The sequence below is a fragment of the Petromyzon marinus genome, chromosome 27 (genome assembly GCF_048934315.1).
Source record: "Petromyzon marinus isolate PM22_M1 ecotype Great Lakes invasive population chromosome 27, UKy_Petmar_22M1.pri1.0, whole genome shotgun sequence".
Taxonomy (NCBI): domain Eukaryota; kingdom Metazoa; phylum Chordata; class Hyperoartia; order Petromyzontiformes; family Petromyzontidae; genus Petromyzon; species Petromyzon marinus.
In genome coordinates this window covers 4,983,659-5,037,257 of record NC_133693.1, presented here as the reverse complement: position 1 = coordinate 5,037,257, position 53,599 = coordinate 4,983,659, and the positions used below count along the sequence as shown (strand labels likewise).

The following is a 53,599-nucleotide window of genomic DNA, read 5'->3' as shown; positions in this document are numbered from 1 at the left end:
GTTGATTTCAAGTTAACCAACTAATTAGTGGTAAAAATCGATTGCCGCTGCCTTAGGTTAATTGAGTAACGTCAAGGCGCTGACACACTTTTCTTTCAACTTTAATTCGGTATTGTCTCTCCACAAGTCTTATAAATGACTTCAAAGCGTGCATGTAGACAAATAGTGAAATATAGAAATTGCAGCGGACTTCACGCGGAAGGTATATCCGGGCACAAACTCGTTTTGTCAGGCAGACGTCATCTTCGACTTGGTGTCTCACTGTGCCCCCTGCTGCTCAAATATCGGTCAGGCAAAGTTATTATTCAATTAATTTGGTGACACTGCTACTGCTGCCACGTTGACAGTGGGTGCCCACCACGCATGCACAACAAACAAAAACAAAGTCGACACATTCGTCAATAACAGCTGTGGCCGAAAAAAAATGTCAATTGTAAAATAGGCTACGTTCGGGATATTATTTTTCGTAGCAGTTTTTTTGTTTATTTTAATGTAGTGTTGTTGTCGAATGTGTTCAGTTTAAAGTTTCGTATATACAATGACGGCAAATCGTTCACAGGGGGTTGTTAGACCATACTTCACCACGTTGGTAAGTGCTGGGTTATGAATGAGAAGAGAAGCCCACGACTGGTTCAGATATCACATGGAATTGGCACAAACATCCAAATGTAGCAGGACCCTCCCGAAGAGTAGTTCTAGGATTCAGCGAGGCCCTCCTGGGTAAATCAATTAAAAGCGATTTATTCCTCAAATTAGCATTGAGGCGGCGGTGGTCTTTTGTTTACAGCAGTGGTGGAACTTCTACTTTATGACGATCCGGGGCGAATCTATCCCAAGGACTTACCAATCTTGACCTCCCCACAAACTGGTTACTCATTGTATCGACCCCGGAGGGACAAAGGGTTGAGTCAACAACCTCCCCCCCACCCAACCAGGATTTGAACTCGCAACTTTCCGATTGTGGGCCGCTCAGCCCACCGCTAAGCCACCTAACCGGTCCCCTCGGTAAATAAATGACATCATGATTACGATCGACAGGTGACCGTCATCACGCATTGGAATGCAACTGCGAGTCTTGAGTCACCCTGTCGGACTGGGAGTGCAGACGTAGAGATTCATCTATTCCGCGTGGCGCACAGGGTGTGACCAACGTCATTTGCAGATGTCATATGTTCACCCCACCCTGCACAGTGGGACACCTCGCCCACCTCTGTAATCCCCCGGTGGAATCTTGACGTGTGTACACGGGGAAATGTAAATCCACCGCTGGATGAAAGTTTCCACGCGCCTTCCGTTCGCAGTCATTGGGGTTGTTGGACCAACGGCCCAAAACCCAGTAAACGTGGAACGTTGGGCCAACGTGGGTTCAAAGGTTCCAACGGCATGCCAATGTTGGCCCAACGTTGCATGCTCACTTTAAATGTGCCTAAAGAAGAACATTCATCAGGGCATTTGGCGTGCTATCGACGTATGGATCAGAAATCAGACTAACTAGACACATAGGACAGCTGCTGAAGGCAAGCCGAGATCAAAATGAAGAGGCAGACGAGAGCAACTTGAAGTACTTTCAATAGACATGTTATAATGAAGAACAACATGTAAATGCGTCTAAAAGGAAATAAAATCTATGTATTAAAATATTACCTTCCACGACACGGATTGAAAATAAGGACTTTGACAAAAAACAGGGAACAAAATCTGGAAAGTGCACACAAAGAATCGTCGAGAAAGGTATGATGGGAGGTTTTGTGTTCGATCCTGACCCTGACACCTGTGTATTTGGAGTTTGCGTGTCTCTCTCCCCTTGGCCGCGTGGATTTTGCTCCGGGTCCTCCGCTTTTTCTCTCCATATTGAGAATCAACATCACGCGTTGAGAGTATTTCGCCGCTATAAATGTCCAAGGTGATGAGTTACTTCGTTGAGCTGTCATTAGTGGCTAGGTCGCTTCTGAAAAAAAAAGCTATATAGCTCAGTGGGCCTTACCTGGTAAAATAAAATAAACATTGTTTAGCGTATAGTATTACTCTGAGAGACAAAAAAACGTGGATCACACGCACAAATTAGATGCATTTATATTGAAAGCTCACTATAAGGGAGGATGGTGGATGGACGAGACTGGTAACGAAATGCCAGCCAAAGGAGGGAACACCCATGAGAACGTCCACTGCCGAGATGAATCGATGAGATGAGCTCACGCACACCAGCTAAATGGATTGTGGCTTCACGTGATTTTTTTAGGGGTTGGCAACGTGGGGATACTTGCATCCACCATTAGATAGAACATGGTTCGTGATGATGATTGATATATCACATATTACGACAATATCTGTTTAATGTTTTTTCTTAATTTGTAATTACACTACGATCAGTCTAAACATAATCTGCCCGAGCCGACTTATTTTACGTATAATTTATTTGTTGACATTGATTTCTTTTTGCGTGATATTTAACATTTTTTATTGCTACACAGTTGTTTTTGCGCTGATTTATTTTGCTTCCTTGCTGCACTTCATTTAGTTCTTTGTTTTTTGTAACCCATCAGGTCACTCTTGATAATGAGACTCAACCCTGCTCTCTCAAAATCTTAATATGATTAAACTTAATCTGGTTGTACTTTGCACTCCTATAATGTGTTTGTACTATTTATTGTTGTAACGTTCTTACCCGCCCCTACTGGACATTTGTGAAAACGAGCTTGATAGCTTATCGGATTCTTCCAGTATAAATTAATATTCTGATTCTGAAACCAGTATTTGATTAGATGATTGACAGCTGTCACGTAGCCGAATCCCCCCCCCCTGCCCCACCCTGGAGAAGGAGGGGCTGGTGGGGGGGGGTAGTTTCGATGACATCACTGCCATGCCGCCATCCCATTGGTCGAGGCGTGGCCACGCTAACTTGAATGGGGCAGCAGCAGACGCGGCTCGTGGCCGCCGCGTCCCAGCGTCGTCTGAGCGCTCTCTCCTCGTATGCGTCCTGGGTGAGTTCGCGGCGTCCGAGACTCTCTCGCTCGCTCCCTCTCTCTCTCTCTCTGTGCCATCGAAGAGCCACCAAGTAGCGCGTGGGGTCTCTTCCGTTGTGTTTATTTAACAACAAAAAGATGGTGTTGCTGCGTTCAGGATTATTGCCCTCTCCCCCCCTCCCGCCACCGGTGTCGACTATATGGTCAGGCCGGCCATCGGTGCGGCTTGGTCGGTTGGTGACACTAGTTGAGACCGGTGTAGGCCGCATCTACGGGGTGTTGTTATCGAGTCGGTTGTAGAATTTGAATTTGCAATTAATACTACCATGCGATTTAACGTTTTTTTTTATATATATCACGAGAGATGGCAATGGATTGGAGATGCCTTCATCCAGCAGCGGATTAGCGGGTGGCTGATGATGGTGATGGTGACGATTTAGCGTGTTGTAAAGTGTTAAGTTGGCTGTTCGATTCACAGCGGTGTTGTACGATGCGCGTGCTCACTGCTGGTGTCGTCTCAGCCTCTGTGAGCCTCGGACGTTTATGCTGCAGTGACGAAATGCCTCAGAATTTTAAGTGTGTCGTCGTTGGTTTATTCTGTTGTTTTTTTTTTACCTGGACTTAACATTGAACCTCAGTATTTTAAATGTGCCCGAGTCCGACTACGTGAGCCCCGTGTTATTAGCACTTTACCCAAACAATCTTAATTGTGCCTAAATCTGGGCTGCGGGACTTGGATATTAACAACGCAGAACCCTTAATAATCCTCAGAGACCACGAGGTTAACTGTATGAGCCTCTTATATTCCTACCGAAAGCTTTAACATTCTACGTGTTGCCTGACTGTCTGAGCTTTGTGCATTTACGCCAAACTCCATGAATCCCAGAGGAGTCTAATCAATTCGATATTAGAGCTAATTGTGATTAACACGTCATTAAGATTTGATTTGTCTTCAAATACAAATGAAGAGGTTCATGCAAAAAATATATCGATGGTATTCGTTTCTGTCTTTATCTCTAATCGGCAGGAAAATAAAACATGTGCACAACACCTCAAGTGATGTTATTTTTGTCCTTTACGTAATGCACTCAATGACGAATTGGTTTTACAATATGACAGTTTATATTTTCAATTAACAAATAGCACCAATTCGCACAGGTATGTACGTTCCAGTACTCTGGTTCCAGCTTATCCGCTTTTAAGTATCCTTACTGATATATTTATCCAGAAACGCCTCTTTTTTATAAAGGAAAATCCTGTATTGGTATGATAATGACTGTTTTGTTAAAAGTAGAATCTCAACGTGATTTATAAAAAAAAACCGATAATTTAATGACACATCTGATGGAAACAAATGGCACAATAAAATGTCCTGAGATCATAATTGTCTCCTTTTGCAGGAGCACGTTATGTAATTATGCACAGGTTCGTCATACACGGTGATGTTATTGATAAATGCCCAGGTGGGTCCTTCCCCACTGTACAGGATTCTCACGAGGATCATTTCGTTTCACAACTGTCACGCGAGACTGCTGAAAAGAACCCCTCAAAAAAATAACTACCTAGGCTGTTTATGCCTGTACACGTGCCGGTGTGTTAGGTGGATCAATAGTAACAATGCAGCACTGTGAGAAGGTGGTATCAGCTTTGGGGGTTCTTCATCCAGCAGCAGATTGACCATGGCTGATGATGAGGATCTAGGCTGTGCGGCCCTGAGCTAGTTTTGAAGCTTTATTGTTAATCAGATTAAGCATTTAAAGTTATGGGTCGTGGGACTTTTTTGACGTAACTCATTGACATATTAAGGAGTCTGGCATGCCCTAGAGTAGTTATTAGAATGCTCCTGACCTTTCCCCCTAAAGCTTCAAACCAGTTTCAGTAAGCACACAGCGCCTAGGTGGTCATCTACAAAATAATATGCTTGTGTTTTTAACGTGCCAACATGGTTTGTTGGAAGGAACCGACACTTTTAAAGTATCTTAGTGTCGGGGGTGAAATGTATGTCTCCAACCTAATTGGCGTGATTAATATCAACGCCAGTTTGTTATCGCAGGAGTGTCATTAGGATGTTCCCTGCGATTCAGCTCTCTTGGAGTTTACTGTACGTAATATTTTTGCATTTTTGGCGTCGCTGTGCTGTCATTAGCAGCAGACGTTGGACTTTAAAGCCACCAGCTGATTAAAATATAGCGCCCTGAGGCAAATGACGTCTGCCCGCGTTAAAGATAGGTTCTCATAAATGCATGTTCCAGCGCAAGTTTTTGGGACGCATTAATTCACCACCATCACCACCAACCCTGCTGACGATTACGGAATGTTTTCAAGTTAAATGTAACCTATGTGTACTGTGCACGTGTCATTCCACTGCTTTTATAGCAGTTTTTTGTTTGTAAAAATATGCCCCTAAGCTGTTGACATGTAAAAATGAATTCACAGTTGTGTTGATGTGTAATTAATTGTTGATTTAGGCTTTGGTATAGAGTACACATTGTTGACAGTATTACGAGCAATGCCATTAGATTAAGCATATAACCGAATTGCTGCACCAAAGTATTTTTTAACAGCATTTGTTTAAGAATCAAACTACGGTTAATTTGTTAGGTTATTTTTTGGTATTGAAACACGCGCATGTCAGTTAATGTAATCATTATTTATTACTCAGTCCAACGACAGAGCACAACTTGGTTTTCAAGCTGGCAACCTGCATTTGATTTCTGACAACAGCTAACATCAGTGGCAAGTGATATCTGAACCATTTCCAGACCTTGTTCACCAACCAGCACTAACCAGCTTGGTAAAATATGGTACAACAACTACAACCCTGGTCTACATATCCCTTCATGGGCTTGCGCCACCGTATCTTGCCAAGCTTGTATCTTTCTACGTGCCCTCTGACCCTCTACGTTCTCAATCTTTGCTGTCTCTCTCTGTTACTCCTCCTCCTTGCGCTCAATCCACACTTTCGCTCCTTCTCTCTTCTTGCCCCCCCCTTTCACTGGAACAAACTTCCCCCTGCATTAAGCAGTCACCTTCGCTCGCTAGTTTCCACTCCGCACTCAAAACTCGCTTATTATACCCTCTGGTTCTTTCGGTAAAGTCAGGTGAAGCTGGACGCTTGTTTTGCGACCGAAACGTCGTGTTTTTGTTATTTTTTTTCTACCTACGTGACTTTACCGAAAGAACCAGAGAGTATGGATTCCTGCAGTCACGAAAGCTTCAAATCAAGACTGAACTCACTCATTGTTCCCTAGCTCACCCCACCACCCCTGTATCCCCCTCCCCATAACCCCCACCGTTACTGTTTCCTCTTATAATTCTCATTATATGGCTTTCATTCATTCCCCATTCATTCAATCCATTCATCATCATTTGTTGTCATCAATTTCGCTTTCACTCAATTAATGCATCACAGATTTGCCCGTTGCTTCCTCTCATTATTTCATTCACCTCATCTCCACCATTACATTCGTGTGTACCATTGATATTTGTTTTTTAAAGCGCCGTGGTTAAGGCGCTAAATAAAGAAACGGCCGTGGGAAGGCCATCATCCAACGTGTATTAACAAAGAGCTGATTTTTTTTTTATTATACAATCCACGTACAAGTAAGACAGCTGGTGGGGTGTGAGCAAGTAGAGACTGTACATCTTCATGATAGTGGAGAGTCAATTAGAAGTGATTGTGCTTTCAAAGGTAGGCATTCATTCACCGGTGTATGCAAGCTTCCTTTGCTATTCATCCAGCTTCTCACTGACAGCACCAAGTTAATTACCACATTGCCTAGGATGGATCTCAAGGACATCTGCATCATTATTCAGCATGGATTTATAATTTGCTTGTACGGTTAGGATTATAGTCACTTTGCTCGAGGATTAGCCTTAACAATTCGTATTATCACGGTGTAAATGCACGGGGGGATTTAATTTGCACCTTAAACTTACCACTTATTAGGGTCGTTGCGAGTCAGCGGTTTGTTTAGGCAGGTTATGTCGGGTTATGGTCAGAAATAGGAATTATCTATTACTGTACTGGCAACCCTCATCCATTCACGCTAAGCCTGGGAAGAGGCCCCCTTGGTGAATAGAAGTAAGATGACACTTATTTGAGAACAGCTGATGGATGGCTGTGCTATACATAACGCATGTACATGCACGCTAGGCATTCGTACCGCAAGACTCTTGCAAGCTCAACACAACAGCAGTGGTGTACACAATTTGTATTTTTTTCTAAACGCAAATACACATGTCATTTGAATTATAAATGGAAACGCATGACTCGCTGCATTTTTATATTTTGCGCATTTCGGCTGTATGCTATTACACAATGACATGCGACTGTACAGCGAAAACCATTATAAACAGGTGGATTTTTTATTAGATGATGTTTTCATAAATTATGCTTGCCGTAATTGCATTCTGGTGGAGCAAGTATGACCGCGTCATCAATACTGGCCACCAGCATGTCATTTCATAATGAATCTGCGGGCAGGGATGAAACGATTCATACCATACCCCTACCACATTGATTCAGTGAAGTGTCGTGATTTGGTGTCCAGGTTACCATTCGAGAAGCAACAATTTCATCAGTATTGTTTGACTTGTTTTCGTGTTTGTTTTATTAGCCTATAAGCACATTAGCATTTCATTTTCATATAATTTGCAGGAATCATAGAATGCTATGTCTATATAAATAATGTGTCCATGTAGTGGTTGGTGCGTTACTGATATTGTGCGGAGAAGGGGGCAGTTCGGCAAATTCTATGGTTGTACTGTACTTCTAAACATCTACACCTCTGTTGCCCGTCTTCACCAACCCGTGCTGCCCAGCGTGATGAAGCGTGGTCCAATAACCCCCATAACCTGTATGGAAATGGGAAGCCTTTATCCAGCAGTGGATTGACAGAGCTGAGTGTTTATTATCATTGCTATGAACCATGTACGAGTAAGACAGCTGGTGCAACGAGCGAGCGAGTTGAAGCAACATGTCTTAATTAAAAGGCTGTAGTAATAATAATTTGTACGTTTAATATTCGTGCCATTCTTATAGCACAAAGGCTATAACCACAAACGCAGTGTTTATGCTGTGTAAACTTTACAGATCGTTTCCAACTCCGTTCCTCTGCATAACTGGCTGACAGCGACACATCCTGGGCAGTTATACTCTGCGTACATATCGTGAGTATAACTATCGATTTTAATAGACGAATCATTACATTCTCAATCTTGATTTGAAGCTTTCATGACTGCAGGAATCCATACTCTTTGGTTCTTTCGGTAAAGTCACGTAGGTATAAAATAAAATAAAAATATATCACGACGTTTCGACCGCAACACAAGCGGTCGTCCTCGAGCGGAAAAAATACAATCCAGCAGTGGAACTGCTGAACATTCTCGTGGCTTGGCGCTTTTCTCTTCACCCAGAACCCCCTCGCAGTAGATTTCTCCGTTCTGATGCAGATGGCCCTGTCTAAGCAGTGGCTGAGGATCGCGGAGCGTGGGATGATGATGATGGCAACGTGAAGCGCGGAGAGGGGCGGCGAGGGTGGTCTCGAGAGACGGCGGGGGATCGCCATGGCGGAGGCGCAGGCCACCGTCGAGTTCTCCGTGGAGCTTCACAAGTTCCACAACGTGGACCTCTTCCAGCGAGGGTACGTCGTCATGGAGACCACTCGATGATGCGTTCAGGGCTCCCGTCGGGTCCCGTGGTCACGATGGGCACGCCTCCTTGTCGGTTTTGCCGCATTCAATAAATTTCACTTATTTTTTTTTTTTAAACCTGCTTCAAGTGTTGATAATCTTAATTGGCCGTCATCTGTTGCCTTGCTGAATGAAGACTTCCCCAATCCATCACCACCACCCCTCATGTTTATACGATTCATCATCTCACTCCTTGCGAATAAACTGACCAAAACATTTTGATCACAAACAAGCATACATTTAAACACGTAAACATTAATGACCTGGCAAAGCACGGAGAGGCTGTCCATAAGTTAAATGACAATTGCCGTTCAAGGGCACCTATGAAGGCCGGCACGGCACATGAGGGGATGGGTGGCCAACACCACGCCTGGCCGCCTTTGTCTCACTAGTGGGCGTGTTTACACACCGCACCAGGTTCTCATTTGAAGCCGAGTTGACATAGGGGAGGCCCAGGACCTGTTAAGATATTCCTCACCGATGTTGGCCATGAGCGGGAATCGAACTCTCTGAATGGATTGTGGTGCAGCTCAGCGCTACCCGGTACTCCACCACCAGCCGCATGCATCATCTTAAGCCATTGTCCACTTTTGGTTGAAGGCCTCTCCCCATGCAGTCACCATCTTTCACAGTCCTATCGTGCCATAATCCATCTTAGTCCTGCACATGAACTGATCGCTTCGCTCCATCCCTGTGGTGTGTTCCCTACTTTGGTTTCCATTTTGTCATCAGGTTCTTCCATTCGGCCGTCATCCCGCACGTCCGATAAACACGGTTAACTACGTACGGTGCGAAAGACGTTCAACATACATACAGTCCTTCTCGCGATGTCTTCTGCCCAAGCATATTTTTCTTCTCTTAGTCTCTGAGTGCAATTCCAAGCATGCCACCTCTCCATCTGTCAATGTATCTTGTGTTGCCTCCCTGCGCGATGTTATGCGAGACGCATGCTACTGGTCTTGTTTTTACGTATCGTGTTGCATTTCATATCAGCCTTGTGTGTGTGTCCTCCTTGCAGGACTTTAAACAAACGTAATGGGTTTTTTTAAACAGCTTCGAGCTGTCAGATTCATTTTTATGAGCAGGTGTAAAATACAACAAAGTGTCTGCATGTAACTTACAAGTCTGCTTTGAGACCTTCATTAAAACTAAATAATTTAATGATAATCATATCTTCCTGTTTTTATTCTTGCAAGTGTTTTTCGGCTCGTTTCGAGTCATAGTTTTTATAAAGAGGCTATGATTGAGTGTTTACCCCTTCCCTCCTCTCCCTCTGGAAATACTGTCCATTAGTATGTCACTCGGTCCACACTCAAATCTGCAGCCTCAAAAGCAGGAATAAACCATTAATAATCCGCACAAGCCCGCTGTACGGATTAGCCTTGTGCAAACTATTGAAGTCCTGCTGTGATGGACAGGTTTAAGCATGGTGACACCTTAGAGTCATTTTCTCCCCCCCCCCCCCCCCCCCCCGCTTCTCATCGATTCCAACTGGCAGCTGCCACTACCGCTGCTGCGGTGTAGTCGCAGTACAAACAGCAGAGCTAGCAGTGTTAACGTTGACTCGCACGCACACGGCACAATGCGGACGTTCGGTGGAGGTTGCCGTTGCAGGACTTTGCACACGCAAATCTGTATAACCTGCATTGGTGGGTTTGGGCTAAGCATTGCTTGCTCCGCCTAATGTTTTTTTTTTACGTTTTAAATTAGTTCCTTTGCGATTGTTATTTCTTGTCAGGAAAACCCTTGTCTACGCCTGGTTTTTGTTTTGCTTCTCCGAAGCTTGTTGCGTCATTGCAGACATAGCACAAGCACACCGCTCACAGCAATGCTTTGGTGGGGCTGTGTCAAGCATGCTCCAGAATGTTTTGCACGTTTTTTTCTTCTGTTGTAAATCTGTTTCGTTGCAAACCGTATTTCCTAACTAAGAACGCCTTTGTTAGATTGTGCGTCTCATTAGTTTCGTTTTGTGGTTTGGACTCGTGTAATTATTCTGCAGAAGCTGGAAATGCAGGAGCGGTGCATTGGATTCATTGAGTGCTTTTCACGTGCGTGCAAGTGTTGGCTGCTGGTTCGTCAAGGTTAACGGACGTCGTTCTGAAAAGGAAGATTCTGAATGCTTTGCATTTAAACCCCTTACAATGTGAAAATGTTACAGACTGATGTACCCGGACCGTACATCCTTATTAAATGCTTTTTTTTTTTTCCCCATAGCCAGTCAACGAAACAAATAATTATTAATTGTATATTAATACAGAGGGTTCATATTCGTTCTGGATGTAAGTATTGACCCTTCCCGCTATTCAATGTATATAGTTACTGTACAACGTCGCATATCCAAATGGTCACACATTCGCCCCGATGAATTAACCACCCGCAGCCAGTGCAAAATTTTGTTCGTTGAATAACTGTAGTGTTCCATTTTTATTCATAAATGTGATCTGCTCACGTAAGGTGGTGTACTCTTCGTCTTTTGCACATTTGCTTGGTTCTAAAGCACGCTCAAACTTTACCCCCCATGTTTAAAGCGGTTCGTACGTTATTTTTTTTCCAGTATACGATTTGTGCGCAGAGGTGTAACTGTCATCTTATAAAGATGTAATTTTCACACCTCCGCCTGGTACCTCCGTCCCTAGCGAGTCACGTAAGCGAGATCGTATTGGGTATGTAATCTGCAATGACTGTAGGGTTTCTGACGACCAATCACAAACACGCGTGTGTGCTTTACTGAGTGTTATTTAAGCCAAATCTCAACGGGCTGCCACCTGCTTATAGAGTGCTCCTACAAAATATAAACTTAAAATCTGCGCATTTCATGGTTTGATGCGTTTATTGCTTGCATCATTTAATTAGTTTGATCGATATTTGAATACCGATTGTGAAGAACGTCTAAATATGTATGTATGTTGAACTTCCTTCACCCTGTACATAGCCAACCGTGCTAATCGGAGGTGCGATAAATGCATATTCATTATAACATGCCCGAGATGGATGTTCTCCGTGGAGATGGATGACTGTTCATTATTCATGAATATAAAACTGTCAAAGAAATGTATTCAAAATCGTGAATTATTTTCTGGGTAAGATCGCCTGAATAAAATTCCCATTGTGTGTCATACACCCTCCTCCACCTGACACAGCCATATTAATTCTATTACCACCCGGAAAAAAGTTCCAAATTATTATTGCTTCAGCCCGCCGGTATGTCGGCGAGCAATACCCAACATTTAACAATTGGGTACGAAGTTCTGCCGGTAATTACAACCAGTATCATCACGCGTTTTCCAGAATTGTGAAAATCTCCTCCTGGTCTTGGCCCTTGAAAATGCATCTGGATTGCTGCCAGGGGCGGAGCCAGGGGGGTGACAGGGGTGACATTCTGCGTATAAGTGTACGACACTCGGTCTGGCGGATTCCGTGCAGCTGCATTTTCAGAGTGTGTCGCCAACCGATGGCGTCTAGTTCAACAGCCTGACTATCTAATCATTCTTGAAATTAAAATTTGTTGAATGTCAACCCGGCCTGAAATCCTGGCTCCGCCACCTGATTGCTGCCCAACATACACCGGTGTGCTGAATCGATCATAAATTGACTTTTATTTATTTGTCCGTGTCGGGTGGAGGAGGGTTTACCGCACACACATTGGCATTTTACTTGAGCGACCCGACCCAAAAAAATCAATCATGAATCACAACATTGACCGCGGAATTGTTCGTGCTAAATTTAGACGTGTATTCCGTTGCAGGTTTTACCAGCTGCGGGCCGCTCTGAAGGTTCCTCCGCGGATACCACACAAAGTGGAGGTCAGCTTGCCCCATAAAAATGGTACGGCAATCCCACCGGAACACTCACATTTACGTGGTCTGCATTCGGATTGGCTGTGCCCTGCCCCGCAGCCATCCGCGACATGTATATAAGTGCCTGTCGCATGCACTGTGCTCACAGATAAAGGTTGTCTGGCAATTAGTGTTCATGGCAAGTTTCCAGTACGCAAGCAGAGGACACTCTTTCATTTTAAGCATACTTCTGCAACTGCATCGCTTACCTACACTTTAACATCCACGTCTGCATTTATCCGGGCGCTTCTTTTCATAATGGCACCCTCTTCCTTATTGTTATTCCCTATGAGTATCCTGCTACAGTTGAGTGCAAACATATGGCGATGAGATATCGGGTGTTCACCGCTGCCCTAAAGGGAGATTATTCCCAATTTTGTTTTGTTTTTTAGAGAGGGAAAAAAGTCACTTGCATTTGGTCAACGTTTACCGTGGAAACCTTATTGCCACCTCTTTTGCTCAAGGGACGTTAACGGAGTCTTGTTTCGTGCGACAGCGAAGGGTGCTTATTGCTTTATAACCACGGATAAATTGGCAAGGGAGAAAAAAATTGAGTTATGGAGAAAAAAATCGATTTGGAATGGGAACGAGTAATTAAATTATATATCTTGAGCACACCATTGGTTTTGGTGGGTTTATTTCTTTCTAAATCTACATAATGATGATTTAACTCTATTACCAACAATATTGCACGGCTATCAGAAGAGCTGAAATGTACGGGTGCGTGCATTGCATTGCAAATCTCGGTTTGCGTGAGGTTGTCCGGAAAATTGGCTCATGAAACAACGTCTTGAAACCAATAAACCAATCTAATCTCATACTTATAGTGCATATTAAGATTTTTAAATGTCAGAGCCATCTGAATCTGCAACAGGAACACTTTTAAAGCCTTATAATTTAAGTTGTTTCTCACATTTATCATTGCATCTTGGCAAATGACATCGGTCTTTTATACATTTTTTTACATTATATGCATTATATTGTCTATTTTTTTTCAGTTATTTTGGCCAAACTTGGAGACATAAAATAACTAGAGCACAAAGGTCAACTTGCTGCCCTGTAATTGCTTGCTCCCGCCACTGCTGTTGGAATCGCTTCCACTCAAGGGAGCTCGCGAAGGAATTTTTGGCCTACTCTTCTTTGTGCTGGCCAACTGTCGAGGAAGGAACGGGAGTACCCACCACACGCGTCTTGCCAATTGACTGTGGTGTACCCAATTATACTGCTGGGTGGACACAAGCAGTGGGATTTAACAAATAATAAAGATTAAATAGATTACTGAGAAATCTTACTTAATAAGGAGTAAGTTCAGGGCTACTTGAAAAACAAATGCAGATCTCAGATGGCTACACCCATTCCATGACACTGGGTGCTGCTATGATGCTGGTGGTAGTGTCATCAGAAAAATAAACGTAACTGTGAATCTTTATCATTGAAAATATATATTTTAAAAAATATTTTAATTAAATCTTTTTCTGGAGCGCGTAACTGTGACACGCATGGCGTAAGTGGGAAGTACGTCCCTAAAAGGTGCATCTCGTAACTGTGCATTCACGCTGTGGGGGTGTGTGGGGGATGGGTGGGGGGGGGGGCGTTATGCGAGTATTTACAAATATTCAAAGTCATTTAGGCCTCCCTGCTACTTGTTAACTTCCATATCGATAATTCGGAGACAAACGCCTGTAGGAACATGTTACATAATCAATGCATGAGCATGAATTATCCTAACTTGGCTATGCACACATTTATTCTAGCACGTCATGTGCGTATGCAAATAGCACAGTGATTTTTTTTGGGGGGGTTGTACTTTGCTGCAAAGCAAGTGGCGTTTCATTTGCTGCTTAAAACCGTAAAGCGATGGAAAGAAAATGCCGACAGCACACGAAACGGACTAATTTAAAAAATGTCCTTTAAATTGATGCAGCCCTGCGCAATCGTGCGTTACGTCACGACGCACTGGTCTGACACCTAAAGCGCATGGGTGCATGCGCACGTGTCGTACGCCGCCTTCGCCTGGGGTTATTGATGAGCCGGGGCTAGGTTGAGACTGCCCATGGCTCGCCTTCGTGCCTGGCTTTTGTTCGTTTTCAATTATTGTATATGTAGTGAGTCCAATTGAGTCGCAGACGTTGTCTTAGGGAGCAACACTTTTATTAACTACTAGCTTATATACCCGGCGTTGCCCGGGCCAAATTTTTTTTTCAAAACTACTCTTAAAAATCTTAACAGCAGTGCGTACTGACTGTGGTGGTATCTGTTATGATTACAGCAGTGCATACCGACTGTGGTGGTACCTGCTATCACTACAGTAATACATTCTGACTCCATAGCAGTAGTTATCGACTCTATAGCACAAAGTACTCACCTGACAGAGTGGCGTGGTGAGGCCTAGTCCCGTGCAGAGCCTCCGGCCTCGCCTAGATTGTCCAGCCGGCCGAGGTGGCACCTTGGCAGGCTGGAGCTGGGCTGCTACCCCTGACCCCCCCCCCCCCCCCAGCCACGATCTCCCCGGCCGCTTTAAGCTCGGCGTTTAGTGTATTTTGAAAGCATTTTTAACGCAAAAGAAAATGTCCCCCTCACTCCCATCGAAGGCGTACCACTTGGCATGGGCCGTCCCCCCCACCAAAGGCGCGTGAGTTGGTATGGTCGTGCACGCGTTATAAATAAATAGCGCAAACAACATCGCATTAAATCGCTCATTCAACTTATTAAAAGTTGACGGATGTGAAGAAGTAATAGCGCTTGCTCACGGCGAGGCTTATGGCATGGAACCTGGCTATTTTAATTTAACGTAAACCCCACCGTTGGAGAGCCAAATCCTTCGCAAGCGCACGAACACACACAACGCCACAAACCGACAAACAAACAATTTTAGACTTTTATATATATTGACTATTAACACAACATACTCCAGGGCTATTAACACAATATACTCTTGGGTGGTGACCTCCGAACTAACCACGCTATGGCGGAACTAGACACTGTTCCACTATCCCGGACCGCAGGCTTCTTCAAGCTTGACGTGGATCTCCTGCCTCTCCAACAGTAAGAACCCAGAGCCCCTCCAAGGGGCCCCCCTTATATCGGGCTGGGTTGGGGCTGGCTCCGCCTCTCGCCCCGCCCACCTTCTCGAGCTCTCTCGCCCTTGCCCGAAGGCTCTCGAGAGTTCTTCCCGGACCATGTGACCACCCATTGGCCCCCTCCACCGGTGGCCCCCCTTCAGTATCATCCGGTCACGTGTCCCTAGGTCAGCCAGAGTATCATGCCCCCAACGTAACCCTAGCTAGCTGACACTCTCTCGCTCTCTCAATGGGAGCCCGCACCGCACGCTGTGCGTGTTGCCACCGCCCTTAACCAGCGCTCACCCAAGCCCCCACTAGGGCTGGTACTACACCCCGTGTCCGGGGTGTACACACAGCAGTATACATCCCGCCGTGGCCTCGCAGGCCCGGCACCACACAATGACATTCCCAGTCACTACATATACATTATTCTTGAACACTGGAGGAGGAGGAGCAGTGCGGCGTTCTTCTCAGGAAGTGGGTAGACGAGATGACTCGAGCCGTGCCTGCCATGCAAATAACGTGCCGGAGTGCTGTTTTCCTGGCATTGTAGGCAAATAAAAGTACCTTCTGTTGTTTATGTTGGAAAGAATAATCTACCTGTCTTTTTTTTTGCCTTGCACGAGTGCGCACATTCATCCGATGACTGGCACGCTGGGAGAATGGCGAAAGCCTCCGGAGCCTGATGCCTCGTGGTGCTTTCATTTCCCCCCCCCCCCCAAATCTTGAACGAGGAGACGAGATGCTTTGTAGCCACTCATGCGGTTGTGCTTATTGTGGTCAAGCACCAAACACGATGGGAGAGTGGTTCATCATAATCAGACTATTTATTCTGGAGGAATCCGATGAGCTATAAAGCTTTTTTTCACAGATGTCCAGTTCGGGCGGGTCAAAAGGTTACAACAACAAGCAATATAAAAAGTATGGGTTAGGTAAACAAATCACTTAAATATACGAATAAAACTAAACAATTTTTTTTCTTACCAGGTAAAGCCCACTGAGTTATTAACTTAATGTTTCAAAGACGACCTGGTCACAAATGATTGCTCAACAAAATGGCTTATCACGTGGAAATTTATAGCAGTAAAATACATAATCTAAATTCCCCTTTCTATATGTGGAGGGAAAGACTGGAGGACCCAGAGAAAAACTCTGAAGGTTAAACTACTGGTGAACTGAAGGCCTCCCCAAGCTATCGCTATCTCTCATATTCTTGCAATGTAAACACAGGCAAATTAAATTGTATACTGGTCCTGATTACATTATTATGCAATATAACTTTGGCCGGATATTCTGCGAGACATCAATTTAGTGTTATCACTAGCCAAGTGGCCTCATGGGGCTATAATGCGTGCGGGCAGGAAAGTGAGCGGTGGCGACTTCACCACACGCACATCTGTATGATGATGTCACCCACATCCCACATCATTGAGCCAGGCAACTTCTAGTATTCCGTTAATTAACTTTTTAATCTTTAACCTGTTCCGAGTTGTCTCTCCCGTATCTGGAGACTCGGTGAAACTATTCTGCATAATTAAAAAATAGTTTCTTCATTACAAGGCAGCGATCAAATAGCTGTTTGTTTGCCAAGCTGCTGACATTTCGATCACCTCTTGAATTACTGTATGCCCTGAGGTCCAAGACACTCCCCCCCCCCCTTTTTCTTTAAAACAAAAGTTGGTGTGCGTGTGTGTGACCCAGATTTCTACAACTTCATTGCCACCAGGTACAAGTTTGGGGTGCATCTTACTTTCCGGAGCATCTTAAAATGCGGAGGACGTGCTGTCATTCGGCCAGCCCTTTGTTTTTTTTCTCTCAAAATAACACCTGCATCCTTCGCACCATGCTGCGTTCACTGCGTTTTTCTCATTAAGCCGGACGGGGGCGATGGGGGGGGCACACTGAGCAATCTTGTTGTCACTGGGGTTTAGTTTTTGTGGTTTTTCGATAAGCTCCCTTTAGACCTGCATCGCAGGAGCAGCAACCCTACTTGGCATGCCGGACACGTGCAGCAATGTCTGGAAGGGGCGAGCGAGCCAAGCCGACGCCACGGATAATGTGATGCGGCGTGACTGGCCGGGCAGCAGTGTTGTGGAATCCCCACCCCCCGAACCACTTCATTCAGCAGCACTAAAGTGCACACAAACACAATCCCGGACCACCAGAGGCGTCTGTCGTGTCGGTCGTTTGAAATTTGTGGCGATCGTGTGCAAGCGCTTTGTTGTTCCCCTTCCCCATTGTTGTCACCTGGGGTAATCGCGATCGTTTTGTGACGACGCAGATTTAATTGCGTCTGGTCCACAGCACGGGTAGTGACGATTTTAAAATAAAATTATCTGAATTAAGTGTGAATGCGTGTTTCAACGGTGGCAGTGTAGATCCGTGGTGATGTTTGTTTATATTCGGTTCAAAACAAGATTCGTCCAGGTGGCGTTCTGGTTGTAAACGTGTGAAGGGTCGCGAGTTAAAATGCGGGTCAGGTGCTCGACTCATCCCTTCATCCATTTGTAGTCAATGAAAGAAGTACCTCTTTGTGAGAATGTAACTGTGGTTGTCAGTGATGATTCTCTCTGGGAGTTTCTTGAGCAGCTTCCAGCACATGCAGTGAATCGTTGGGACATTATGCCGAACAACATGCAGTACGACCCCAAACCACATCTGAGATAGTTTTTTATTTAATGGCCTGAAGTGGTTCCATTATGCACAGATTTCAGTTTTAATCCAGTGCACTTATTAAGTGCCACCCCTCGAATTGGACACAATTATCCACTATTGACCACGCACGCTCTTCCATTTTCATGAGAACAGAAAAACTTAAGTGGTAGCCATAGAAATTATTATTTGCTGCCGAAATGCAATTTAGCGTGCGAGATTTTGTGCAGGACTGTTTTTTTTGCATAGCAGGGCTAAGGAATCCTGGAGGCCAGAGGTTAACGTCATTGTGTATGTGTGGTTTTTTTGTGTTTCATCAAAATTAACAACGCAATCGTTGTTTTGTAGCCTGGTTTGTGTCACTTTGCCAACATTGTGCAAAATATTGTAAATGATGTTTTAAGCTCTTTCATAAAGAAGGCTGCAAAGTTGGACCCGGGATAAATACCAGCAAAAAAACAGAACCTGCCAAACAATTGGAGACGTCTGTCAGAGAGTCACGCAACTGGGAAAAGACAGCAGAGTAATTGTACCTAGAAGAGCCATTGAAGGCGAATTGGAGTCCAAATGTTCAAATAAAGAGGCTGACAAAAGAAGTGGCAGGCTGAGGCTGAGCCAGCGCTGCTAACACTTGTCCAATCGTTGGTAAACATGACTACACAACAGAGATCCTTAAAACAGAAAAAACAACGATTAACAGAGTTATTTTAAGAGTTTAAAAGTCATTAAATGTAAATTACTTTACACTGGTACCTTTTGTTTTATTTCTATTTTTAAAAGTTTTTTTTTCAGGGAAGACTCCTTATCATTCTATATCGCATAGTAATGTACCGTACTGTTAAATCGTTAATCCCATTACTCCATGTTTTCAATAGTTTTCCTTTTCATTGTTGTCCAATGTGTGCAATTCATTGTTGTCCAATGTGTGCACGGTGTTAACGATAAGTTCCTGTTGCCGTTCACTTATCTGACCTTTTCACATGTAAACCTCATGGCAGTACCCAGGGGTACCATAGTAGCCCGGCTCTCGCATGCTGTCCATGATGCAGTCATTTTTAGTCTGTTGATTGTCGGCGATGCGGCAATCGACTCATCTCGACGAGCTGTACTCACGATGCACCACTGCGGTGCGTGCGAGCGTTCAGGGTTTCAGCGCAATCGTCCTCACTGCGTTTCGACATCGCAGAGTGTGGCACTGATTTCGCATTGATTGGTACCCCAGTCGCGGAGTTAAGTAAATCCCTGGAAAAATATAGTGTCCCAGAAATAAAATATTTTATTGCCTCGGCCGTTTTTTATTACATTGGTACCCCGGAGATCGAACTTAAGTCGTTCCAGAAGGCCATTCGAACACCGACCATAAGGATCATCTCCTCCTATACCTTGGTCCTCCAGCCACGTTGTACTGCGCTGTCAAAAATAAGTCTGAACGTTGCCCTCTTGGTCCCGAGCTCGTTCCTGTCTGTCCGTGATGCGATTCTTAAAAACGTGCGCCATCCCTCTCCGTTTGCTTTCTGCCACACACAGGAGGGGACCCGGTGTCAAAGGCCACGGTGTTAGGCCCCGCCTCCGTGTCCAGCCGCACCTTCCAGATCCTGTACAAGAGCGAGGAGGTAGTGCTCGGTGACGTGGTGCTGTTCAAAGTGCACGTGCTGCTCGACGCACGCCGGGTGAGTCGATTGGCCGATCGCGTGCTACGTCTTCCGTGTGCCTTATGTAAAAACCGCGGGTGAGATAGCTGTTGCGGGCAGTACGGTATGTGTATGTATGTTGAATATCTTTCGCACCATACGTAGCCAACCGTGTTAATCCGAGGTGCAGGGGAAGGAAAACAAATATAAACACAAAAAAAACTGTTCTAAAGAAATTCGGTTTCATATCCCCAGTGGCTTCCGAATATTGGAAGGAAGACCGTTCCAAATGGCCGCAGAAGCGCATCTGAAAACGCGCGATGCGGTGACCGTCTTTGTACGATGGCTAGCCAAAAGCCACCGCGAGAATGACCGGTGTTTGCGTAATGGTGGTTTATGCCCCTTGATGAGATCATCACGGTATTGTGGTTCATTTACGGCTCATTTGTGACAAGCACTCTGTGTGTAATGAGTGCAGTAAATTCCATTCTTGTTCTGCTCCTCTACCCCACCTTCAACCCACGCTGGTGACCAGTGTGGTGAAGTATGGTCAAATATACCCTGTGGCCCACAAGGTGTATTGGTCTCAAGCCAGCAATAGATTCAGAAAATCGGGCCGTATGCGTACATATGTAACACCATATATACCACTTTCAATTCTGAATGCACCAGAAGGACAACAGACACAATCCATATGTGACCCTGTATTGTGGCAAATATTGAATTTGTTTGATGGGGTGATTCATCACATCCCAGGTATTTTCTTGTCTTGTTCCTTCCATTTTCATGTTTGTGTCTCATTGGGTAAGAAAATGTCATTATTCAAGCATATTGTCTGCTTATTTATTTAGTTATTTATAGTCTTCACAATGGCCCTAAACGACTTTTTGTGTTGAGTATCATATAGTTTTGCATTGAACTTGAATCCATATCTAACAGAGAGGGTTATTGTCCGTTAACAACTGGCAGTTTACCAACATAAGTTCAAGTTAGCCAAGCCGATGAGGCAATGAATGTCCCAACTGGTCCAGAGTTTGGCTGTGAGGAACCAGTGCTGCTGAAATTGTACACTCCCAGAAGGCCCCTGTGGCTGATGGCATGTGTACAAAATAGTTTGTTTTGTAGAGGTGACAGAAATGGGCGGGAGACTAAATGTGCACGTGTTTATGTCGGAACGGTATTTTTAAAATTTGTCGCGTGCAGATGGAGGAGTCCCTTTCGGAAGTTGACTTTCAGCTCATATTGGAACTGTGTTTCACCGACACAAACTGCGTGTAAGTCATCTCCCTGCAACATTTTCCCGCCCCCCAACAAAACAAAAGACCACCGCACACGTGCACCGCACAGACACCATAAAAATGCGTGTACACAAATGTATAGAAACTGAGTTCGTAACTGCGCCAAGGGTGGGGGGCGGGGGTGTTGAGTTTTCAACGGGTTTTAACGTACAAACAATAGACGAAGCTAATAGATATGTAGCGACACTCGACACAGCCGTCTTCAACAATAGGAGTCTTTATGTCCTTAGGCACGAGACATGGTCTTCAAGGATTCCCTTCACTCCAAGCGTCTCGAGCTCTCGCGTTTCCCCCTCATTCCTCAAGCCCATTTCTTGAAGGTTCCTTGATCCACTTTCCCTCCAGCCAAATCACCTTCAACTTTCTCTCACGGATCCCAACCGACCTCCCTGTTAATCATCCTCCGTTTCCCGCTCTTTATATTTTGCATTTCTCCTCCAATCCCTTAAATTTACCAGCCTCTAACCAATCTCCTTTCAGGCCCATTAAGTACCAATCAGAGGGCTTGTTTTTACTTGCTGATTATCCGTGGCGCCTGGTGAGTATCGTTGGTAGTGATACAATCTCTAAAAATATAATCTGCAAGATACATTAATCGAGAACAGGAGCCCCGCAACTAAATATCATGAAGGGAGAACACGAGCTGCTCCCTTGAGTTCCGGAAGACTGCTCCCAGCATGCGGCATGAAACGTCGGACATCGTGCCAAACAACACGCGGTGCAACCCAAAAACACATCGGGGAGCTACACAGCACACCCGTTGAAACCTACGTAATAGGAACAGCAAGCAATTTGATTTTATATATCATCCAAGCACATCCTGCATCTTAAGACTCTGCACAGGTAGGAGACCCCACACATCAAGAAGACTCGGGAGAGGAATCATATATTTGGGGGAGAGTGAGTGAAGCGGCAGGGGATTGCATGACATACGGTGAAAGGAACAGACGATATAGTCACGTGCTCAGCTCGCACTGTTTCCCGTCGCTGCTTCGTAGCGAAGTTGGTACACTTGCTGTGTGCGCGCGATGGTGCAGGCAAGACGGCTGGAACCTGATGCAGCCCATGAGCACCCGCACGCTGGTGCTGCACGTGAGCGCGGGCCGCGGCCTGCACCAGCACCGGCCCGTCATGTTTGACTACTTCCACCTGGCGGTGGCGTCGCTGTCCGTGCACGGCTCACTCGTCGCCCTGCACCACCCACTCGTCAGGTGTGACTCCCCCGGGGTCCCATCCGTATGTCCGACCGTAATTCCGTCTGTCGGCCTATCCGTCGCTGCAAATGGTCTTTCAAGTCCATTGTTTTTTCTGTTCAGTCCGTCCATCCATCACTCCGTTCATTGATGCGACGTTCTTTTATATGGTGATCTGTCCGTCCAATCCATCCATCCATCCATCATTCCGTGTGATTGGTGCATCAGTTCTTTAGTCCGTTGATCTGTCCCATCAGTCTGAAGCAGAATCTTTATTTAGGCCGAAGGAATCCCATGAGCTATGATGCTCTTTTTCACAGATGTCCAGTTGGGACAGGTTGGCAAGTTACAACAAACAATACAAAAAAATCTCAATTATAGGAGTGCAAAGTAGAGAAAAGGTAAGCAAGTCACGAAAAGGAAATAACTAAATATAAGTAAGTATGCAAATCAAAATTGCACGTACATAAATCCCTGCTGATTTTGTAACGCTAAATGCAAGCTTGGCCACGGCGGCAAAACGACAACAAAAACATTCCAATACCACACCAAGACAACCCACAGTCCCTCAATAAAATTGCAGTCTGTCCATCGGTTCATCCAATGGTGCATCGATCTTTGGGTCTCTCCGTCGTTTTGTCCATCCAGCTGTCAGGCTGTTGACCTGTCGATACAGTCCATCCACCTGGCCGTCTGTCGGTCCATTGCTGTGTCGGTCTGTAGTCCATCGATTGGTCTTTAGTCCATCCATCCGTAGGGTCATCCATCAATCCGTCCATCAATCCGTTCATCCATCTGTCTGTGCATTCATTGTGCCAGAGTGCAGTGACTGGCTACATGCATTATTAAACATTTTTATATGAAACACTGTTAACAAATTGCATATTAAAGTTAATCATAGCCTTTGATGTTAATTTGGCTGTTGAGCAGCTTAAACAATGACGTTTTAAAATAGAAAATGCAGGTTTTAAGTGTGCAAGCTACTGCCGTCTAAAGCATTATTAAACATTAATATGTGAAACAATCTTGACCTTATACATGTGAAGCGTAATCTTAGATTTTCACATTAATTATATTCAAATTTAAAGGTTCAGATTTCTTGTGGAGCAGCTTCTACAACAATGACATTTTGAAACAGAAAATTATTGGACTGTCTTGGCTGGTGTGTACAACCACCAAACATCTCACCATGTTCACCATTCACACTGCCCTACAACAGAACAAAATAACAGTCGACACTAACCTTCGACGCAATCACCAATTTTCAGAGTAAGGAGAGCAGAGAGTTTGATTTAAAGTTATACTTCACACTTTAAAATGTGTTGTCTAGAAAAACAATTGAGCTGTAATTCGATTATCTAAGTTGTATGTATGTTGAACTTCTTTCTCACCCTTTGGTTTAATAATAAACAAAATAAAAAATGTGTTATTTTCTTTTCTTTCTACGTGACTTTACCGAAAGAACCAAATAGTAATTCCTGCAGTCACAAAAGCTTGGAATCAAGTTTCTTTCTCACTATACATAGCCAACCGTGCTAATCGGAGGTGCGATTACTCACTGACGTGGCTACTCTGTTCATTATTTATTGACTGTTGGGTAGATTATGCGACTAAATCGAATAACTTGAAAACTATGAATTTAAAGTCCCTCCTGTATTCCGCTGCACGGGAGGTGATGTATGTACGCATGTTAAACTTTCGCACCATACATAGCCAACCGTGCTAATTGGGAGGGTGTGATGTGCAGTGGTTGGTGATGCCATCGGCATCATCAGCTATGTCACGCTGGGTAATCCTAACGGGGTTTCCCACCTTCACGAGACAGGATGTTGGGGCGGCCACAATTTTTAAGAAGGCCCAAGTAAAAATGTAGTCGGTTACAATTACTCAGTTGACAAATGGACATCATCGACTGATCATCCCAGACATTTTACTTCTCATTTGGTGATTCATTGTGAGCAATTAATTTAGGTATGCATCGTCTGCTTTGCAGCGGACGTTAACGATCCCGAGACATTCGATAAAGTGAGGCCATGCGTACTTGCGTCATGGTCGAAATATGCCATATTCGAAAACTACTTGGCAAAATACCTCATTAGGAAAAGCCAACATAGCATCATCAACCCCTTCTATGAAACTAATGGAGACTATACCCAACAATTCTAGATTTGAAGCTTTCGTGACTGCAAGGATTCATACTCTTTGTTTTTTTTCGGTAAAGTCACGTAGGTAAAATAAATTAAAACAACTAAATTAAATCACGACGTTCAGAGGCAACACACACTTGATACAGCAATTTTGCTGCGACGGTTTCCACCTGAAGAAGGAAGCTTGTGTTGCCTCCGAAACGTCGTGATTTAATTTAGTTGTTTTCATTTATTTTACCTACGTGACTTTACCGAAAAAAACAAAGAGTATATACCCAACAAGTTTGGGGAGAGCACCTTCTCATACACTGAGCCGTGCTAATTGTAGGTTTGATTCGCACGGCAACTGCGTGCCGAGAAAAATTCAAATACTTTTGGGAAGCTTGTAATGTCTTGTCTTTTTGAGCTGGCTTATAATTCATTGACTCAGAATTCATCCTGCAATGCACTGCCCGTCAATATTGGAAGCAGCGCAGTATTTGTAACGGTGTTTCATATATTTGTCGAACTGCGTCTTCGTGATAGCCTTGCTTTATAACGATGATCTTCAGACGTTTTCAGAGGGGGGGAGGGGGTGGGGCTCACTTTTGCCGATAAGACCTTATCAGTGTGAGGGCTGCCACACCGCCTGCACTCAGTGTTTTCACATTTGTGTCGGGGGACCACACGTCAGAGGCCGCACTAAAACCCACCAGAGCCTTGCAATGAAGAACACTGCTTTGTAAGAATGGTGTGAATGCCAAATGTATTCGTAATTTGATTCTATCGTGATTATACGAAAAGGCACGATAGTTAGCATCGCTTGCCCCCCCCCGCCTCGTCTCTCCGCCAGCTTCCCGCGGCAGGTGAAATCGTGGCTCGGACGGAGCTCGCAGACGTTGCCGGCGCGAGACTGCGACATCCCGGCGCCGGAGAGCGTGCTGTTCGGCAGCGGATACAGCAGCCAGGGCTCCCCCAACGTCAGTGGCCCCGTGTGTGTGCGTGTACGCTAAGCCTCAGCCGGAATCTCTCTGCCATGCATCTCTGTACTTTGATATTTCCCCCCAACGAATCGAGGCAGGCACCTGCGAATAAATGTTTTTTCTCAAGTTCAGCAAGTTGGTTCAACCCGTTCACCAGTGACTGCACGTAACATTTGGTTCTGCACTGAACCCTTTCCCATTCCGGGACGTCTGCAAGTTGCAGGGTGGGTGTCCCGTTCGCCGCTGAATCTCGGAACGTTCAAGCGGTTGGTGTTAATTTTATTTAAAAAGGCGTAACGCCACTGTTTTTAACTGTACTCACCGCTCGGAGCTGTAGGGACACGACCGCGTCATTGGAATGGGAAAGGGTGAATTTGGCAAAACTTCCAGCTCTAAATTCAAATATTGGTTTTACCTGTCTTGTGACAAACATTGTCGTTGTACAGAGCCAGTGGGAAAGTGCTGCCATCTACTGTGTGGGACCAAAGGTCACTTTTCAGGGATCTAAGGTCACTGCGACATCTGCTACCGTTTGGCCGTTCTCCCAACACAAATGGTTGTGCTGCTGTGCGAGTGATTAACATGGGTACTTCCATGTCATTCTGTGGCACACCAATGGACTCAAACCATGCGCCTCCCCTGTGCATGCAGCTTTCCTGACTCCAGATAAGCGTGATTAATACCACCGCCATCATCGCTATCATCATCGTCATCCTCCTTCTCACCCTCTTTCCTTTTAATTTCTGTCTTCATTGCACCTTTGCACATGAAATAAAAATTGGAGGACTGGATGTACACCCCCCCCACCTTCCCCATCCCTAAAAATACCACGTCCCCGAACGTTTCCCCTACGTGAGTCGGGCAGTGAGCCCAACCCCCTTCCCTCTCCCATGTCCAGTGGGCATCTGTGGCCTCGGGCTTGTCGTCCGCAGAACATCTGTACCCCCCCCCCTCCTCCCCCGCGCTCTACCTGTCGTTAATCTTTGTACCGTGCTGTCGTTTAATGAAAAAAATATTATTGTGCTCACTGGCCCTCCACCTGGGTGGGGCATTGAGCCCAATCTACCAATCTACCCGTCCCCCCCCCCACTTTTGCTTGCGGAATTTCTGCCCTCTTGCGATGGCTGCTATGTGCCGGGCTCGCGTTCACAGTTGAAATAATGACCTCCAACGATTATTTGACAACAAATAAACCGGCGCCTGGATGTCACCGTGGGTGTGTGTGCGTGCGCGTGCGTGCGTGTGTGTGCGCGTGCACGTGACGGCGCGGTGTGGAGCAGGGCGGGAGCCTGGTGGTGCCGGAGAGCTGCCTGCAGCACGCCCACGAGTTCCACCGCGCCGCGTGCGCCGCCCTGCTCACGTCGTACCGCGCGCTCTTCAACCACTGCGCCGCGCTGCAGCACGATGTGCCCAGCCTCCAGCTGCCCGCCCAGGGTAAGGCCCCCGGGTCGCTCCCCCGCCAACCCCGTCCCCTCCATGCTCTTCCTCGCTCGCCCTAGTCGTTGTGCTCGAGCTGCCACGAAAGACGAAAGCCAGCGGGGAAGGCCTTTTGTATTCAGTTTGTCCCCCCCCCCCCCCCGCACCTCCAATTAGTACGGTGCGAAAGAAGTTCGGCGTACATACATGCATACAGCGGAAAGTGGCCGTAGTAGTGATTAAAGCAAAACAAACGTTGTACGCTTTTTACATGCGCACATGGTCAATTGTCAGAAAAAAATGATCAAATACGGACACGAGCTGAAAATCTGAGCTAAATAATGAAAAGCAATTAAAGCAATGTGCCTAAAGAGCAAAGTTTTTCATCAGTGTGTTTTATCTGCTATGGAATAATTGTTGAAAAGTGCGCACAGAAGCACGGAGAGGTGCACGCTAGGAATTAAACTGAGAGGTAGCTTTAGGAACACGTAGCTTAGAAAACAAATGTAGAACAGTTATAGGCATCATACTGGTTGTAAAAGTGACTTGTACAGGAGATGTCTGCTAGAAGGGATGATGGCCAAGTCCAATGATAGTGGCAGTCCAAGCAGAGAGCATCTATCAGAGCAGGTGGTATCCAAGCGGATTAGTTCACTAAATTCCATATAACAGATCAGTGTATGACATTATAATTGCTCGCGCACATACGTATGCTGCTTCCTTCTGCATGCAGCTTACTTGTGATGTCAACAGCGTTCCGAACTGAGTATTATTGGATTATGTTTACATTTTGCTTTTTGAATATTTCGGATATCCTTCGGGGTTACCCGAAATTCCAGCTTAATCGAGTCCGGCTTCGAGAGGTTTGACGGTACAGTCAAGGCGGGGGTTAAGCATTGTGACTGAGGAAATAGCTGACATCACCAGAAATATAGAACATGTAAAGCTACGTATATTTGAGACGAGAGACGCGGTCTGCAGGCTTGATTTAAGCTTGAAATAGATTTGGCAGTATAGCCTGCAAAGTGGATACTTGTTTCAGGCAGGAGAAGCAAGGAAGAGGAAGCGAGATTGTGCCTAGGTTTAGCTGTCATGTAAAAGGATAAATTATATTCCTAGGGTAATTCAGACGGCTAAGGCCCTTCCTGGGTTTCTGTGAGCTGAACAGACCTTGCATCGCCGTATTGTTTGCAACAGGTATGAATTGTAACGATTGAAATTGTTCATACTGATCCGTATATAATGTGTGTGCGTGTGACATCACAGTATGCATTGCATTGCCATGTTTCCCCCCCCCCTCATGCGTTTATCAAAGTGTTTTACGTCTTTTCCCCTCGATTTTGTTTGAATGCATTGCCCATGATTTATGTTCAAAGGAGGTGACAATTCACAGTACCTTATTTAAATTGAACAATTATTTTCTGATGCTGCCAAGTTGTTGCACAAGTGAATAACTTGCTATGAAGAAGGTCCATTGCCTGAAACGTCACTTATATTTTTTTCTGAATTGACAAATGGGAGTGTCTAATTTAAATTGCATGACTAGAATGCTGCTAATGCATAACTGGCACTTTAAATGATTCTCGCTAATTATTTTGATTTCTGAATTATTTCCGCACAAGAATATTGTAGGCATGCATAAAATGAAGACAGCATCAACATATTAGTTACAGCTATCATCATTGTCCTTCACAGAACAATATCTCCAAATACATTCGGCAAAATAATACGCTCCAGATGGTTAAGACGCGCTTGTCAACGGCCACCATAGAAGCCAGTGGCCTTAGAGCAGCACCGACTGCATTTTAGTTTCTTGTTTAGGGTCTTTCCGGAAGCTGGAGCGCGTGGAGTTTTTTTCCCAAGAGTCCACACGACACTTCAGCGGATGAAAAGTGTTCCGTTGGATTCCCGTTAACCGCCTTCGATCCTCCGAAACGTCACATGGTCTTATATTTAAAGCCTGCGTGGTCAGGGAAATCTCGAATTGAATTACTCAATAGACAGATGTGCCGGTAGTCGATTGTGTAGAAATCGAACACCGGTGTCATCAACAGTTACTCTCCCCCCCCCCCGCCGCCCTAACCTCCCCCCTCACCCCCCGGCCGTATTTTAACGCTAACGCTAGCCCAGGCGGGTTGACAGCGTGGCGTGTGTGTGCCGTCGTGCGTGCGGCCAGCCATCGCCAGCATTCAGGGGCTGTACTCGCTTCTGGTGCAGACGCAGAATCCCGCTCCGTACTGCCCTCGGCTACGCATAGGTACGTCCGTCCGTCTGCGCGTCCGTCCGTCTGCTTGCAGAGAAGCGAGCAACACTAGTCGAGAGTTCAAACAAAGAGAACACAGCAGTTCATTCGAGGAAACCTGTTCACTTACAACAAATTCAGATTTCTTCGGTGTAATTAAACTAAACATTTGTCTTATTTTACCAAAGTAAGGCCCACTGAGTTATATTCTTATTTTTCAGAAGCGACCTGGCCACAAATGATTGCTCGACAAAGTGGATCACGTGGAAGTTTATAGCAACCAAATTCTCTAAACTCATGTTGATTGTAAATGTGGAGGGAAAAACCCGGAGAACCCGGAAAATAATTCATACGGCGACTGGGAGAACATGCAAACTCCAAATATTAGGTGTCAGGATTTAAATCAAACCCACGACCTTCTGTATACCGAGCGAGGTAGTTAACATCTCCGCCACCACGCAGCCCATTTACCAACCACCATCATCATCAGCAATGATCAGTCCACTTTTGGACAAAAGCCTCCCCAAGTGGTTGCCATCTGTCACAATGCTACGATCTAACGATCCACTCGGCACACAAGCTGATCTCGTCACTTCACCTCTTCCTTCCTCAGTCACTTGTAACTCTGGTGCTGTAAATAAAGCATCAACATTGTCAAGTGCTTTTTGAATGAAAAGGGCATCCCCTGTTAATCTGCTATAGTGTTTTCAACGTTTGCCCAATGGCCAAACAATTAAAATAGTGCCTTTTTTGTTTGTATCGTAATTCAAATTTTAAGTCTATTTTAATAATAAGTAACCCGCCTATGGTCTTTTTATAAGTTACTCAATTTTAGCTCATGATGTTTATTTACAAATCACCTTTTTGCTGTGTTTTATTTGTTTACCAACAACGACAATGTGCAGTATTTCCATTCTCCATTATGTTTGTTCGTGTAATTTTTATTGCCATTTTCACCGATCTCATTGAACGTTCTTCCGAGCCGTGCTTACCTGGTTGTAATTGAGATAGTATTTTATAAGTCATTTGTTCTGGAAGACGCAGACTGTGCGGCCGGTGTCACGATTGTGACGCGAGTTGTCTTTTTACTCCACAGAAAAATGTGATGTCTCCACCAAGCTCTCACAGCTGTGCTCACACGTACAGGTGAGAAGACCAGCTAGTGGGGCCCTTTAAAGAGTGCGCACAGTGTTTCCAGCACCTTCCCTATGTGTACATATTCGCGTGCCTTCGTACACTTGTGCATGTGGGGCTGTGTGTGTGTGCGCGCGCATGTATGCATATCCGTGTTTGTGTATGCATGCGTGTGTCTGCGTGTCTGTGTATGCACAGACACGCGGTAGTGTAGCGGTTAGCACGCTGCGCTACAAATCCGGTGACCCGAGTTTGATTCCCGCTCACGTCCAACACCAGTGACGAATTATCTGTATCGGTCCTGGACCTCCCCTAGGCCGACTCTGCCTCAAATGAGTACCTTGTGTGGTGTGTAAACATTGCCCCTGGGGAGACACCCATCCCTTCGTGTGCCATGCTAGGCCTATGTAAGGTGTTCACTAACTGTACTTTCCCCACCAGTCTGTTAAGGCTATACGGGGGGGGGGGGGGGGGAATCTTTATCTTTATAACACGCTTACACATGCGCGCGTGTCTGCATCTGCGTGTGCTCGCTCCGTGCAAACGGACCCAGGGGCTGACCAGTGCGGAGGAGCTGGTGGAGGCCATCACAGTGGACCTGGCCCAGCTCTGCTCGCTGCTCATGGCGCTCTGGGCGCAGTTCCTGCAGAGCGTCGCCCTGCGCCCCGACGTCACCGGCTACCTCGCCCGTGAGCACCACCACTCGCGGGTGAGCAGGGCTGGTGGAACTTGCGCGCGTTCGATATATTCTTTGTTGCACTAACGACGGTCGCCGCGATGAGGCTACGACGATGTATCGTGCGATTGCAACGTAATGTTCGAATGCGTCTCGCCTTGTCGGTTCTCGTGAGCTACGTTGGGTTTAAACTTGGACGGTGCTTTATTGGGTGACCACCATGAATAATATAACCCCACAGTGACGCGAATGATTATTTTGATGATGATTGCTTGTGTTGATGATGATTGCTTGTGTTGCAGTCGAAACGTCGTGAGAATTTTATTGTTTTATATTTTTATTATTTTGTTGTTTCCCCTTCTACGTGACTTTACCGAAAGAACCAAGAATATGAATCCCTGCAGTCACGAAAGCTTTAAATAAAAATTTAACTAAGAGGTTGTCATGGGTTCTGGGACTACATGGGCAGTATACAGCAAACTCTATTGTTGTACTGTCCTTTCTATCCTCCCACGTCTACGCTTCCCTCCTTCAACCCTCACCGGCAAGTGTGCTGAAGTAATAGCACCCTTGACCCACACGGCATGGGGAGTCCCTCGTTAAGCAGTGGGTTTACAAAGGCCTGTGCATTTACATGCAGCACCGTGATGATTAATTTTAACAGGCTTCGAGTTTATTCTGATTTACCAGGCGAGAACTCGAGCGCTCGCTGTAGCCTCTGTGAGAGTGACCCGGGGGAATTTTTGTACCAGGAGGGGGCCTTGATTACTCCTTTAGTTTGTTGTCCCCGGCACCTCCGACGAGCACGGTTGGCTACGTACGGTGCGAAAGAAATTCAACAAACAAACTGCTGCTGTATTGATTACCCAGGTGGGGTAATAGGGCTCGCCGGCTAACGTCGGATAACTGTTTTGCCCTTCAGGTTCGCAGGTTTTCGGAGGCGTTTTTCTGCATGGAGCACCCCCTGCAGTCGGCGCTCACTTACCAGGAGATGCAGTAAGGGCAGCAGCCTTCCTCGGGCACTGATCACACGCACGGGTTTTGTAAACTTTTGTTTTGCTGTAACAGTACAGCGAATGCGTTTGCAAGCCGTGAGGCGGTGTTGACCTCTGCTTGAGAATCATTGAATGTGAGAAAAGCACTCCGTCTTGTTGGGCAATGTGTCAAGAGAGTGTACAACTATTTAATGTGTATTCAGACGTGTAGAGGCTTTGATGTAAATTTAGTTTCCACTGTTAATTATCAAGATTGATTTAATGGGGTATCTATAAAATCGAAACACCCTTTTGTGTTTGTAATTTGAATGCAGTATCAAGTCACCTATCCGATTCACCAGGGAACACAGTGGCAACCACGGTGGCGAGATAACTACCTCGCCTCATACAGGAGGTCGTGGGTTCATCCCAACCCTGACGCCTGTATATTTGGAGTTGTTCTCCCTGTGGTTGCGCGGATTTTTCTCTGGGTCCTCCGGTTCTCCCCTCCACATTTAGAATCCACGTGCGTTTAGAGTATTTGGCTGATGTACATTTCCACGTGATAAGCCACTTCGTTGAGCTATCATTTGTGGCCAGGTCGCTTCTGAAGAAGAGCTATATATCTTCTTTGGTTCTTTCGGTAAAGTCACGTAGAATGAGAATAAAATAATAAATTGATAAAATAAAATAACACAATAATATTCTCACGACGTTTCGGCCACAACACAAGCGGCCTTCATCAGGTGAAGGGACGAGACTGTCTGGTAGGACAGCGCTGGAGTTAAAAAAGCCACGTTCAGATCACGACCTTTAAGCTGTGTCAGAAGAAACAAAGCGCCTTGACAAAGGAATTAGCATATAATTTAGCATTGAAATGGCCGTGTGATTAGCTTGTGACTGGTCACAGAAATGGCTATGTTAAAGTTAAAGCATACACATCTGCAGAGGCACCCCTTGACAAAGGAATTAGCATAGAATTTAGCATTGAAATAGCTAAGTTAAAGCATACACATCTGCAGAGACACCCCTTGACAAAGGAATTAGCATAGAATTTGGCATTGAAATAGCTGAGTGATTAGCTTGTAACTGGTCACAGAAATAGCTATGTTAAAGTCAGAGCATACACATTCACCGAGGCACCTAGTACAAATCAAACAGGAGAATTTAGCATTGAAATAACTAGGCGAATTTAGCATTGAAATAACTGAGTGATTAGCTAGTGACTGGTCACAGAAATGGCTATGTTGAAGTCAAGGTCTACACATCTGAGCTATTCACAGTAACTGGGTATACAATACAATGTATAATGAATACTACATAGTGAACCAATAAAAAACTAAAATATAAATTACCTTAATGTTATCAATAAACTCTATATTCTCCAATCAGCTAAGCTACCAACAATAAGTCGTTATATATCACAATGCTATATGGCGAAAAAATGGGTGGATTCTTACCCTCAACTTTAGCAACACGGATAGCTACGGGCCCCGTTCAGACGGATGAGTTCATCCAAGGTCGGAACAGAGGAGGGGGGAGAGAGACAGCTGCGAGGCGCTATTATACCCCATGTTGTAAACCATACCATTAACCGTGGTGTGAGAGGTATTAAGAGTCAATGCTGGTGAAAGAGCTGCGGTCTGAAGGTCATCGTAAAATACAATTAATTAAGAACGGAAATGGTTTAAAACATCTTTCCAATGGTTACTAAGCCAGAATCCATCTTCTCGGTTGAAATTGTCTCTGTGCTTGTATATGTGAATAGCCTCATGAACGAATCTCTCATGGTAGCCGGTTGGTTTGCAAAGAACCTCCGTCTTGGAGATCAGTCAATGTCATGTTAGCCCACTGAATAATAACAGTGATCTGCCACGGCAGAGGAGTTCGTCCTACCGTGTTTCAAGTCTGCTTTATGTTCACGGATGCGGTCCGAGATATGTCGTTTGGTTTCTCCAATGTAGCTACTACCACAGAGGCACTTTAGTTTGTAAACGCCCGGGTACTGTATGTCTGGAACAGCATCTTTTACAGATGGAACTAGATCACGGATTTTATGTATTGTGTTGAATCGGACCTGGATCTTGTGTTTATTCAGGATTTTGGAGATCTTTTTTGTGACCCCTGCAATGTAGGGTAAGGTGATGGTTTTGAGTGGCTCCACAAGAGAATCCTTCTTCATGACTGGAGTGATGGCTTTGCGGATTGTGTAGTCGGAGTAACCATTAGCCCTGAGAGCCTGGTGTACGTGCTTGAGTTCACTGGTAATGTGTTCCTGGTCGCAAATGCATTGGGCTCTATGGTATAGAGTCTTGATGAGGGAGTTCTTCTGGGATGGATGGTGGTGGGAATCCGGTTTCAAGTAAGCATCTGTATGGGTGGCTTTCCTGTAGACAGAGTGGCTCATTGAACCATCATGTCTCCTTTTAATTAAGACATCCAAAAAGGGTAGTTTGCCATCTTTTTCGACCTCCATGGTAAATCTGATGGCTGGGTGTATGGAATTGATGTGGTCGCGGAATTGGTCTAGAGCAGGCTGGCTCAGTGGGCCTTACCCAGTAAGTAAAAATTTTTAATAGTTTTAGTTTAGGTGGCGATTATATAAAGAGATGAGATTTGTGAACACCTAGAAAAAATATACAGGTACACCACCGTGCGCAACGACGTGACTGGACAGTGTAAGATAGGAGAGAGCTGGGCAACCTCCACAACGTCGAAGCTGCGGGGGTGGCCCTTGTATTGTGAGAGATGAGCATGTCAATGTAAGATCGTAGAGCCACCGCCACATCAAGCAAAACGAGCAACGGTGACTGTGTTAGTGAGACATTTAAGCTGTTAATGGAAAGGCATTTAAACTGTTAATGTACAGTGAGGGAAAAAAGTATTTGATCCCCTGCTGATTTTGTACGTTTGCCCACTGACAAAGAAATTATCAGTCTTTAATTTTAATGGTAGGTTTATTTGAACAGTGAGAGACAGAATAACAAAAAAATCCAGAAAAACGCATGTCAAAAATGTTATAAATTGATTTGCATTTTAATGAGGGAAATAAGTCTTTGACCCCCTCTTAATCAGATGATTGCTCAGTTTGTACCCATCTTCTCGGTTGAAATTGTGTCTGTGTTTATATATCTGGACGGCTTCATGAACGAATCTTTGCTGATAACCAGTGGGTTTGCAGAGTACCTTCGTCTTGGATAAATATATTTCGTGTGTGGCCACAGCATTAACACAACGATCAGCCACGGCTGAGGTATTGGTCCTACCGTATTTCAGATCTGCCTTATGTTCACGAACACGGTCCGAGACATGTCGCTTAGTTTCCCCAATGTAACTACTGCCGCAGACACAGCTTAGTTTGTAGACGCCGGGGTATTACATGTCAGGGATCACATCCTTCACAGATGGGATCAGATCACGAATTTCATGTACTGTGTTGAATAAAACCTGGATCTTATGTTTGCTCATGATCTTGGAAATATTTTTGGTGACCCCTGCTATGTATGGCAAGGTGATGGTTTTGATTGGTTCCTCAGATGGTTCTTTCCCAATAGTTGGAGTGATAGCTTTACGGATTGTGTAGTCTGAATATCCATTCATCTTGAGAGCTTGGTGTACGTGTTCCAGTTCACTGGCTAGGTGATAACGGTCGGAAATACATCGAGCTCTATGGTGTAGAGTTTTGATGAAGGAATTCTTCTGGGATGGATGGTGGTGGGAGTCAGGTTTTAGGTAGGCATCTGTATGGGTGGCTTTCCTGTAGACAGTGTCCCATTGAGCCATCTGGTCTCTTTTCAATTAAAACATCCAAGAATGGTAACTTGCCATCCTTTTCCACCTCCATGGTAAATTTGATGGCTGGGTGTATGGAATTGATGTGGTTGAATAATTGGTCCAGAGCTGGTAGGCGATGTGGCCAGATGACGAACGTCTCATCTACATACCTCTTCCAAAAGGAAGGACGATTGCTTGCGTTGCGATCAAAACGTCGAGATATTTTTATTTTTTCGATCTACGTGGTTTTACCGAAAGGCCCAAAGAATATGAATTCCTACAGTCACGAAAGCTTTAAGTCAAGATGAGACTGGACAAATCTACATAAAGAGCAAACTGCTTTAAACATGGGCAAGTCGCTTTTCCTTAATTTTTGCAGCAAGCAAATGTACACGAGATGAGAAATACATGAACGTATGTGAAGAAGTCGTATTTGCGAATAACCTATAGAAAATGACAGTTGCACCATGCAGAAACACTGCGCTGGGTGTGGGCTGTTAATTGGTCGGGGCAGATACGTGACAGTCGAATGTGTGGCACCGTACTGAATATACTCGTCTGTGTGCGCGGGTGTAGTGCTGTGTGTAAACATCGCCACTCGGGAGACAAACGTGGCCGGGCGTTTGTCGTGCCGGTCTTCATCGGCACTCGCTGACAACACTTCGCTTGACAGTCTGTTAATGTTATACGGGTGTTCTTTGTCTTTGTAGTGCACAAAGCCACGCATACATTGCCTCGGTGGTTAAGAACTCCCCGTACCTGAGCAGCCTGCCCAACCTTCCCCTCGAGTGCCTGGAGCTTGATGGGGACTTCACTTTACTGCCCATCATATTTGAGGACCGGTACCTTCACTCCGTGACCCAAGGTGAGACACCAGTAGTGTGTGCGAATGAAAACCACCTCCCTGCTCCTCCTGAACAACATTCACGTAACAACCCTCTTTAGTCGCAGGTGGTTGATGCGGCTGCTGCGCAGACAGAGCCATGAAATCGGCTCATGCACGCAGGCGTACGGTGGATTGTTACATTGGATGATGATGATAATGGTTAAAATATATTCATTCCCAGGGTCCCGGCAGTGCCTGCGTCGTGCTCCATCTTGGTATTAGCCCCCTACAAAACTGCAAGTGAGAGCTGTTGGCACAGAGCATGAGCATTAAAAGGGAGGACTTTCTATACATTCAGCCAACAAATCGTATTTGGGCCCAAACCTGCGAGCCTCGTGTCCGGATTGGCTGTCTCATGATGCACAAATCTTGGCTCAGGAGATAGTAATTTCCGGGGGTTTCACACTCGCCGCTGTAGACACAAGAGGAGTGGGTGCTTTGCACTGCAACGGTTTGGTGTCTTTTCATTGCAGCTGCTCCTTAGCGATCGAGGAGTGTCGAGCTCTCGCAGGCAGAGCCCTGAGATGTGTTCAGCGAAGCAGGGCTTCAGCAATTGGCCGGTGGCCAGAAACCATTCCACGGGCTGCACGAGATTGGCATTCGCTGAAGATTTATTTGTGGGGGGAAAAAAAATCGGTAATGCATAGAGCGGCAGTTGATGGTCCATTACGGCTTATTCAGCTGGGTGTGTTAAGTGCAAGTGCCATTTGGAAGATGGGTAGAGGGGTGGAGAGGACAAAAGCAAGGTCTCTCTGCTGTTTATTTCAGCGATCAGTGGATGAACAACCAGGTTCAGCATTCTTGCTCGCCCATATTACTGATTGCGCACCTATGAGCTGTTAGGGATTTACACTAAGCATCCATAAAAGTTTCAAGTGATTTTGCAAATTCTCTTTATTTTTAATTTTTCTGGAGACGCTGGGATGGACCTGGCGGACGCCTCCATCTCCTGGAAGGAGGTGCGGGAGAATGCACGCCGCTCCTCCTTCACCATCAAGATCGAGCGGCCCGAGAACCGGGAGCAGCGCCGCGCCACTTCCTTCTCGGGCGGCTCTCCCCGTTCCGCCGCCCGCCAGCGGTCACCCAAGCTTGGTGGCGGCACCGGAGGAGGAGGCGACAGCCGGGCCCCCGTGGAGCCACGTGACACCACCGACAGCGTGGTGAGGGCGAGGCAGCACAAGGCGGACGAGCTCAGCGCCAGGTTGGTGCCATCTGCTCCCACGTTCCCAATACGATGACAATAGTACAACAATTTTATTTTCACACGTGCAAGTCTCACAAAATGTACACATTTAATGATCGCAACTCGTAGGCGCGGAGCCATGCTCTCAAGAGTTCACCGTACGCTCATCAGAAAAGATGTTGCCATCAGCTGCTTCTTGAAGCAAGGGGAGCTTGGATGCTTTGTAAATGCACATGACAAGAGAGGGGATGGCCTTGGACGAAATAAAATCGTGGATAGTGCCAAACCAACCATTGCTTCCATAGCACAGGATCATCACTGGCATGCGCCATTACACCCAGCTCAATGGATATTGGTTATTTCTTTATAGTTTTTGTAAGGAATATCTTTTGTGGTCAGTGTGAATTTCATCAAAAAAGAAGAATACAGCCAATGAAGTTATCTTTCTGTAACCCTCTTACTTGTACCTGTCGTTCATTAACAGCCGGCGGAAAGGTGGCAGAGGCAGCAGTGGTAATCTCACGATTGGGTCGCCTTCAACTGACACGCCAGACGAAGACTGCTCCGTGGTGCTACTGGGCTACAGGCATCTGGAGGGTGATGCCGCAACGGGTGACGCAAAGCTACAACTCCCGCCCCAACGCTCGCCCCAACGCTCGCCCCAACGCTCGCCCCAACGCTCGCCCCAGCGCTCGCTGGACTCCGACCAGCGCTACGCCACGCTGCCGGCATCTCTCGCCAAGCGGGGCAGCTTTTCCAAGGCTTCCTTCAAGAAGTACTTGAAATCCGACCATCACAGCAGCTCACCCGAGGGCAAGGCATCCAAGGCGGCAGTGCCCACAAAATGCTTTCCCAGCCCTAAGAAGTGCGCCCCCTTTGGAAGTCCGGAGGGATCTCCAAAGGCAGCCAATTCGAAAGCTGAAGCGGCTGACTTAAGCGAGTCGGGGATAAAGGCGCTGTTTTCGCACGGACTCTCGGGCTTGAAGCATCTTGGCCAGGCCGGCTCGCAGTCACGCACCTCCTCCGAGACGAGCTTGCTGCGGAACAAAACGAACGAAGCCAAGAGCGCCGCCGTGCCCTCCGCCGTGGGCCTGACGTACCGGCCCCACCCGACGCGATCGCTGTCGGCGACTGTCGTCCGACCCGAGGCGGTGCCGGCCCCAGCGTCCGGATTGCGGCGGATCGAAGTGACGCCGAGCCGCAGCGACCCGTACCGGGGAGAGAAAGTGACGCTGCTCACGCCCACGAGGACGCACGCCGCTCGGGGTGAGCACGTGACTGAGCAGGCGGTCACGCTGCCTTCCCTTGACCCCGTCTCGGAGCCATGGTCGCCAGACTACACCAAGAGTTTGTTCTTCACCCTGCCTCGTGACGTGAAGGGCGGCAACAAGCGCACGAAGCCGGAAGAGACCGTCGCCCAAGCGCCGGTGTCAGAACGCAGCACGGTGCCCTCAATAACCGGTGACGTGTCCCTGCTTAAAAGCTCCTCACTCGTGTTCTCCGACTCTGGTATTGAGAGCGAGCTGAGCTTCTGCCTCATCGGGGCTACGTCACTCGAGGATCGCAGCTCCCAGGCGGTTCAGGTCCCGAGCCAGGAGGTGCCCCAGGGTCGCACGACGCAGAGGCCAAAGGGCGCGTCGGATGCGCCGCAGTCGCGACACGAACCGAACCTGACGCGGGCAGAGAGCGCCAGCTTCCTGAGCAGCGGCGTGCAGTCGTCGCTCGCCTCCATCAGCTCCCTGCCGTGCGACGAGGACGCAGCCGGGGACGTGCTGCTGTCCCGCGCCATCAAGTCCTCGGCCTCCATGCATTTCGGCGCCCTCGCTTCCCCCTCCCCTTCCTCCTCTGGCCGTGCTGCCGAGCGGTTCGAAAAGCCCACGACAGAGCCGTGCCTCAAGCACGACGTGGCGCTCAAGCTGTCTCGCTCGGACAACGCGCTCAACGTCATCACGCACTCCGCCGCGGAGTCGCTCGCCTTCTCAAGCGAGCAGGACCAGCGCGCGAAGACGGACTGCGCAGCTGGGGCAGGCTGCCCCCCCATCCCTCGCGGCAACAACAACAACAGCGCCACTGGACTCTGCATCGTGGAAAATCACTTCTCGCCACGAAACAGCGCCGGCGGCGCAGGCGACGGCCGCCCTGATGCCAGCGGCAGCGAGATGAGCAGTCCCTCGAAGGGCGAAGCGGAGCGAACGAGCGGGGATGGGGAAGACTCGGACACCGAGACAGAGGACCTGGAGATGATCCAGAATGGCTACTACGACGAGGATGAGGACAGGACGGCGTTCGACAGCGCGACGGAAGACGGCGCGCTCAGCGACGGCTTCTCGCCCATGCACGGCAGCAGCGTGATCCTCAGCCAGAGTGCGACGGTACTGAAGCCCATCGGCGGAACATCGCCCGCCTTCGACGGCGGGGTAGGAGGCGTGCCGCCTGACAGTTCGACGGGGGCGGCGATGCTCGCACCGCCCGGCACGGGCGCTTGCGTCGGCTGCACACCGACCTGCCTGGCGTTTTCGTCAGCGCCACGTGACGCAGACACTTCGCCCGTCCACTCCGGGTTGGCGGTGGCGCGGAAGGCGATTGGTGGTGGCGGCGGGGTCAGCGGGGGCAGTGGGGGCGGAGGCTCCACAGTTCAGGGTTCACGCGCCCAACTGCTCCACCCCAACCCCGAGACGCCAGAGGCGATGATTATCACAAGGCAGCCAATTTCATCGGCCGCCCAGGGATCGCCCTGGGGTCAAGAAGACGTGGATGACAACCCGCAGCTGCAATGGTAATTCTGCTTTAAATGTCACCATGCGAATGTTTGTTTTGTGTCTATAGTTATCTAGGGTAGAATGTTTGACGTGACTAAATTCAAACTGATGTCGGTTTTCTTGGTTCTGATGTATGGCCAATGTATTATTCAGGTTGTATCGCGTGTTGTCCAGTTTGATGTCCCAACGTTTCGCTCCACTTCCTAGGTGCAGCTTCAAGTTCAGTTTAAACTCTATTATACAACACTCATTATTACAATTTCTATAATATTTTTAACAATGTAGAGCTGTCGATCGAGTATATGCATATTACTACTGATGTAAACATTTACTATTTATATTGTTTTAATTGACTGGACGAGTGAACGCCACCGGTTGGCACCCCTTGCAGAGAAAGTTGGCGACGTCCCAGGTCAAAGTTGTCGCATAATGCTTAACGTCGCACACTCTTCACTTTCCCTCGGCGATTAAAATTAGCGGTCGAGTTCATAACCGTATGTGGAGCTTGGAAAGCCATTCAGTGGCAACGCTCCGTGCTGATGTTCCCCGCACGTGTGTGTTAACGCTTAAACCCCAGCTTCATGCGAGCGAAGGAGGAAGTGAAGAAGCAACTCAAGTTCCCGGGCTTCCTGTACAGCGACCAGGCGACCTTCGCCTCGGCCGTGCCTTACTTCGCGCCCGAGACGCCGGACGGTCTCACCGACGCCGACGCCATTCATCTGGTGGTGTGCGTGCACGGCCTGGATGGTATGAGGCATGCGTTCGAATGTCACCGATGCGCGTGTGCAAGGGAGCGTCCAGCAATGGGGCCCGGCCGGCACGGGAGGATGTTTGCGTCTGAGATGCTGAAATTGTGTGGCCGGTATGTTATCGCCAGCAAATGGGCCTCCCTGAGGATGCCCCCCCCCCCGCACCTCTTTTCGTGATTGCGCCACAACTGCAGCCCCTCCAACCCCCCAATGATCAAAGCATGATTAGCACGCTTGGTTTTGGCGCTATAATAATGGCACGAGGCTATCCAGACGGCGCTACGCTTCACAGATGATGATGATGATAGTCTGCAGTAATTTCACGGTCGGGTTTAGACAGTGTTCTATGTGTGGCTTTCCGTGGGACTCGAAAATGGGCCTCCGTCCCCCCTGGGACCCGTGTGAGTGTTGCCCTGACTGTCCCCCGCAGCTCATTGTCCTTAATGTTGTCGATGCTAGCGCCCCAGTTTTTTGGTTAATTTCTGGCCTCTTTTCTGTGTTTCCCTGCCCTGACCCCACCTCTCCCCAGACCCCACTTTCCTCTGTCTTCGCGTAGTTTTGTTTTTTGTGATTGCATTTCGACGCTGCGCAGGGCAACTGCTAAATGCTATGTGGTAGTATCACTGCCAGCCTGCTTTTTGTGCCGTTGTTTAGGGAACAGTGCCGACTTGCGTCTGGTGAAGACCTACATTGAGCTGGGCCTCCCAACAGCCAAGATTGACTTCCTCATGTCAGAGAGAAACCAGGTGAGGTATTGTAAATAAGAGTAGTGGATATTTAATCACATAGGACCCATATTGTAGTGAGATGGTCCTTGCCTCGTAAAAAGCATCAGTTAACCAACATTGATTCAAGCAAGTCTGACTGCTGATGAGACACTGCATGTTGAAACCAGTCCAGAGTTTGCTCGTCTTGAAAAAAAAGAGCTGCTGAAAGTATGCACTCCCAGAAGAAGGCCATGGTATGGCTGATGGGTTGTGTAAGGAATACTTCAATGTTCTGTACGTGGAGAGGGAGATGTGAACGCGATGTGAACCTTATGGCGGTACCCCCGGCTCTCGCATAACGTCCGTGATGCAGTCATTTTTAGTCTGTTGATGATCGGCGATGCGGCAATCGACTCTTCTCGACGAGCTGTACTCACGATGCATCACTGCGGTGCGTACGAGCGTTCAGGGTTTCGGCGCAATCGTCCTTGCTACGTTTTGACATCGCGGAGTGTGGCACTGATTTCGGATTGATTGGTACCCCAGTCGCGGAGTTAAGTTACACCACTGGAAAAAAAGTGTCCCAGAAATAAAATATTGAATTGCCTCGGCCATTTTGTATTATTTGGTACCCCGGGGTACCACCATAAGGATCATGTATCCTCTGCTTATTTATTCAATTGTCAGATCAAAGGTAACAAACACTTCCATGTAATTTCAACCTCATTCACATGAACTGCAAACCACACTTCTTTCAAATGGTACTGTATTGAAATTTGTGGAGTGGTCTGTGAGTTTGCCAGCAATACATATTAACTCCTTACTTCATAAATATGTTTCTGTCATTTTAATGCCCAATTTCTTCGTCAAATTGTGAGAGGGAAAAAAAAAATTGACCCGCGAATATCGAACACTTTTTTTAAAATTGCGTTTCAGCAACGTAAAAAATAGCACAAAGTCACATGTTATGACTCGGCACCTAATGGTGCGAGTTGCTTACTTTGCGCTGAATGAATCGCTGGGAGTAATGAGAGCCCTGCATCCCGCCGGTGTCTGTCTGTGTGCATGCGTGCACGCCAATCAGAACGACACATTTGCCGATTTTGAGACGATGACGGATCGCCTGCTGGATGAAATAGTTCAGCACATTCAGATCTACAGCCTCACGCTGTGCAAGATCAGGTCGGTACACTGCTTCAATATAGCCGGATAAATATATTAGACGTTAAAACGTCGTGACGTGCTTAATAATATACAATAAATTCTCATTTCCTTCTGGCAGGATCCTGCATTGGGACGTTTGGCCAGTGACATATGCTACTGGACATGTATGAAAAAGAGCTGTATAGCCCTTCAGATACTTCCAGTATAAATAAATATTCTGATATTCTTAGCTGTGGACAGATAATGGAGAACCCGGAAGACACCCATGTAGAACATGGGTGAGAATATACAATCTCCACGCAGAAAGGCGCCCGATTCAGGAATCGAACCCAGGTCCTTGCTGTGAGGCATGAGTGTTGCCAATGCGCTTCCCTGCCTACCTATGGAGGCTGCATATAGAAAAACCTTTTTACTGACTAGTGTGTGTGTTTTATTACATCTGTACAATAATTAACTTGTCAGTTATTTTCTAAATGTAATGGATGCTGCCATTCTGTAATGGTTAGCACACTGGACTTGCAATCCAGAGGCCGCCGGTTCATTCTCTCTTTGCAACGGTTGAAACAATGAGGTAATTTTATTAAATTCCCCCCTTTCATTTCCTTACAGCAGTATAAATGAGTACACCACAGTTAGTCCATCGGTAGGTCGCATGTGCTGGGTTAGAGTGTGGGTGCTGCCACGTCAGGCCGCCGTTGAAGAATAGGCCGCAAATTCCCTCCAGAGGGGCTCTCTGGGAGTTCCCTCTCATGGAGGCCCTTCTACCAGCAGTGGCGTGAGAAAGCAATAATCAGGGCTTGGACCTTTACCTCGTTAAAACTCATAATTGCGTACAAGAAAGTTTGTGAAGATGAATCTTTTAACATTTTCCTTCAACATTGCGGCACTCGTGGATTTTAAGCGGGACCAGCATCTCGGTGCGGTGTGTAGGGCTTCTCACTGATGTCGTTCTTTTTTTCTTTTTTTGCGGCTACTGTAGCTTCATTGGACATTCGCTGGGCACGCTGATTGTGCGCTCAGTGCTGACAAGGCCACGCTTTCGCTGCTTCCTGCCCAAGTTGCACACCTTCCTGTCACTGTCCGGCCCACATCTCGGCACCCTATATAACAGCAGCGCTCTCGTCAACACTGGTACCGTCCGCTCGCTCGCTCGCTCACTCACGCATGCAGTCAGTCGCTCACTTGGTCATCTGCTCGCTCACTCATTCCTTCACTATCTTGCTCATTTTGCACGCCAAAAATAATTGTCCCTATAATTATTGTTATGATCACAATTTTTTTTTTTACACACATCTCAAACATTTAAAAGGGCACTCCTAGTGGCAGCTGTCCCTGTTGGGCACAAGGTGACTCAGCATTTGGCCAGAAAAGGGGCATCAGTCTGGAGGTATGGGGTGACGATTGCTGCTTTGTGTAGTCCCTGTTCATTTATTTATTGGTGCAAAAAAACTGGAAAGCATGGCAACTGACAGCGTGCACGTAAGGTAACTCTTTCGAGGCTTGATTCTTTGCGCTGCAACATCGATCATCAATTGTTTGTACATCGTCCGTGCATCTGTGCGTCAGGGCTGTGGTTCATGCAGAAGTGGAAGAAGTCTGGATCGCTGCTCCAGCTGACGTGCAGAGACCATCCTGACCCTCGGCAGACCTTCCTCTACAAGCTCAGCCAAAAACCAGGTGCCAGTTTTGCCCCACATCATCTCATTTGGCATACGAACAGCTATGGGCCAAATTTGTTCTAATTGCCCTCAGACTAAGGTTGAAAGCATTAATGCATTGGCTGTTTCTGTCCCACTGTAATGGGGGGGGGGGGGGGGCGGGGAAGCATTACAACTCTCAAAAAGATGATCCGATATTGGGGACTTGCCCTTTTCAAAATCGCCCAATTGATCAAAAGAGTTGCTCCTAATTCGGTGAAACAAACCACAGCGGGAAAGGACGATTTGCAAATATGCGTATGTATTTTGCCCCAATAGCCTTTCTGCTGCTTCTGCATTGTTAAGTAAATTATTACAAAGACAAATGGGTGTTAGAAGGCGTTGCATAGTCCTTGGGGGTGCGCATGATTGCATAACGCTTGTTATACTTATTTTGTATCGAACATACTTGTGTACAGTAATACTGTACGTAAATATAAATAAGTTACTGCTGAAAAAATGCACCAATCGTGTCCGTGGAATTGGGGAAATAACTTACGTAAAAAAAAATTAAGAATGGATTCTTACACTCATGATTTGACGCGCGTGTATTCTGAGCGTAAGAATCGATTTTAATCTTAATCAATGGTTCGCTAGACGCTCCATTCTGGATAGCAGGGGTTGGCGTGATCAAGTCCTTGGTCAATTCTGCTTTGTAGCATTTCACAGGTGATGGCATCATCTGGGTTTTTTAACTGGCCTTCGATGAGATATCTCAGCATTCTCTAGCCAAACCACACTTGACACATTTTAGCCTTCCACACTCCAGAAACATTCTTCATAGCCGCTAAAAAGCAAAGTTAAAACGAGCTTTGTTTATTTTAGTTTTTTGCGTTGTCGATAATTGTATGCAAGATAAAAAAAATGTAAACTGATTATCAGTTTACTGAGCACTAACCAGCACCGACTAGCGTGGTGAATTATGGTCAAATAAGCTCCATGACTGACACAGCGCAGTGAGGCCTGGACTGGCAAATGTCTTATGTTTTGATTGATATAGATTTAGTATGTAATAGGGTGTCACGTGACCCATCGCATGCAAACGCGATGTGCGGTTTCGACAACACTCGCGTTACATCGTTTTCTAGAATCCAACTCGATTTCATTGTAGATTCCGTGACTTTTGGGCATCGATAATTGAATCTATAAACGATTACTGACACAAGCGATTATCGATATTATAACCCTGGTTAAAATCCGCTGTAGGTTTATTTCGCACGTGCTGGTCGTTGGCTGTGTTCGCGTGAGGGCGTGCGTAAACTCGCGGATCTTTCCTGCCCCCTGCCTCTAGGCCTGCAGCACTTCAGGAACGTGGTGCTGGTGGGCTCCCTGCAGGATCGCTACGTGCCCTACCACTCGGCTCGCATTGAGATGTGCAAGCTGGCGCTCAAGGATAAGCAGTTGGGTGAGTGGCTGGACCTCTGCAGACCCTCTCTCCCGCGACCCTTTGTACACGTACTGCCCGCTGACAAATCAAAACCGTTGTTACCCTTGAAATCGATCCAGGTGCTAGGCAGATTAGTAATATCAAAGGCTGGTGAGAGGTGGCTTGGGGAGGCCTTCGTTCAGAGGGGATTGATCACGGCCGAACATAATTATTTTGTAAGAGATGACGGGGTGGTTTAGATGTCATATCTCTTTGCTGACATTGCTGAGATCCCGGGTTTCTAATCCACGCAGGTGCCTGTGCTTAAACCGGTCGCAGATCGACCGTTGCCAGCGATGACGATTGTGACATTTGTGTGAAACAGCCACGTTTCGTTGCCCCTCCCCACCTCCGCCCAGGTGCAGTGTACGCTGACATGATTGCGAACCTGCTTGGGCCCGTGCTGGCGTCCGAGCGGTGCCGCCTGGTGCGCTACGACGTGGTGCACGCGCTGCCCAACACGGCGAACTCCATCATCGGCCGCGCGGCCCACATCGCCGTGCTAGACTCCGAGCTCTTCCTTGAGAAGTTCCTGCTCGTCAGGGGACTCGACTACTTCCGATAATGGCCTGGCAGGGCAGGGAAGGGGGGGAGAGCTTGCCCGACCAGATACGAGCACCGCGCGTCATCTCTCTGGAGAGACGCCGACCGTTGGCGCGCGGCTCCTGGGGACGGGGACGGGGGGGCGGCCGTCAATCGGTTGCCCTTGTCGGGGGGAGGGGCAGCGCTTGAAATCGTTGAGGTAAAATCATCATTCTCACGTTTGTTATTCGCGCAGTTAGCGCAAAGGCTTATGTAGAAGGCGTTGGGTTTCGCAGACGAAAATCCGCAGCGGTTTACCCAGGTCACTCTCGCAAATGAGACTGTCCTGGTGTCTTGAACGAGTTCCCGCCTCGTTAAAAAAATACGAACGAAATGATTTGAGAGTACGAGGGCGATGTTGTCCTGTGCTTTTACCCAATTAGGTCATTTGCAAGTGACGTTTTTAGATTTGGACCGTGACGCCAGCACAACATGGCCCACACTTTTTTCGAATAACGTGACGGAGTCTATTGTGACACGTATTTACGACTTAATCGGGTCCCGCGGTATTAACCAGGGCGAACCTCTGCGACAAGCGGCAAGCTGTCCACCGCTCTGGCACGTTCACTGCCCAGCTCTTGCCAGTGCGCTGCGCCGTTTCGGCTTCAGGCCTTGCGCGTCCGTCCGCTGCTCCGCTGAGTTGCAGTTCTCTTGCTGTTGTGTAATAAGCCAACGTGGAGCAAGGCAGTGGAGGGGGGGGGGTATGCATGATGTGCAGTTGGTGGGCTACTACCTGGGCATGTAGCTTGCTGCTTTTCCCACAACTGGATTAAGACCCTGTGACTTAATAGTGAATAATTGCAGTCAAAGCGAGCGATTCTCTTCTCCGTCTCGTGCTGACGCAGCCGATTGTCTGTTCGTAACTCGTTTTGTGTTTTGACGCTAATTCCACTCCACGGAGATGCATTTTGGTTCCTATTTATCCCAGCTTTGGCAGGAAAGTCTCCTGGTTTAGATGCCTCATAATACGGCTTGCGGGGATGAGAGCACTGATGCCCTGAGTTGTCCGTAGCTGAACGTGGCATGCACCATCATGATAGCATGCAAACACACACAGAGGCAGCCGCCTTCAATAGCATTTGCTTCATACCATGAACAGAAAGAAAAAGATCCCCAATGTAGCTAACACAAGCTGTTGGGGTAAGTACTGTTAACCTATGAATTCTGACACGGCACACAAGGTATTTACACACCATACCAGGCACTCGGTTATGGTGGAGTCGACCTAGGGGCGGCCCAGGGAACCGGTTCATATATTCGTCACCGTGAGCGGGAATCGAACGCAGATCGGCTGGTTCGTAGCTCGGTGGGTCATCCACTGCACTACCGCCAGCGTGCACGTGTGTACACGGAAGCGAAGTCATACGTACACGCGCACACACACCCAGGCAGCTGCCTTCAAGAGCATTCCAGCCACTTTCTCGGTTAATGCAGAATCGGCGCTACGCTGCCAGCAGATGTTTACTTGTTTCTTTAAGTGATTTGCAAGTGTGAGATGATGTGTTTAGACGTCTTTTGTTAAACGGTCGTTAATTTGTGCGTAAACAGAGTCTCTTCATTCCAACCACAGCAAGAACAATTGGGGCTGCACCACAATTAATCGTGAGCAGTCGTATACTGTATTACAATTTGTTCCTGTGGAGATCGGCTTTTATTTGCGCGTATTTCATACTGTGTGGTCGGCTTGAGCCAAGCCTTGACGATCGATACGACGAGTTCCCGCAGAATGCGCTCTCCCCTTTGTCCAATTTTGGGGATAATTGCGCAGGGTGTCGGCCTGTAACTGACAAACACGCGAGTAATAACCAGTCCGCATACTTGACGGCAATAATGCTGAACGGTGACAACATTTACATGAATTTCAAGTAATTTGCTTAGCCCCCAACCTATCCTTTTCGATCAGCAACCGCCCTCGTACGTTTGTCACCGGTTACTGGCGCCGGGTGGCACATTTCTAAGATGCTTATATTTTTGAATGTTACATCGTCTTAATATATATGCGAGCCCGTGTATATTGGGCAAGTGTGGGAGTCTGCGTGTGGAATATTGTGGACCGTGGGGTTTGTTGCAGGTGGAGTAAGTTAACGGAGGTGATAGACAAGGATGGGTTGTTAAATTTAACGTTTAAAGTACGGTATATATAATGTATATGTACAGTTTTTGAATGTAATATTGAGGATGTAGTGGACAAATATTTGATTCAGTGTTAATATTTCCGTTTACCAGGTCCGCATTCTAATGACCCCGTTGCGCGATTGCGCAAGCCCCGGTCCCGATTGGTCGACCAAGCAGAGATGTCCTCTGTTGGACGTTTTTCGTTTTCAGACAGCGGTTGAGTTGGAGAGCTCCCTCCCATTTAAGCTGTCTCGTTGTAATATTGGCAATGCGGATCGTATTAACTGACCCGTTGCAGAGACGATATTTAATTTCGCGAAATACGGTCTCCGAATAATGGTTATTACTGTCCGTTCCTCCATTGATTAACAAACAAAATCAATCCACATTTCCGCTGTGATTCGTTGATTGAATTGTAGCTGCTGCTGCTGCTGCTGTTTCTGCCACTGCTGCTGCTTCTGTCCAACAAGATGGGAATTTTTTGCAGGGTTCGGCAATTAAATCATACGCATAACCGTTAAAAGACGCAAAGATATACGTTTGACTTGATTACAACCACGTAGTTATTCACAGTTGCGCCGTTAAGCTCTCCGATTAGTGTTCGGCACGATGTCCGACGTTTCGCTCCACGAGCCGGGAACATCCTGAAGTATTAAAGTCTTCAAATCTATAAACGACGAGAACTAAACGCAACAATTGGTGCAGGCCAGCAACCAAAAGTTTCGTCAACACGCAAAAATACACGCTGTGTATCACAGAAAAGCTCTAAGCCGTATAAATGACCACAGCACACTTCTTCTGAACAGGTAGTTTCCTTTCGATTTAAAGCTTTCGTGACTGCAGGGATTCATTTTCTTGGTTCTTTCGGTAAAGTCACGTAGAAGGGAAACAATAAAATTAAATAAATTTATTGTTTTATATATGATTTATTATTTTATTGTTTCCCTTCTACGTGACTTTACCGAAAGAACCAAGAATATGTAGTTCCCTGTATAATGCTGCGAGTGCTCTTGTACACGCAGTGCACACTTGGTGCGTTACTCTGAATTAATTCAAACTGCCAGGAGGTGACGCGAAACGGTGGGACCACATCACGCCGAACAACAACGCGGTCCAACCAGAGCGCGCACCGCAAAGATATTGGACGGGACTAAAATTAACCGTCAGGGGACCTTCCACAGTGGAACCGTCACTTTAACGTTGGTGCTGTAATGCCGCTTGGTTGTTACGTGTCTTTTTTTTTTATGGAGTTATTTCGAATGTTTTTGTTGTTGTTTATATCGTTTCTGACTTCATGCAATGCATGAATCCAGACGGCGTGTTTATATTGTCGCACTGTGTAACCTTTCTTACAGTGACGTCTATGGTTTACACTTGGCAGCGCTTGTGGTCGCTCTGTTACGAGGTTATTTGCATTTCTCTTCTTTCTATCGAACGGTGAGGCTCCGGGGGTGTGTGGTAACTTTGGGTTTTGTGTGTTTTTATTCAAACTTCGCATCATTTTGAGCAAAAGCATTGTTGTGGGTATGCACGTTTCTGCGGGCGTTAGCGGATCTGGTCTGTGACTATACGGTAAAGATGTAAATTACTGGAACGAACATTTTAAACGTGACTATCGCCGTGCTCGAAGGATAATTGAGATGGTCTTCGTCGGCATTGGTGGTACTGAGGCAGCGGTTGAAATTTCACATTTTTTCTATGGGGGGAGTGGAGACGGAAGTGTGTTCAAGTTTATTTTTTGTTTGACCAGGTGAGAGATGAGCAGGACGTGTGTCGCCAAACTGACGAGCAAAGCCAACGCAGTACAGCACGGCGATGATGCAAATGGGAGTCGGTGCAAAAAGCAACCGTGTCGCATGCGGAATCGAAAATTCGTCACAAACACGAATCAGTTTTTGAAAAAAATTAAGATATTGGATAATACAGGGTTTTTGTTTGGGGTTAAATCGCGTAACTATATAAATGTGCTGTTAAACTCGCCACCACCCGACACAGCCAATTAGTAAGGTTTGTCACGTAAACAGAACATGCCAATTCGTTAAGAGTACAGCACACCGGTGTGTTGGAGAGAAAATCTCCAACATTTACAATCGGATTGTAAGTACAATGTGCTAGTAACGAATTGGCATGTTCTGTTTACATGACAAACCTTACTAATGGGCTGTGTCGGGTGGTGGCGAGTTTAAGGACACATTTATGCGATCAGACCCGAAAAACCTGTGTTATGGATGATATTGGTCGCGAAAGCCTACACGTTACACTGAAGATATTGGTGATAAATTGACCCTGGGCAGGATTTAAGGCGAGGAGACTTGCTGCTCAGCCAACCGAGCTGTGTCCCAGCGATTGCAATAATTTTATGATTATGTACAGTCCACTGCTGGGCGAGGAGTTGCGGGGGTTGTATGGCCATGCTTCAACTACGCTGGTCAGCGCAGAATTGGTCGAGGTGGAGAGCATAAATGTTGTAGCAACAGGGTACAGGATACAGCAGTTTATTTGGTGTGCTGCCCGGTCCCTCCTTGCTGCCCATCACGTGGCTCCACGGCAGCCTAGAGCACCGATTTTTTTTCACGTTGGTCTCCCATCCGAACCCCTGTTCAGTCCCAACATTGCTTGGCGTCTTGAGATCCGACGAGATATCCGCTGCTGCTTTTTCAGGTGATTTTGGTCAAATGTGTTGAGGTGAGATGTCTAGTGCTTTGAGACGCTTTTATTTAAAAAAAACGTTTTGAATCGTTTCGGTTTCTCTTGCCAAAGCGAGCGGTCGTTTGAAAGGGCGTTTATTTTATGTTAACAGGTGTCAGTCACGCGAGACAAGGTTCATTTGTTTCTACGTGTCGCTTAAACGATCTGTTCACGAGCAAAGGCATCGCACGCGGCACGAACGACTAAATGATGTGCAGCACGCACTGGTGGGGGGGGGGGGGGGGGGTGTCTCGTTTAAACCCTTGAACTTCAAAGTATCCTTTTCCCATGAATGGTTTGTGCCTGTTTTTGTTATTGTTGTTCCAGAAGCCAGGTGATTATCCTAAGTATGCAGAACCCAAAAGGTCAAGATATTGCGCGTTTGTGTAGATAATTAGATTTAAATGTATATTTATATCATAAGTTCAGTCCATACTTAATAATGTGACGCTGCTAATGGTTAGTTGGGTGACGGTACATTGTGTCGCACTGTATTTCTCTCAAATGTGCAACTTACCCGGTCGCGGATGCAGCCTGCTAGACTTGAGCAAGACATAGGAGCAGCTGGTCTACTGCAGAAAAATACATGACAACGTAAATCTGGGTTTACATTTGCATGCGAGACTTGTGTATAGTTTGTTGTCCTTCCCCCAAACCTCCGATTTAGGATGGTTGGCTACTTACGGTGCGAAAGAAGTTCAACATATATATGTTGGCGATAGCGTGTTTACTTTTAAGCAGAGGTCTCAAAACGTTTTGCGTTGTTTCACTTTAAATGTAAGTCAAGCCATTCGTTTTATGTTTATGGTGGGAGCTTAAGGGCGGTAAGGAGGTTTACATGAATGCATGCCCTCTCCGAACATTACAGTTTTGATCCAGGTGTGGTTTTCAGTGATGGGCTACTGGTTGAGAAATTCGTCTTCAGGAGTTGAATCTACAACTAAATTATCGATTTGATTTCTCGAGAGAAAGCATCGCAGGGAGCTCCAACAACATTTTTTTTTCCCTATTGAATCTTCCAACTCCTGTAGGTTGCCGCAGTCGTGCGTGGCAAAAGCCCATCGCAGGAAAAAAAACACACTTTTGGATTCCAAATTACATACGTTGATCATTACTTCTTCCACGTCGTTTTTATTTATTCCATTGTTTGTACAAAAATTTCCTAGTGAAATGCGACACGCGCGCACATTACTACACACGACGGACAACTCGCTACGTGTACGGTGTACTGGAGAGCAGCAACGAGGTCGGTTGGCTCCCAGACGTTGCGACGTTCCGACGTTTCGAGTCAAAGGAAGCCGCCGGCCGGATTCACGGGACGCTTCGCGAATTGGTTTCGATCGTACTGCTCGGCGGCATTGGTGTTTTTGACGTGTGGCAGGTTCACAGAACGCGTGTATTGTATAAATGGTATATGATGTTACAGCAACAAACAAACAAAAAAAACCTTTCCACCCGTGGGTAAAACTTTTGTAATTGTACCTCATAGTTGTATTTAAGACATTCGGCGCACGTTATCGACGCCGTAGTAACAAAATAAAAAATGTTAAGGTGAAAAATGTGAAATTGTGGTTACAGATTGATGCGATGTCCATGGCTGTATTATAAATATCGGTGCCTGGTTTAGCAATTCCTTCATTTGAACTTTATGGCGGGACCCCGGGGTCCCATAAGCCCCCGGCTCAAGCATGAACTGCGTTGCGACGTCATTTTATGTCTGAAGGCGAACGACACGGCGATCTATTCCTCTCGACGAGCTCTACACGATGCGCTAACCAACGTTTCAAAGTTTTAATCTTGATTTGAAGCTTTCGTGACCGCGGGAATCCGTGCATGCTCTTTGGTTCTTTCGGTAAAGTCGCGTAGGTAGAAATATAATAAATCACGACGTTTCGATCGAAACGCAAGCGACCGTCATCAGGCGGAACCGATACAGCAGGACAACTGCTGGTTGAAAGTTGTGTTTATGACTACGGCATTCGTCCTCGC

General features: G+C 46.6%; 1 protein-coding gene across 6 annotated transcripts; it reads left to right on the top strand.

Annotated features, from left to right (window-relative positions):
- The first annotated feature begins 2,877 nt into the window (after positions 1-2,877).
- Positions 2,878-53,176, top strand: LOC116946474 (protein FAM135A-like). Of its 6 annotated transcripts, none has more exons than XM_076070041.1 (23): positions 2,881-2,981; positions 8,059-8,135; positions 8,418-8,608; positions 12,403-12,482; positions 19,735-19,877; positions 21,042-21,112; positions 22,174-22,347; positions 25,309-25,447; positions 26,719-26,872; positions 29,031-29,111; positions 30,193-30,242; positions 30,784-30,939; positions 31,829-31,902; positions 36,365-36,519; positions 37,456-37,741; positions 38,208-40,499; positions 41,060-41,229; positions 41,886-41,977; positions 43,023-43,120; positions 44,082-44,233; positions 44,669-44,779; positions 46,091-46,204; positions 46,585-53,176. In XM_076070041.1, exons 3-23 carry the CDS (start codon positions 8,532-8,534, stop codon positions 46,788-46,790), a joined length of 4,875 nt encoding a protein of 1,624 aa, XP_075926156.1. In that variant the 5' UTR covers positions 2,881-2,981; positions 8,059-8,135; positions 8,418-8,531; the 3' UTR covers positions 46,791-53,176. The 6 variants fall into 6 exon arrangements, with proteins under 6 accessions (XP_032817276.2, XP_075926155.1, XP_075926159.1 ...); XM_076070042.1 differs by having other exon boundaries at positions 8,382-8,608; XM_032961385.2 differs by lacking the exon at positions 8,059-8,135 and having other exon boundaries at positions 2,878-2,981; positions 25,309-25,435.
- Positions 53,177-53,599: the final 423 nt, after the last annotated feature.

Coding starts and splice junctions, on each gene's coding strand:
- LOC116946474 (XM_076070040.1), top strand. CDS start 8,532: ATGGCGGAGGCGCAGGCCACCGTCGAGTTCTCCGTGGAGCTTCACAAG. Junction 21,113..22,173: donor TTCACCGACACAAACTGCGT/GTAAGTCATCTC, acceptor GCGATGGTGCAG/GCAAGACGGCTGGAACCTGA. Junction 41,230..41,885: donor GTGCGTGCACGGCCTGGATG/GTATGAGGCATG, acceptor GCCGTTGTTTAG/GGAACAGTGCCGACTTGCGT.